Source organism: Camellia sinensis, chromosome 9, assembly GCF_055761805.1.
Source record: "Camellia sinensis isolate YWXY chromosome 9, ASM5576180v1, whole genome shotgun sequence".
Taxonomy (NCBI): Eukaryota; Viridiplantae; Streptophyta; class Magnoliopsida; order Ericales; family Theaceae; genus Camellia; species Camellia sinensis.
In genome coordinates this window covers 832,131-904,219 of record NC_138969.1, presented here as the reverse complement: position 1 = coordinate 904,219, position 72,089 = coordinate 832,131, and the positions used below count along the sequence as shown (strand labels likewise).

General features: G+C 40.0%; 3 protein-coding genes across 3 annotated transcripts; 1 reads left to right on the top strand and 2 right to left on the bottom strand.

Annotated features, from left to right (window-relative positions):
- Positions 1 to 19,271: 19,271 nt before the first annotated feature.
- On the bottom strand, positions 19,272 to 21,319 carry LOC145798443 (uncharacterized). The gene is made up of 3 exons (XM_082885972.1): positions 20,952 to 21,319; positions 20,187 to 20,875; positions 19,272 to 20,106 (listed from the first exon to the last, which is right to left on the bottom strand). The coding sequence occupies exons 2-3, from the start codon at positions 20,355 to 20,357 to the stop codon at positions 19,516 to 19,518; spliced, it is 762 nt and encodes a 253-aa protein (XP_082742098.1). The 5' UTR covers positions 20,358 to 20,875; positions 20,952 to 21,319; the 3' UTR covers positions 19,272 to 19,515.
- A 9,781-nt stretch (positions 21,320 to 31,100) lies between these two features.
- On the bottom strand, positions 31,101 to 35,967 carry LOC114272157 (alpha-glucosidase). The gene is made up of 5 exons (XM_028213828.2): positions 35,638 to 35,967; positions 34,612 to 35,339; positions 33,271 to 33,501; positions 32,527 to 33,173; positions 31,101 to 32,092 (listed from the first exon to the last, which is right to left on the bottom strand). The coding sequence occupies exons 1-5, from the start codon at positions 35,913 to 35,915 to the stop codon at positions 31,214 to 31,216; spliced, it is 2,763 nt and encodes a 920-aa protein (XP_028069629.2). The 5' UTR covers positions 35,916 to 35,967; the 3' UTR covers positions 31,101 to 31,213.
- Positions 35,968 to 63,081: 27,114 nt separating this feature from the next.
- LOC114271962 (uncharacterized) lies at positions 63,082 to 64,277 on the top strand. Its single transcript, XM_028213644.1, has 3 exons — positions 63,082 to 63,452; positions 63,564 to 63,627; positions 63,885 to 64,277. Exons 1-3 carry the CDS (start codon positions 63,082 to 63,084, stop codon positions 64,275 to 64,277), a joined length of 828 nt encoding a protein of 275 aa, XP_028069445.1.
- Positions 64,278 to 72,089: the final 7,812 nt, after the last annotated feature.

Genomic DNA, 72,089 nt, shown 5'->3' with positions numbered 1-72,089 from the left:
TTTTATTTGTTGGTGAGTCTTGGCTTGGTGTAGCTGGTTTGCTTTTTCCTTGCTGCCTTTACTCTGGTCTGCCATGGGGTCTGACTGGGTATCCTGTACCAGGGGTTGCGCTATTCCGGCGTCAACTTCTATCCCTAGTTCGGTTGTGTCAGTCAGGTCGACTGGGCAAATATGATGACTTCCTGGGATAAATTCTGCAACAAAGTCTGCCAAAGCTTGGGCCTTTATCGCAGTTCTGGGTTGGAACTTGATGTCGAATTGTCCCAACTCTACTGCCCACTTTAAGATTCGCCCAGAAAAGTTCGCTCTTTCAAACAGAGCTTTTAATGGGAAAGCTGTGAGGACAACTATGGTGTGGGCGTGAAAGTAGTGTGACAACTTCCTCGATGCCATCATTAAGGCTAAGGCCAGTTTTTCTAGTGGCAAATACCTTGTTTCGGCACCCAGCAATGTCTTGCTGACATAATAGATGGGCAGATGTTGGATTCCTTCCGCACGGACCAACACTGCGCTAATTGCGTGCTGAGAGACTGCCAGGTACAGGAAGAGTTCTTCTTCAGGTATTGGGGTGACAAGCAGTGGTGGAGAAAACATGTATTCTTTCAAGTTTTTCAGAGCGCGGTCGCATTCTTCGTCCCACTCGAACTTAGCTTTTAATGCTGAAAAAATGGTCGTAGTCTGTCTGACGATCGGTTAATGAATCGGTTGAGTGCAGCTTCCATACTGGTGAGATGCTGCACTTCCTTTACTGAGTTAGGCCTCTCCAGATCCTGAATAGCTTTGATCTGGGAGGGCTCTACCTCTATACCCCGGTTGGTCACCAACAAGTCCAGGAATTTTCCAGATCCTACTCCGAACGTGCACTTAGATGCATTAAGGCGCAACTTGTGCCTCTTCAAAATCTGGAACATCTCACCTAGGTCCCTTAGATGGTCGTTCTCATCCTTGCTCTTGACCACCTTGTCATCGATGTAAGCTTCCATTGTTCTACCTAACAACGGCTCAAACATCTTGGTGATCATTCTCTGGAATGTTGCCCCTGCGTTTTTTAGGCCAAAGGGCATGACCTTGTAGCAATACAGTCCTCTTGGAGTTATAAAGGACGTGACCTCCTGGTCTGGTTCGTACATGGCGATCTGATGGTAACCTCTGTACGCATCAAGAAAGCTAAGTCGGTTGTGCCCTGCCGTTAGGTCTACCAGTTGATCTATCCGTGGTAGGGGGAAGCTGTCCTTTGGGCATGCTTTGTTGACTGTCTTATAGTCGACGCAGACACGCCATTTGCCATTCTTTTTTGGCACCACGACTGTGTTGGAAATCCATCTGGGGTAATGCACCTCTCTGATAGCTCCTGCCTCTAGCAGATTTCCCACTTCTTCCGCCACTATATTAGCGTGGTGGAGTGCCGATCTACGAGTGCGCTGAATGATTCGTTTGGCAGATGGGTGGACATTGAGTTGGTGACAGATGAAGTTTGGATCAATGCCTGGCATGTCGTAGGGTATCCAGGTGAACACTTCGATGTTAGAGGTCAAGAATTCCAAGACCTTTAATCTCTCAGTGCTGGACAACGACAAACCGAGCAAAAAGAACTTATCCGGGTTCTTTTCATCTATTCTTACCTCTACCAAGTCTTCCACCACTTTTTAATCAGCTGCTTTGCCGACATCTGCGAACAGTTCATTGCTCTCAGGTTCTTCCACCGAATGAACATATCCCTTAGCAGCGCGGCTGCCATTAACCGTGACAAAACATTGCTTGGACATAATTTGGTCTCCAAAGACCTCTTTAATTACCCCGGCGTCGTTGGGGAACCGCATTACTTGATGGCAGGATGATGCTACTGATTTCATGGCATGGAGCCATGTTCTTCCCAAGATTATGTTGTAAGTGGAAGGGACCTTCAACACCCAAAATTCCACTTGTTTTGTCACGCTTCCTGCCCTGACTGGCAGGATAATTTTGCCGACTGGTCATTCTGGCATTGAGTTGAATCCGATCAGGGGGGATATAGCTGGTGCCAAGTCTTTGTCCTTCAATTTCAGTTGTTTGAAGGTATCATAGTACATTATCTCACACGAGCTACCTTGGTCTATCAGAATTCGCTTGACGTCATAATCCTTGATGCGGAGGGTGACGACCAGTGCATCGTTGTGAGGGCAATATATTCTTTCCAGGTCCTTGTCTGAAAAAGACATGACGTTCGTGGCCTCTGTTCTCCCCTTTTTGATAGTAGGTTGGGCACTTAGTACCTCTCTTAAGTGCTCAGCCTTCTTGATCGACCCTCTGAGCTCGCATACACGCTCAGGTTCGAATACTCCATGTATCACATTGATCACACCTTGAGGTGGGGCGTCAATTGGCATTCCATTGGGGTTATTATGGTCCTGGGGGGCTGGTTGCGTCCCTCCTTCAATGTATTTATCCAGGTGACCGGCTGCCACCAACTCCTCCAGATGTTGTCTCAATGGCATGCAATTTTTAGTGTGGTGCCCCTTTTTTTGGTGGAAGGGGCATCGCGATCTTTCGTCGTAGTCTTTCTGTGTTTCTCCTAGCTTAGTTGGCCATCTGACGAAAGGCTTATCGCGTATTTCGCTCAGAATCCGGTAGATCGGTTTCTTGAACACCGTGGTTATGGCAGTGCGGATTCTCAACCATCTTTTACCCTGGTCTCTCCGTTGTCCCGCCTGCCTTGTCTGTTTTTGTTCGGACGTTCTACAGCATTGACCTTTGTCGCGGTCTTTTTATCTGGTACTGCGGTCGTGCTAGATTTTGCCTTAGCACGGGCTTCATCTTCTTCTACCCGAATGTGTTGGTGTACTCTCTCCATTAAGGCCTCCATCGTGAGAGGCGGTGTCATAGTGATTGAGTCCCTTAGTCTGTTCCCGACTGGAAGACCCCTTTTGTATTATGCAATAGCGAGATTGGTGGGGCAATCCCCAATCTGGTTGAAGGTCTCCCAGTAGCGGCTATTGTAGGATCTTAATGACTCTTTTTCGCCCATGTCGATGGAGAGCAGTTGATCAATTTCCACCGAGGTTTTGGTGTTCGTTCTGAACCATGTTACGAACGCCTCCGCCAATTGCGCCCAGGAGGCTATGCTGCCTTCTGGAAGTTTTTCAAACCAAGTCAAGCCTAGGTCGCCAAGGCTTGATGGAAAGAGGATGCACATCAAAGCCTCATTCCGTCGATATACCGCCATAACTTGGCGGAAGTGGCTTAGGCGCATGTAAGGGTCTGTCTTCCCTTCGTACATGGTAAATTTAGGTTGGATGAAGCCAGAGGGTAATGATGTGTTCTCAATCGCCGGAACGAATGGCGAGCTATGTAGTCTTGGCAACGCTTTATCTGTTGGTTCGTAGGCAAGGTGTGGTTCTGGCATTCCAACCTCGACGCTTCCATGCGTCCGAGGAGCCAGCCGCCGAAGGGCTGAAACTTTGTGCGGGTCGCATGCCCTAGCATCCTCCTTCTGTCGCGCCCTTTCTTCAAGCACAGTCCGTAAGTCGGACGATCTAGGTAACTCCGTTTGCCTGGATGACGTATGGTGCGTGTGTGAAGGCCGATAGGTACTTCCCTCTATGTATGACCTTAATGATCTCATTCTCTCAGACCTGGAGTAACGAGTTCGGGAAGTCCTTGATTGAGTGTCGCTCGTCCTGAGGCTTCTACTTTCTGCTTGCGATGTCATGGTATGCCTACTACGATTTTCTGAGTGGCGAGGGGGCGCATTGCCTTTGCGCCCTTCTCTTGTCGCCACCCCTTTTTCCTTGATCTGGCGCTTCATGGCCTCCATGTCTACAGCCATCTTCCTTATTAATTCATCTTGCTCTTTCACGCGGTCCTCCAAAACTTGAGGATCAATCCTCCGCCTTTGTCTGTCAGGACTTCGTGAACGAGAGTGACGGGGCCTGTTAGTTCGCCTCCTCCCCCTTGCATCCCTCCTGGGATTTTGTCGTTGTGGCTCCAAGGCCGCCATGGGAGGGATAGAAGGTAGGCCTTCGCGCCTTGCTCCCCCCTCTGGTGTTTGTCCGTCGATGGCAGACTGCGGCAAATCTTCGTTGTGCGCCATTGCTTTTAAAGAGGAAAAGCTTGATCAAGAGGTTTTGTTCTAGTCTGCAATTCCCACAGACGGCGCCAATTGTACGGGAAAGAAATAAACCTTCTCATATAATCCTGTTGATTAAGTCTGCGCTCCTCCGTACGTCGTCGCTTTACTCCCTGAAAACACAAACGTGAGCTAGCCGGCGGGTGTGTGCCGGATACCTCTCCGATGCCTAAGTCAGCAAAATAGACAAAGACAAAAAGCTCTGTGTATTCGAGAATCAAAGTTGTGTGTTACCTCTCCATAAGTGATGTTGTGAGCTTTTATAGGTTTCGCGTGGCATAATCCTAGTAGGACTCTTATTCCTCCATGTAGAGTCCTCCTTGGATTCACACTCCTGAAAGATAATGCTTATCCTTCAACACCCCCCTCATTGCTTAAACCAAGTGAGATGGTTTTACCATGGCCAGAGTCCAACTTGACCGAGGTAAGCATGGCTATGCTAAGCCGCAGACTAGACCGAGCTAACCTTAGCTCGGCTCTTCCATTCACTGCTCTTACCCCGGTTTCCCCTGTACAAACCACAGTATGATTGGACCGAGTTAACTATTATCATGGTTCCGACCAATCTAATACCACTGCGCCATGGCCGGTATAACTTTTAGTATGGTGATCGAGCTAACCGTTGCTTTTTTAGGACCAGACTAATTACCAAGCCTTTTTACTTAGTCTGGCGGCAAGAGCCTTACTTTGGACCGAGATAACAATAGGCTTTCAGGGACCAGACTAACTTTAAGGCTGTCTGGGATCGGACTAATTTTTAAGGTCTTTTTACTCTGTCCTTCGTATTGTGGCCTATAACGGCCCATTGCCCAGCTCGGCCCAATTTATAAATATAAATTATCCTCTCAGCATTATATCAGATAGGCCACATGACATACTTTATACTTGTTATATATAAAAAATTTGGCTCTCTTAAGTTGATATGATAATTTGCGAGAGTGTTCAAGTGTAGTAAACTTATTTTGAGACTAATTTTAGTAATTCAAAATGTTCACTTCTTAAGATTTATTGAGTATAATATTAATATAAAAAATCAAAATGATTGGATATTGGTAGTTATATGTCTGAATTATATTCATTCTGTTTGGTTTGAAATTTTTAAAAACAGTTTTTTGAATTTTGAATTTGTATTTTTACATTTTTAGTGATTTTTTAAAATATTGTAATCAATATATATTTTACTTTTTAGATCTACTTAATTTTGATATACTTAAAAAGTATAAAATTTGTACAAAAATCTTTAAAAAATTCATTGGATATAATGAAATACAAAAATGTATTGAATTTTCATTTTTTTTTTGTGTGTGTATATTTTGTATGGATTTTTTAGTGATAAATCCTATTTAGAAGTGTTTTAACCCAATAAGTCCACCAAGGAAAATTATAACCTAATTAATCCCATGTATTTATATTTTTATTTATAAGGTCTTTTTTTCCTAATTTATATTGTTTGTTGGACTATTATACCTTTATGTCTATTGTTGATATGTATTATGTAGAAAAAGGATATGCACATTTCCTTTTTGTTGCTACCTCTATTTTGGTAATTACCATTATTCATATTTTTCTTTTTGATCAGTTTCATTCATATTTGTGGTACTGTTTCATTATGTTAGGGTTTTGAAACTTTCTATTTGGTAGAGCTTAGAAACTCTAGTTTACACATGGTGGTGAAATAATATTTTGTTCCTCCATTATTGCGGTGAAGTTTTGTGTTTTTCCATTGTCACTTTGTGTTCGAAGTTTTGTGTTCGTCCATTGTTGCTCTGTGTTCAAAACTCTTATGTTTCTCTATTTTTGTAAGTCAAAGCTCTATTTATGTCTAGTCAATTTTGTTACAAACATATTCTTCAAAGGTGGGTTTGGTTTGATTTGGATTGGTAGAATGATGAAATTGCATAGATTGTTAATAATAGTAATAATGATAAAGATGAGGATGAAGATGAGGATGCATGTGATATATATATATATATATATATATATTTTTTTTTAGAGTGATTGAGTTTTTTTTTGGATTTCTAATTTTATTACTGTCATTGTTTCTTATTTTTTGTCAATCAGTGTGGATGTTCACATTTCACATTGTTTGAAAGTCTATCAGTTATTTGTTACTATACTTGTTATTTGAACAATCATTTTTTGTTACTATTAAACAATTGAAATAGTCTCTCTCTCTTTTTTTTTTTTTTTTTTTTTTCAATTTTGTTTCATGTTGTAGTGTGAATGTTCACATTAGTATGATTTAGTTTTTCTAAGGTTAGTTGTATATTAATTGTAAGTTGTGAACATTCACATTGTATTTTAATATTTTATTTTTTTTTAAAATTTTTTTCGAAAGTTAGTTGTATTTTGTTTTTTTTACTACGTTTGTTGGTTGAACAATCATTTTTGTTACCATTGAACAATCGAAATAGTTGATTTTTTACTTTTTTTAATTTTATTTTATATTTCCACATTGTAGTGTGAATGTTCGCGTTGGTATGAATTTTTTTTTAATTGTTACTATGTGTAGATACCCCATTTTTGACCGCCCTTAAGACTTGGGCGCTACTGATGGTTTGCTCGATGATGAAAGGTGTGCAGGGCAAATGTTCAATTTCTTCGGCAATGAGAGGGTCAAATCCCAACTTCACACCCCATTTTGGACCAAAGCTATTTTGAATGGTTTTTAGACCTTAAAACCCTCTCTTTCAAAACATTTTTGAAATAAAGTTTCTACGATGTTCCGAGGCTCACATTTTGTCAAAAAATGCGCTTTTCGATAAACCGAGCAAGGACAAAGTGGAAATGAATGAAAGAGAGATGAAATCTTTGAAAAATCTTTCAGAACACCTTGCTTAGGGGTTTGAAGTTGAAGAAAAGAGGAGAAGAGGGGAGAAGCCAAGTTGGAGAAGAAGATAGGCAAGAATTGCTAAGAGAGGGACGAGCAGTCTTCTCTAAATCAAGCTTATTTGTTTATACATTTTGAGTTAAGCTATGAGGCCACCACCGTTGGAAAGAAGACTTCCGGAGCTTCATTTTTCATTCAAGAATCTCTTAAATCCGAGACCGGAGGGCGGAGATGTGATTGGTTGAAGTTGGGCATCATCCTGGTTGGACCGAAACTGAATAGCCTTCACTAAAACAAGCATAACTTTTTGCACAGTTGGAATTTTGATGCAAGGCTTGTGCCATTGGAAAGCTTACTTCCGGGGCTTCAATTTTGACACAAGATTGACCTGAAAAGGAGTTCATATGAAGAAGTTATTCCCGTTTGAAGTTGGACCTGCAGAGCAGATTTTTCCTGCCGGCCGGCCAAACATTTTGCCGACCGACCAAATAGATGGCCGACCGGCCAAATAGATTGCCGACCGGCTAGTTAAAGTAGCCGACCGACCAATTTTGCTAGCCGACAACCTTCCGGAGTATTCTACAGATTGAATGGATGCCAGCTGTGCCAGCTGGAATGCATTGACTCTGCTCCCCATGCACGTGTGTGGCTGTTTTGCACCCTTTGCACCCCTTTTGACCCTCTTTTTTGCACCCTTTGCTCAAAGCTTCTTGAGGAAGCTTTGACCCCTTGTCTTGGCTTCCTCAAGAAGCTTGCATCTTTGCATTAGCTTCTCTTAGAAGCTTGGTCCCTTTGCCCCTTTTGTATAGCTTCTTTGAGAAGCTTTATGCCATTTCCTTGCTCTATAAAGGAAACCCATCCTCCTCCATTGTTTTGGTTCAGCAAAATCAGACCTGATACATACATATAACATATATATCACCCTCTCTCTCTATATCTCACTCTCTCTTTACATTTGGGTGTGTTAGAGTGTTCAAAGTCCATTATCCTTGGCCATTTACACTACAACCCATACCCCCACCCTTCCATCCTCCATTCCAGCAGCTAGAGGCTGTTCTCCAGAGCTTAGGAGTGCTGCATTTTGGTCCAAGAAGCTACCAAAGTTTGGTCTTCAAGGGTGAGTACCATTCTCACTCTTTTGAGTTTATTCTTGTATCATTTTTCTAGCTATTTTGCTTGCTGTTTTGAGCTCCGACCAAACCTGAAAGTACCCTTTATTTGAGCTCTATTTCATGATTCATTAAGGGAATTTTGTCATTTGAGGTCCCCATCTTGCACTTCCTTCTTTATCTCTCCTTTAGGCCCTAATCTTGCATGTTATTTTTGGCCTATGTGTAATCTGTTTTGGGGCATGTCATAAACTGTAAGTGAGCTTGTTTTGAGCCCTTTTTCAACATTGAAGAAGGGCTCATCACTGTTTAGATACCCCATGTGCTACTTGCTTTGAAATCCATGTTTTTGCCTCATTTTGCATGTTTTTTAGACTATTTTTATTCTGTTTTTGGACCTTGGTCCGAACTGAAAGTGGCCATATTTTGACCCCCTTGTCATGTTTCATTAAGGGTCTTTGGCTGTTTGATGAATTTTTTGTATACTTTGTGTTTTGACCTCTTTTGGGCCCTACCTTGCATGGCATTTTGAGCATACTTGTATATTGTTTTGGGGGTTTCCATAAACTGTAAGTAGTCATATTTTTGGTCCCTCCTTATTGTTGTAGAAGAGTCTTTTTCTGTTTGGGCTTTGCATCTACCACTTGCTTCATTGCCTCCCTTGCAGAGCCATTTTTGTATGATAATTTAGTCCCACTTGTGCTTACTGTTTGGCCATGCTTTGAACTGTAAAAATGCTTATTTTGGGGCTGCCTTGCTTCTGTCTTTTCATTCCATGTACCAATTATGCATGCTTTGTATAGCTGTAAGCCATTTCATGTACCTAGTTTTGCATTTCGGGAGAAATTCCATGCATCGGGTGTCATTTCGCCTTGTTTCGGGGCTGTTTTGCCCCTCATTTTGCTACTGATTTTCACATGTTTGCATATCATATTCCATGTCTTTGCCATGTCTCATTAGAGTGGCATTTCGGTGCCTGAGGGTCAGTCCTCGGTTTGCGTGCACGCGTGCACGCATTTCGAGTTGTCTTGTTTTCATCTAATGGCCACTGATGTGGGTGTGGCTGAGTTCCACTCACATTGGTGTAAGTCCATCTTGCATTGTGTATGCCATGTTTCAATGCGTTGTGCATGTTATGTTGTTAGCATTGTGTGTGCCATGTAGTTGTATTGCATGTTTGTATGTTTGCTTGCATGCTTAGGTCGCATGTGCATTGTTGTGCATTGCCTCGCCTCTTGACCAACCATGATTGAGGATGGGTCCCTTGTATGTTTTTGTGTGCATTGCATTTGACATTGAAATGCATACTTGACTCTTTGGCCATCATGCATCGAAAATGCGTGATTGGTGGCCCGAGGGTCGAGGGCCATGCTCCCTTGAGTCCATTACATGATAGTGAGTGTGTCCATGCATACACTTGCTTGAAATTCCATGCCATACACTGTCTGTTCTTGTTGCTGTCAAAAACCAGATTCTGCAGGAACTTTCTGCCAACCGGCAGTATTCAGTGCTGACCGGCAATCCTTCCTGGGCCGGTAGCTTCATCAGCAGCCGATGGATATTTTCAATAGCTGGTGGACATTTCCTTCAGCCGATGGTGTTCCACAGTGTTCAGGGGACCTATCCCAGAACTTTGGCAATTTTCAGAGAAGCAGGGCAGTGTAAACCGAGTCGACAGTGGTATGGTACGGACTTTCCGGGAGATATGGGTCAAGCATGCATCATTCGCGCATCCCAAGGCGGGGGCCGTGGCCACCTTCCCTTTGCCTTTAATTTGTTAATTAAATAGAAATTCTGTAATAATTAATTAAGTAGTTAGTTATTTATTCGGACTGTAATATTTATTCGGTCCCGCCGAGTGAGGGCGTATTTGTAATAAGTGTGGGTGCGTGTGTGCATGTCTTCCAATCCCCACTTCTTTTTCCCTTTTACTTACCTGCTTTGATGGTTAGTATTAGGGCATGTTTAATTTAGCATACCTTTATGCTATGCATGCGTGCATCCATACATTTGTCTTACATGCACCGGGCTCGGCACATCATGCTAACTGCACTTGTATTTCAATTCCAAAGTTGAGTACTTGTTAATTGCAGCATTTCACATGCTACGTTTAGGATAGCCGAGCCTATCATAGTTGCATCTTGCATGTGTTGCATTAGCCATCTTAACATGAACTAGGATCATGCATATGATTACTAACTAGTTTCTGTTTTGGCTTGGAGTACTAGGTGAGCTTTTTATGCTTTAGCATGCCGCATGCGTGTGAGTGTTGCCATAATTGCATGATTACCATGAGGCTAGCTGCTTATGTGATATAACTGCTTGAATGCCTGTGGATGGAGGTCGAATTACCTAAATTGGAATAATGCATTAAAACTGTGAGTTTTAAGCACACTAGATAGTGACAAAACCATCTTTTCTAAAAGTCCACTTGAGGGTGGCAAAACCTGCATTTTAGCCTACTTGCGAGTAGCAAACCATTTTCAAAACAAACATGCAATGTTTTGTTCCAATTTAGGCGATTTGGTCTATACTTGTTTGCTGTGCGCATAACATAGTAATTCTAGGCTAATAACCGGAATAAGAACACATAACGTTTTCAAAATTGGATATCATGGTTAGTAGAGGCCGATCTTCGGATCGGGCGAGAGGGGGTGCTCATAGCTGACCTTCCCCAATCGTACCCAAGTTCCCGAGCCGAGGCAACTTTGGTGATGACGGACACGTGGCCTTTGGCACCGAGTCAAGGTTTCCTAAATTCTCCCAAAATAAAATATTTAGGTGGCGACTCCGTATCTGGCAAAGTAGTCCATGTTTGGCACTTCTTTCAAAAATCTGTTTTCTCAAAATGATTTGCCAGATTTGGACTCTTTGGTTCAGATTAAGAACCGTGACAATTTGAGAGTCCTGAGCTGTAGTGACCCCAAATGAACAGAACGGGATTTCCCTCCCGGGGCGTTCGGGGATGTCTACACTATGTTTTTAGTTGAACAATCATTTTTGTTACCATTGACAATTCAAATAGTCAATTTTCATTTTTTTTAGTTTTGTTTTATGTTTTTACGTTGCAGTGTAAATGTTTACATTGCTATGAATTATTTTTTTTAAGGCTAATTGTATATTAATTATAAATTATGAACATTCACATTGTATTTTGGTAAGAGTTTTATTTTTTCGAAGGTTAGTTGTATGTTTGAGAGGGTAATTTGTGAACAAATTGGGTGGAGAAGTTGGGCAACGTAGTGGGCCAAGGTAAGAGCTGGTGTAGCTCGATCTTGGGCTAAGAATCTACTAGGCCGGTTGCTAGGGCCTGGACCTAGCTATCTGATGGTAGTCCTTTATCGGACTGAGATGTTGTCAGTGAAGAGGGTCGAGCTATATGTAGCTCGGTAGGGTGCCATTCAGTAGATTGGCTTTCGGTCACACGAACCGAGCGGTACTGGATCGAGATAAGGCAGCTCAATCGCAAATGTATATCCGAGCATGAGGGTGTGGCCATCTCACTTAGTTGGTAATGATGGGGGTGTTATCAGGATAGACATTATCCTTGGAAGTATGATTCCTAAGAGGACTCTGCTAAGGAAAGTTAGAGTAATTCTAGGATTGTGCCACGTGGAATCTATAAAAGCTCATGATAGGGCCTATGCATAGGTATTACTATTTTTATTCTCAAATACATAGTGTTCATTACCTATTGACTAGTTGTTGACTTAGGCATCGGAGAGGTTTCCGGTACATACCCGCTAGCTAGCTCACGTTTAAAGCGACGACGCTTGGAGGAATGCAAATTTGATCAACATGATTATACGAGAAGATTATTTTGTGCTCGTACAATTGGCTCCGTCTCTGGGAATTGCGACAGAGAACGAACTTTTTGATCTGATTTTCCTTCAACTAATTTCAATGGCGTACAATGACGACTTGCCACATTCTGCTATTGATGGACAAACCCCAGAGGGGGGCACGAGGCATGAAGGTTTGCCCTTTGTCCCACCCATGGCAAAGTTGGACCCCCAGCGACAGAACTCACGGAGGGACATACAAGAGATGCGAGGTATTAGTCTTCGTCGCTCTTAAAGCCCTGACAGGTAAAGGCAAAGGATTGATCCTCAAGTTCTGGAAGATTGCGTAAGGGAGCAAGACAAATTGATAAATAGAATGGCGGCTGGCATGGAAAATATGAAGCTCCAGATAAAGGGTAAAGGGATAGTAGGAGAAGAGATACGTGAAGGTAGAATGCATTCTCACAACTCAGGGGATCGTGACAGGCAAGTCACACCATTCCAGACTAAAAACAAGAGCCTTAGGACAGGCGAGACACAATCAAGGACTTCTAGGACTCGTTTCTCTAGGTCTAAGAGAACGAGGATTGAGAAGTCTTGTATAGAGGGAAGCAGCTATCGACCCTCGCATACACACTAAACGATATTTAGGCACACTGAGTTACCTAGGTCAGCGGACTTGCGAACAGTATTGGAAGAGAGAGCTCAAAGGAGAGAAGAAGCCAAGGCACGCGACCCCCAAAAGGTCTCTACTTTGCAGCGGTTGGCTCCTTGGGCACATGGAAGTGTTGAGGTTGGAATGCTAGTACCGCGTCTTGCTTACGAGCCAGCAGACAAAGCGTTAGCAAGATTACAAAGCTCGCCGTTCGTTCCAACAATTGAGAACGCACCGTTACCCTTGGGCTTCCATCAGCCCAAGTTCACTACTTCTGAGGGGAATACGGACCCCTACATGCACTTGAGCCACTTCCGTCAGGTCATGGCTGTTTACCAATGGAACGAGGCTCTAATGTGTATTTTGTTTCCCTCAAGCTTAGGCAACCTGCGCTTGACATGGTTCGAAAGGTTGTCAGAAGGTAGCATAGCTTCATGGGCGTAACTTGCAAAGGCGTTTGTTACCAGGTTTAAGACAAACACCAAGACATCGGTGGAAATAGACCAGCTACTCTCCATTGACATGGGCGAGAAAGAGACATTAAAGTCTTACAACAACCGATATTAGGAGACTTTTAATCAGATTAGAGATTGTCCCGCAAACCTAGCTATCACACAATACAAGTGGGGTTTACCGGCAGGCAATAAATTGAGGGATTCAATGACAATGACGCCACCCCTCATAATGGAGGCCTTAATAGAGAGAGTGCATCAACATATCAGGGTGGATGAAGCCAAGGAAAAGTTCGGCATAACAACGATGTCAGACAAAAAACCCGCGGCAAAAGTTAACATGGTCGGCCGGAAAGAACGACCGAACAAAAATGGTTGGGGTAAACGACCAAACGGTGAGGACTCCCAAGCAAGAAGGCTGAGAGTCCGCACCGCCATCACTACGGTGTTCAATAAGCCTATCTACCGAATTCTTGGCGAGATAACCGACGAACCCTTCGTTCGGCGGCCAGCCAAGTTGGGAAAAGTGTAGAGGGGCTACGATGATAGGCATCGTTGCATCTCCATGATGAGAAGGGACAGCGAACTAAAAACTGTACACCATTAAGACAACATCTGGAAAAGTTGGTGGCCGCAGGCCACCTGGACTAGTATATTGAAGGGAGAGCACAACCAGCCCCCCCAGGACTGCAACGGACCAGATAAGATGCTAGCCGACGGTCCGCCCCAAGGCATAATCAATGTGATACATGGGATTATCGAGCCTGAACTAGTATGTGAACTCAGAGGGATGATCAAGAAGGCTGAGCACATGAAAGAGGTACTGAGTGCACTGCTTACCATGAAAAAAAGAAAAACGGAGACAATAAACGTCATCACCTTCTCTGACAAGGACTTAGCAAGGATGCAAAGCCCTCATAATGACGCGCTAGTGGTTACACTGCACATCAAGAATTTCAGCATCAAACGGATCTTGATAGACCAAGGGAGCTCGTGCAAGATAATGTATTATGAGACCTTCAAGTAACTCAAGTTGGAAGACAAAAATCTAGCAGCCGCGATATCCCCCCTGGTCGGCTTCAACTCAATGCTAGAATGGCCGGTTGGCAAGATAATTCTGCCAGTCAAAGTTGGAACAATGACAATGCAAGTGGAATTTTGGGTATTAAAAGTCCCTTCCACTTACAACATAATCTTGGGAAGAGCATGGTTGCATGCCATGTGAGCGGTAGCATCAACTTACCACTAGGTAATACGATTTCCAAATGAAGCCGGAATGATTGAGGAGGTCTTAGGAGATCAAATCATGTCCAAGTAATGCTTCATGACAATGAATGGTAGTCGAGCTGCCAAAGGGTTTATACAAATGGGAGAGGAGCCAAAAAACAACGAGCTATTCGCAGACGTCGGCAAGACAGCTGAGCAAAAGGCAATAGAAGATCTTGTAGAAGTCAGAATAGACGCGAAGGTTCCAGAAAAATTCTTTTTACTTGGCTCATCTTTGTCTAGCACTGAAAAAATAGAGATCATGGAATTCTTGATCTCTAATATCGAGGTGTTTGCCTGGACACCATACGACATGCTAGGCATTGACCTTAACTTCATCTGCCATCGACTCAATGTCCACCCAACCGCTAGGCCAATTATACAACGAACTCATCGATCGACACTCCACCATGCCGAGGTAGTGGTTGAGGAAGTGGGAAACCTACTTAAAGCGGGGGCAATTAGAGAGGTTCACTATCCCAGGTAGATCTCCAACACGGTGGTAGTACCAAAGAAAAATGGTAAGTGGCGCGTTTGCGTAGACTACAAGACAGTCAACAAAGTATGCCCTAAAGATATCTTTCCTCTACCACGGATAGACCAACTGGTGGACCTAATTGCAGGTCACAACTGACTTAGTTTTCTTGATGCGTATCGTAGATATCATCAGATCGCTATATATGAACCGGACCAGGAGGTTACATCCTTTACCACCCCTAGGGGGTTATATTGCTACAAGTAGGGCTGTGCAAAATACCGCTCAATCCGCTAAAACCGCACTGATCCGCATCAATCCGCACTGCTCTAACCGCTAATCGCGGTTTAAACTTTAAAATTTATAATCTGCCAACCGAACCGTTTTGCTCCGCTAAAGTTAATACATATATATATTTTTTAACTTTCAATGAAATATCAATGTAAAAATGAGTGTGAAAAAGATTTAAAATATGAAATTTATTACAAATTAGTGGTTATATATATGAAACATATTATGTAAAATTACTGTGTTATATATCTGAAAAATATTATACAAATTAGTGTTATATATTATTCAAATGTATGATAATTAGTTAGAATATTCTTCAATCCGCCAAAAACAGCCAAAACCGTAATTTGTCAATCCACCAATCCGTTAACCCGCCATTCGGTTTGTAATTTTACTCTCAAACCGCCCGTACCACACTGCGCACACCCCTAGCTACAAGGTCATACCCTTTGGCCTAAAGAATGTGAGGGCAACATTCCAACGAATAATTGTCAAAATGTTTGAACCATTATTAGGCAGAACAATGGAAGCATACATAGATGACACGGTGGTCAAGAGCAAGAACAAGGGAGACCATCTCAAAGACCTAGCTGAGATGTTTCATATTTTGAAGATCCATAATCTGCGATTGAATGCAACCAAATGTGCATTTGGCGTAAGGTCAGGTAAATTTCTTGGCTTTCTAGTAACTAACCGAGGTATTGAAGCCGATCCTTCTCAGATCAAAGCCATTCAAGATCTCGAGAGGCCCAACACGATCAAGGAAGTACAGCATCTCACGGGCCTAGTGGCAGCGCTAAACCGATTCATAAGTCGGTCGTCAGACAGATGTTGACTATTTTTCAAAGCATTGAAGGCTAGTTTGAGTGGGATGACCAGTGCGGCCATGGTCTAGAAAGCTTGAAAGAATACATGACCTCTCCCTCGTTGTTGGTAACCCCAGTACTAGGGGAATAACTTTTTCTATACTTAGTAGTTTTCTAGCATGCAATTAACGTAGTGTTAGTATGAGCCGAGGGAATACAACACCTGCCTATCTTTTACATTAGCAAGACACTACTGGGCGCCGAAACGAGGTACCTGCCATTAGAGAAGTTGGCCTTAGCTTTGATGATGGCGTCAAGAAAATTATCGCACTACTTCCATGCTCACACTATGATCGTGCTAACGGCCTTCCCCTTAAAAGCTTTGTTTAAAAGAGCGGACTTTTTTGGACGAATTTTGAAGTGGGCCGTGGAATTAGGACAATTCGACATTAAGTTTTAACCACGAACTGTTATAAAGGCCCAAGCTTTGGCAGACTTCGTGGCCGAGTTTGCTCTAGGCAGTCATCATGTTTACTCGATCAACTTAACCGAGGTAACCGAGCAAAGGGAGAAAAGTGCAGCAGGGATAGCGTAGCCCCCGTTGCAAGTCCCTCAACTGTGCGGCAAACCACTTTGCCTTGTGGACAAAGAAGAGAGAGCAAGCCATACTATTACAAGCAAGGACCCACCAGAAAGTGAAGTCCTATGACAGTCAGGTGGTAAGGATCATCTCCTAATGGAAAACAATAATGTAGAAGAAGACAGTGTCAGCGCCCCTGATTCTAAGGTGTCATTAGATCCCTCCCCTTGCTGGAAGTTATTCGTTGGGGAGATGTGGAAGCTCTTCGTAGATGGAGCGTCCAACAGGCACGGGCAGGACTTGGCATAGTTCTTATCTCGCCAAATAGTTTGACCATTGAACATGCAATCAACCTTGGATTTCCAGCATCCAATAACGAGGCTGAGTACGAACCATTGTTAGCAGGTTTGAAGTCAACATTTCATATGAAAGCCACCGAGCTGATGGTGTACAGTGACTCCCAACTGGTAGTCAACCAAATATTGGGCGATTATGAAGCAAAAGATGATATAATGACCAAGTATCAAGAGTTGGTCAGAAAGGAGATCATGAAATTTGAAGTCGTACGAATAGAGCAAATTGGGCCGAGAAGAAAATAGCAAGGCAGATGAACTAGCTGGTGTCGCGTTGATGGCGGATACATCCGTCCCACACCCATTCTTGGTGGACTTCCTGTCGAGACCAAGCATTGAGGAGCCTGAAGCAACCGAGGTATTCTGCAAGAACTGGGCCCTTCATAGATAGACCCCATCGTGGATTTCTTGAAAAATGGTACTTTACTACAGGAGAAGAAGGAAGCCAACAAAATTAAGGCAAAGTCGTAGTGATTTTGGCTCTCCCTATCGCTCGCATTATACAAAAAATCCTTTACAGGACCGTATTTAAAGTGTGTCCACCTTAGCAAGGTCGAGGCATTCCTGCTTGAAATCCACGAAGGCATTTGTGGAAGTCACTAAGGAGGAAGATCTCTGGTCTACTGAGCTATTTCACAGGGGTATTGGTGGCTATAGATGCAAGTAGACCTAGAGAAATATGTCAAGAAATGCGAGAAATGTCAGAAGTTCGCATATCAAATACATCAACCAGCTAGAGAGCTCTTACCTTTGACCAGCCATTGGCTCTTTGCAATATGGGGCTTGGATATAGTAGGACCACTCCTAATCGCGCCGGGCAACATGAAGTTCTTTCTTGCGGCAACGGACTACTTTAGAAAGTGGGTGGATGCACAAGCACTCGCATCCATAAAAAAAAAAAGATGTCAAGAAGTTTGTATAGCAGAACATTATAACCCGGTTTGGAATTCCGAAGGCTTTGATATTTGACAACGACACTCAGTTTGATCAAAAAATATTTTGAAGTTTTTGTGAAGAAAACAAGATAAAATTTTATAACTCTACGCCGGCGTACCCCCAAGCTAATGGTTAGGCTGAAGCTTCCAACAAGGTAGTCTTAGATGGTTTGAAAAAGAGGCTGGAAAAAGCAAAAGACAAATGGGCTGAGGAGCTTCTCCACGTCTTATGGGCTTACTGAACTACACCTCGGCGGTCGACTGGCGAAACACCTTTTTCCTTGGCTTATGGCATGAGGGTAGTGATCCCTTTGGAAGTTAGCCTCCCCACCATTAGAACCGAAAAATTTGATCTAGACTTAAATGGAGAGGCCATAGTCTTAGAATTAGACCTTGCAGAGGAGAGAAGAGAAAGGGCATTGGTACACATTGCCTCATATCAATAGGAGTTGTCTAGGAAATACAATAAAGCACTGCACCCAAGGCAATTCAAGATTGGAGATTGGGTGCTGCGCAAAGTAATGGAAAACACTTTGGTGCCTGGAGATGGCAAATTATGACCTAATTGGGAATGGCTATATAGAGTGATTAGTTTGGCAGGAAAATGTGCATATCACCTAGAAGATGCGGACGACCGAGCTATTCCAAGGCCATGGAACACGGCCAATCTCAAAATATTTTATTTTTAGCTCTTTCATAACACTTGTAATTTTTCTTTTTGATATTTTAATAAAACAAGTAGGCATTTTTTCTATAAAAATTTCTTTCCTCTATTTGCAAACATTGTTCGTATTCATTAGCCAATTGGGGGGCAAAGAAGGTTGGCAGGTTTGACCAATAATTTTTTGCATTCTTCAGCTGAGATAAGGATCTAGGCTAAAAAATGTTGGCAGGTTTGACCAGCAAAACTTTTTGCACTCTTCAGCTGAGATAAGGATATAGGCTGAAGAAGGTTGGTAGGTTTGGCCAACGATTTTTTATTCTTTAGCTGAGATAAGGATCTAGGCTAAAGAAGGTTGGTAGGTTTGACCAACACAAACTTTTTGCACTCTTCCACCGAGATAAAGATCTAGGCAGAAGGCAGTTGGCAAGTTTGACCAACAGTTTTTGCACTTTTCTGCCGAAATATGGATCTAGGCAGAAGACGGTTGCTAGGCTTGACCAACAGTTTTTGCACTCTTTAGCCGAGATAATGATCTAGACTAAAGAAAGTTGGCAAGTTTGACCAACATAAGTTTTTGCATTCATTACCCGAGATAAAGATCTAAGCTAAAGAAGGTTGACAGGTTTGACCAACATACGTTTTTGCATTCTTTAGTTGAGATAAGGATCTAGGCTAAAGAAGATTGACAAGTTTGACCAACACAAGTTTTTGCACTCTTTAGCCGAGATAAGGATCTTCGCTGAGTTAAGCATCTCGGCCAAGGCAGGTTGGTAGGATTTATGGACTCTTTAGCTGAATTGACTTATCTCGGTCGTAGATGACCGGTAAGTTTTAGCCTAGTTTTTTGGATTTTTGGCCGAGATAGGTATTTTGCCCAAAAAAGGTTCGTAGGATAGTATAAGACCGTGCCAATTAGTTCAGCTAAGCATGCAAACAATATCATGCAAAATAGTGCAGAACAAACACAATAACCGAGCAAACATACGAGATTTTTCATTGATTGGAAGATGATTACAAAAGGTAAGGCCTACAGCCTGGTTACATAGCAAAGAGAAACACCAATAAAAATGTAAAAAATGAGGAAAAAAAAGGCAAATCACGGTCAAGTGAGCAGAGCTTCCAGCTCGACGTCAGCACCATCACCAGCTCCATCTCCAGCCTGGTTGGTTTCAGCACCTCCTTCTAGAGTTAGGTCGGTGATGCCTTCTTCGATCACCAAACTTGGGTCATCTGGTTAGGCCTCTCCGACCGAACAAGAAGATCAGTCAGAGTGTCATTAGGCGCAGGGCTATCCTCATCCTCCTCCACTAAGAGTTTTTGTTGAACAACATTGGCGTAGTCCACCATGTAGCTTGGTATGAAGTGCGAAGGGGGATTCAAAAAAATGTCCAAGTTCGAAGCATGGCCGAGCTTCTCTACCGTGGCTTTCCAACCACTCTTGAAGAAAATGTCCTTCGTGGCCTGGCACTTTTTGACATACACTTCCTCGCCTTCTTTGAAGCCGCCCTTCTCAGAATCCTTCATTTGCTTCCGCAATGCCTTTATCTTGGCATTTTTCTTTTTCTCCAGCTTGGCTAGCCCTCGAATGTAACGGTCATTTCTTTTGGCCAAAGCTTTTTGTTTGTCTTCTTCAGCAACACTAAGCAGCTTGGCCGAGTGATTGCGGTCGGTGCTCAGATCGGCAAGCTTTGTTTGGAGCTCTTTAAGTTTAGCTTTTTTGGTCTTATTGTCTGCAATGGCTGCCTTGGTCGTCCTCCTTAATTCGAGCACACACTGATGGGTGATCTGGTTCTTTTGCATGGCCTGCAGAGCATACGTGATATGTTAGATAAATCGAGCGACAAGCTCATGGCAACACCAGAAGGTGTGGAATTTAGGATTACCAGAATTCGCGACTTATTGGCAGATCGTATCACTTTCAGCTCGGTCAGATGTACATGGTGCTCCATATCAGCTGGCAGGTAGACACTCTTGGCCAAATTAAATGCCAGAAGATGGCCCTTTTCTGTGCCAATAGAGTCTGCCGTAGACACAACGCGGCCCCTGAAAGACATAACTAGTGTCCACGCCGGAGTGGGAGACGATGTAGCTTAGCGTCCACCTGAAGATCGTTCGCGGAGCGTGGCCTCAGGCTGCTTGGTTTCTTCCTCATCCGTTAAACGCTATGTCTGAGTCACTGAAGTACGGGGCCTCTTGCTTAGTCGAGATGACGAAGCTCTGGCGAATGGGAAGGCGACCACGGACTCGCGTACTTGACCAGTTGGCGGCAGCTCGGTCTGCTCCTCGGCGTTGGAGGCAGAAGTCTGTTTGGTTATAAGGGCTTGTACAGCTTGCCTTTTTGCAATTGCTTGCTCTTCAGTTAGAGGAATGAGATTGATTTGGCGGAGATTTGGATCCAGCTCAGGTAATGATTCGAGAAGGAAGTCTGTGACCTTCGTCTTCCTCTTACCATTATACCGGTAGGTCCGCTCAAAATTTAAGAGCTCGGTCCAATCTCGGTGGTGGTATTGAAGCGCGGCGTGAAGGGCGTCTTGATTCGCATAGGCGTAAGTAGTTTTTAGGTGGTTCAAATCTGCAAAAGAGGAAACAAGGGTTAGCATGGCATGAATACGTGAAATAGCAAAAGAGACGGATCGAACTATCCTTACCAGCTACCTCCTTATTCCAGTTGATATTTCGGCCTGGTCTTGGGGCTTCGTTGTCCTCAAAATTTCTACTAACCCAGATAAAGTCATCATCATTTAAATCCTTGTCTGGCGTGCGTTTGTGTAACAAGCCCGCGGGGGACCTTGCTACAGCTCGGACTCGACTTTCGCAGTCACGGTTCTAAATCTGAACCAAAGAGTCCAAATCCGGCAAATCGTTTTAGGAAAACTGATTTTTGAAAGAAGTGCCAAACATGGACTGCTTTGCCAGATACAGAGTCGCCACCTAAATATTTTATTTTGGGAAATTTAGGAAACCCTGACTCGGTGCCAAAAGGCCACGTGTCCGTCATCACCAAAGTTGCCTCGGCTCGGGAACTTGGGTACGATTGGGGAAGGTCACTTCGTGAGCACCCCCGCTCGCCCGGTCATAGACCGGCCTCTACTAACCATGATATCAATTTTTGAAAACATTGTGAGTTCTTATTCCGGTTATTAGCCTAGGTTACTATGTGATGCTCACAGCATATAAGTATAGACCGGGTCGTCCGAATTGGAACAAAACATTTCATGTTTGTTTTTGAAAATGGTTTGCTACCCGCAGGTAGGCTTGAAACATTTTGATGATTCATTCCAATTCAGATAACCCAACCTTCACCCACAGGCATTCAGGCAGATATATCAGATAAGCACATAGCCTCATAGTAAGCATGCTATCATGGCATTCACTCACACACATGCAAGGATGCTAAAGCATAAAACTCACCGAGTACTCCAAGCCAAAATAGAAACTATATTAGAAATCATGCATGATCCTAAGTGTACAGAAATGCCTAATGCAACACATGCAAAATGCAACTATAGTAGGCTCGGCTATTCTAAGATGGCATATGAAATGCTACAACTAACATGTATTCAACTTGGAATTGAAAGTACAATGCAGTTAGTATGATGCGCCGAGCCCGATGCATGCAATACAGATGAATGATGCAAACATGCTGTCATACTGTATGCTAATTAAAATATGCCCTAATCTAACCATCAAAAGCGGATAAATAAAAGGGAGAAAGACGTGGGGTTGGAAGACATACATCACACTCACCCACACTTATTACAGTTGCGCCCTCACTCGGAGGGTCCAAATAAATAATACAGTCCAAATATTACAGTCCCCAAATAAAAGAATATTACAGTCCAAAATATTACAGAATTCTAATTAATTAATGAATTAACTAGAAAGCAAATAAACTGGCGTGCAAGCCAGGGACTGCCTTGCTTCTGGTGGATGATGCATGTCCGGATTGTCTTGCGCGGAAATCCACCGGAATGCCCCAATTAGCCTCTGTTTACACCTGTTATTCTTGAAAAGCGTGCCAAGTCCCGGAAAGTTGCTGATTCCTGGTTTTGCTGCAACAGAGAGCAGGAAAGGGGCATAGCAATGTATTTGCACAAATATATGCATGTCTCGATCCTCGTGCCACCAATCACGCATACCGAGGCATGATGGCCGAGGAGTCGAAATGCACAACTCAATATAGGATGAATGCACATGAAACTACAGCTAAAACCTAACTCCATCATGGATAATCCGGAGTGTCGGTGACTGGGGAATTGAGACACATTCCGTCACTCGGAGTACGAAATGTACCTCGTTTCCCGTGCCCGGGCTAACTCCTATTCCGGACACGATGCAATATGCATGATATGCATGAAATTCAACTAAGATACAATCCTAACGTACACAATGCTATGAAATGAGATGCCTCGAAATGCGTGCACGCAGGCACGCAAACTGAGAAAATACAGAATGCTATGAAAATGAAATGCCTCGGAGTGCGTGAACACGGGCACGCAAACTGAGGCGATGATATGTATCTCGAAGTACGTGCACGCGGGAACGCAAACCGAGGCAATGATATGTGTCTCGAAGTACGTGCACGCGGGCACGCAAACCGAGGCAATGATATGTGTCTCGAAGTATGTGCACGCGGGCACGCAAACCGAGGCGATGATATGTATCTCGAAGTACGTGCACGCGGGCACGCAAACCGAGGCGATGATATGTGTCTCGAAGTACGTGCACGCGGGCACGCAAACCGGGGCAATGATATGTGTCTCGAAGTACGTACACGCGGGCACGCAAACCGAGGCAATGATGTGTATCTCAAAGTACGTGCACGCGAGCACGCAAACCGAGGCAATGATATGTATCTCGAAGTACGTGCACGCGGGCACGCAAACCGAGGTAATGATATGTGTCTCGAAGTACGTGCATGCGGGCACGCAAACCGAGGCAATGATATGTGTCTCGAAGTACGTGCACGCGGGCACGCAAACCGAGGCAATGATATGTGTCTCGAAGTACGTACACGGGGCACGCAAATCGAGGCGATGATATGTATCTCGAAGTACGTGCACGCAGGCACGCAAACCGAGGCGATGATAGAATGATATGAAAATGTCATGAAAATGACAAATGGGCCTATACCAACATGAGAGAGCCTCAGCCACACTCACATCGGATGCCGATGGCAGAAAATGAAGTGCCTCGAAATGCGTGCACACGGGCACGCAAACCGAGGCGATGCCAGAATGATATGAAAAATGCAACATGGACTTATACTAACATGAGAGAGCCTCAGCCACACTCACATAAGATGCCGATGGCAGAAAATGAAGTGCCTCGAAATGCGTGCACACGGGCACGCAAACCGAGGCGATGCTAGAATGATTTGAAAAATGCAACATGGACTTATACTAACATGAGAGAGCCTCAGCCACACTCACATAAGATGCCGATGACAGAAAATGAAGTGCCTCGAAATGCGTGCACACGGGCACGCAAACCGAGCCGATGCCAGAATGATATGAAAAATGCAACATGGACTTATACTAACATGAGAGAGCCTCAGCCACACTCACATAAGATGCCGATGGCAGAAAATGAAGTGCCTCGAAATGCGTGCACACGGGCACGCAAACCGAGGCGATGCCAGAATGATATGAAAAATGGCAAAAGTGATATGCAAGCATACTAATGGAATTTCAGCACTAAAATATGGGGGAAAATAGGGGTGCAACTCGGACGGGCTCAACCCGAGCAACCCGAGCCCAGCCCGAGTTTTTTTAGGGCTTGGGCAACTATATCTTGTAATCTGGACGGGCTTGGGCAGATTTTTGATGCCCGAATTGCAATTCGGGCCGGGCTTGGGCAGAACCAATGGCCAACCCGAGCAACCCGAACCCGAATTCAATTTAATATATTATATAAATTATATAATATATAATATATAATATATATATATATATATATAATTTAATAAATTATGTAATATATATAAATTAAGTAAAAGAGTTAGTCTTAATTTTTATTTTTATTTTTATTTTTGGTTAGTCTTCTATTAAGTAAAAGAGTTAGTATTAATTTTTATTTTTTATTTTTTTTTGGTTAGTTTTCTACCATTAGATTAGCATTTTTTATGTCTACCCTTAGATCTACCTACAGGTTTCTGAACTCGGGCAATTCGGGCAATTCGGGCAACCCGAGTTCAAAATACAAAGCTTGGGCCGGGCTTGGGCAACAATGTTCGGGTTCATGGTCGGGCTTGGGCGGGCTTGGGCAGTGCCAAATACAATTCGGGTCGAGCTTGGGCAGACCCCCAACCCGACCGAACCCGCCCGAGTTGCACCCCTAGGGGAAAATAGTCCCGAAATGAAGCGAAATGACATGAAATGCAAGGAAATGTCCCGAAATGCGACATTAGGCACCCGAAATGGCCTATAGCTATGCCAAACATGTACAATATGGACATGCAATGCAAAGACAGAAGCTAGACAGTCCCAAAAGATGTACTTTCACAGTTATAAACATGGCCAAACAGCAAGTATAAGTAAGGGAAAAATAGCATGCAAGAATAGGGGCCAAAAGAGGGGTAATGAGGCAAGTGGTATAAGCAAAACTCAAACTGAAAAATTTCCTTCTACAACACTGAAGATGGACCAAAAATATGAACATTTACAGTATATGGCAGACCTCAAATCAGTATACAAACATGCTAAAAATGTGATGCAAAACAAGGCTCAAAAGGTGCTATAACATGAAGTGTATAAAATAATCACCAAACAGAAAACAAATGTGAATGAAACATGAAGTATAGGCCAAAATAAGGCCACTTTTAGTTCGGACCAAAAGCCAAAAACAGAAGCAAAGAGGGCTATCAATTTATGCAAAAATGGGGCCAAATAAGGGATTGAACTACAAGTGACACATGGAAACACCAAACAATGTTGAGCCCTTCTCCAATGTTGAAGAGGGGCTCAAAATAAGCCCAATATCAGTTTATAACATGCTCAAAAACAGATTGCTCATGGGCCAAAGATAGCATGCAAAATCATGACATACAAGATGATCAATGAAGCAAGTATATTATGGAGGGCTCAAACAAGGTTGAGCCCTTAATGAGAAGTGAAGATGAGCTCAAAATATGGCCCTTTTCAGTTAGGGCCGGAGCTTGAAACCAAAAAGAAATGGGGCTTAGAAATAGATCAAGGAAAAGGGTCAAAAGGTTAAAAGAGTAACTTACCCTTGAAGATTCAAGCTTTTGTTGCTTCTTGGGTGGATTTGCAGCTTCTTTTGCCTTCTAGAAACCTTCCTTGCTGCTGGAGGTGAGGTAGTGGTGGTAGAGCTTGGTGGTGTAGAAGGAATGAAGGTTAGGGACTTAGGGTTTTTTGAAGAATTGAGAGGGAAGAAGATGGAGTTGGCTATGGAGCTTTGAAGGAGAGTTTTTCTAACCCTTATGAAGAAGGCCACCAGCTAGTTATAAAGATAAAAAATGGGGTGTAAAGGTGGGGGAGAAGGAGGGCAAAACTCCCCCACAAAATATCCCCCGGATACAGAAAATATCTGGGGGATATTGCCCCACAGCTGGAAAGGGCACAGTGCAAGGAAGCAGGCCGGCCTCACACTTTTGCTGGAGGTGGCCGGCCGGCCACACCCCCTAGCCGGCCGGCTAGGGGTCAAAAGGGTCAATGTGATTTTCTGGCCGGCCAGCTACTGGGGAGGTACCTCTATGTGTGTACAACACAACCATGTAGTTGAAATTCCAAGAAAGTGGGCCCAAGGGGTTCAAAAATGGCTCGGAAAGAGGGGGTCAAAAGGGTCAAGTTGACTTACTGGCCGGCCATGAACTTTTAGGGGCCTCTTATGTGTGTACATCACAGATATGTGGTTCAAAGTTCAAGAAAAAAGGTCCAAGGGGTTCAACATTAGCCCGGAAGAAAGGGGTCAAAAGGGTCAGGTGACCTTAATGGCCGGCCATGAACTTTTAGGGGCCTCTCAGATGTGTAGATCACAGATATGTGGTTGAAAGTTGGCAACACTAGCTCCAAGGTATTCAACATTAGCCCGGAAGTGCGAAAAACGGGCGCCGGGAGGCTCCGGAAGAGAGATAACTGGTTGCTGCAACAATTGCTGGCCTCCCACCCTTCAGTGACCTTCCCTGTGATAAAACAGAGGTACCTGCCAAAAATGAACGAAAACCGTTGCAAAACGAACGTTCCGGGGCCAAAACACGCAGTTCGGGATCCCAAAAATGGGCTGTTAAGCACCGAAAATGGTATTCGACCTCGAAGTGGGTTTCTTAGCCCCCAGTGTCCCTCAAAAGGGATGAAATAAGATGTATGCCAAAAATCAGAACAATAGGAGATGGTTAAGCGGTCCCGAACCGAGGCACACGACCTGACGGCTCCGAAAACCGGGAACCGGACTCCGAAATGGGCAAAATGGCCTACGGCCACCAAATGCAGCCTACGGACATTGAGAGATGGTCCACGGGACCTCTCCCTTCCCTCAGGAAAAGAAAACAGAGAAAACCGAGTCTGGCTCGCAAATCGAGACAAGGCACAGAAAAGGGTTCGGAAGTCCGGAGGCAGGGCTCACGGCCGCGACTCTGAAACTTCTGAACGAGCATATTATGCAACATCACCAAGCGCTCAATTGGTGACGTCTGAGTCTTAAGGTCGGTCAAAAATGGGGTGTCTACAGTTTGATGATTTTCTCTTGGTCTTTTCTAATTCTCAGGTAGTAGACCCAATTGTCGTCATTTTGGCTGAGCGAATATTGGTGGAATAGCTCGGCCAATCTGAGGTTGAGGCCAAGACGGCGATTTAGCTCGGCTATGCCATTGATTATTCTATAAGTGTTGGTGGACAATTAAGTGGGGCATAATCGGGTTTGTCTAATGAACTCACAAATAAAGGGTTGCACGGGGAACTGAAGCCCACCCTCAACAATAGATAGAAGGGTGAAAGGAACAAAACTGGGCTTGCCCTATGGTGTGATGTCTAGCTTGGCTAACGTGAATTGAACATTGTCTAGGATGTTGTATTCCCTTCTGAACTCGGCTATGGCACTAGGCGAACTCACGAGGAACTGGTATTTGCCCATGGGTGTGTCCTTAGTTTGTTTATAAATATCTGCTTGGCTCCTTAGCCCGGTGTTGTGGTGAATGGTGTGCATGGGTAAAACCTAGTAAAAGTCTGCACAGTAAAGAACATAAAATGTGTTATGGCTAGCTACTGACCGGGCTAAGGCATCAATGTAAATTAGTTTGCTCGGCTAAAAACTGAGACAAGGCCTTAGCCTGATCTTGAGAAAAAGTGAGATTTTAGCACAATCTATGTATAGAGCTAGGCAGGAGCGCGGTCGTGTTTAGATGGTGCTTTCCTAGTTTGGTGAGACACATCTAAGTGAGCATAAACAAGTTTGTAGCTTAGTTTCAAAACGATTTTGGATCAAAACCAAAATTCTTGTGTGCTTTCAGTTCCAATTGGGGGGGAGTTCTTCCTAAGGTGTGGAGTTTTTGGAAGCTAATGCAATTTTAAGTTCGTTTTTACACACGTAACAAATACTAAAAGTACCATTGCAGTATCATTGATGGGTTCATAGTCCAAGAACATGAAGAGTCATATGGAGTGCGCGAAAGAATATGAAACTTACAAGTTTTTTAGTGGAGAATGTGGCACAGATCAGCAAATGGCGTTACAACAACAGTGTTAAGTTTGATTTGATGACGAAAACAATGGTACCGGGGCTTGAATACAGACAAGTGTAGGATTGGAGTTTTGATTGCAGAGATTGGAGAGGTTAGAGGATGAACAGTAAACGATGACGGTTAGAGGATGAACAGTAAACGATGACTGTTCGAAATTAAGGGGCTGTGTTTATAATGGAGGCAAAACGGCGGGCCTTTTCAATTTTTTGATAAGTGTGAGACAGCTGTTACAGTACGGATGGGCAATCGGCGCATGCCACGTGTCCTAGTAAGGACACGATGTCAGATACATGGGACGACGAGCTGTACGACCGGCACGATTTCTGGAAACCAAGCTGTTTTCTAGCGAACGCGTTTTAGCTCGGTTGGGCTGAACATTTAGGTTCAGTTGGTTTGAATATCTTAGCACGCCTCGAGAAGACTAAATCCCAATCATGCTACGCAGATGGAATTAAGGGACAATTGAGGGGGTAATTTGTGAACAAATTGGACCGAGCTAAGAAGAGTTTTCTTTAGAAGTTGGGCCGTGTAGTGTGCCGAGGTAAGAGCTGGTGTAGCTCAGTCTTGGGCTAAGAAGCTACTAGGCCGGTTGCCAGGGCCTGGACCTAATTATCTGAAAATAGTCATTTATTAGACCGAGATGTTGTCAGTGAAAAGGGCCGAGCTATATGTAGCTCGGCAGGGTGCCATTCGGTAGATTGGCTTCCAATCACACGAAGCGAATGGTACTAGACCGAGATAAGGCAGCTCGGTCGTGAATGTATATCCGAGCATGAGGGTGTGGCCATCTCACTTGATTGGTAGTGATGAGAGTATTGTCAGGATATGCATTATCCTTGGGAGTATAATTCCTAGGAGGACTTTGCTAAGGAGAGTTAGAGTCTTGCTAGGACTATGCCACGTGGAATTTATAAAAGCTCATGACAGGACTTATGCATAGGTATCACTATTCTTATTCTCAAATATACAGAGCTTATTGCCTATTGACTACTTGCTGACTTAGGCATCAGAGAGGTTTCTGGCACACATCCGCTGACTAGCTCACGTTTGTGTTTTCAGGTAGTAAAGCGACGACGTTTGGAGGAGTGCAAACTTGATCAACAGGATTATACGAGAAGATTATTCTGTACTCGTATAGTTGTTTATTGTGAACATTCACATTGTACTTTAGTGTGCATTTTGTTTTTTCAAAAGTTAATTGTATGTTTGTTGTTTACTGTGAATATCACATTGTATTTTGATTTTCGTTATGATTTTTTGTTAGGTTATTTTTAAAATTTTAAAATTATAAAAAGATTCAAAATTCAAAATTTGAGATTTTCTCCATGGAATGCGGGAGAGATTTTTTCTTAGAATAAGGGAAAGATTTTCTCTTTAGAATGAGGGAGAATTTTTTTTTCATAAAATGAGGGACTATTCTTATGTATTAGTTTTAAAATAGAAACACGTGCAAAAAATTAGAAATAATGATTTGGTCATATTATATCAAACACGACTTAATGAAATATTCAAAAAGAATATGAGTTAGATGGAATAAAACACTCAGAAAGATAATTTATCAAAAATGACCCATTTTGTATTTGGTAAATTCTTTGAAAGTTTTGTTTTTACAAATGGGTGAATTACACTAACGGTTCCTATAGTTTAGGTATTGTATCATTTTGGTCTATGACTTTTCAATTGTGACACATTTAACCCTGAATTTTAAATTTTATTCCAAATAAGGATAATTGAAGATAACATTGCTCAATTTCAAGGGCAAAGCCGTCCATTTGATAAATATAAATTAATTTGACAAAAATAAATGCCAATAAAATATTTTTGAATTTTTAAAATTTATTTCTACCCACTAAAGATAAACTTATGTAAAATTGATAATTTTTTTAGACATTTATTTATTTATTTTTTACCAAATTAATTTTTATTATGTGTTTGGATTATGATCTTATAATGGGTGGTTGTTTTTATTTTCATTAAATTTGTTTTTATTTTTTTAAAAATCAAATATGACGATAATTTTGATATCATTATTAAACCAATCTATTAAATTAAAATTTCAAAACTAAAAATATTTTATATATTAAATATGTCGATTGCACATTAAAAGCTTAACAACTACTTATTACATAATCATCATCCAAACACATAATAAAAATTGATTTGGTAAAATAAATAAATAAGTAAATAAATGTCTAAAATATTTATTAATTTTACATAATTTTATCTTTGGTGGGTAGAAATTATTTTTTAAAATTCAAAAGTATTTTTTTGACATTTATTTTTGTAAAATTAGTTTATATTTTATCAGATTGACAACTTTGCTTTTGAAATTGAGCAATGTTATTTACAATTGTCCTTATCTGGAACAAGATTCAAAATTCAAAGTCAAATGTGTCACGATGGAAAAGTTGGCGACCAAAGTGACACGAGCCCTAAATTATAGGGACTATTAGTGTAATTCACCATTCACAAATATTTATACATTTTAAGTGTATGCAAATTAGATGTATCTAAAAGATAAAAAAAATTACATAAAATATTAAAATATTTTACAAAAAACAAAAAATACAAAAAATAAAAAAAACTCAATTTTTAAAAAAATGGTGTAAACCAAACAATGTGATTTGTTTTAGAAAAATAAATGAAAAATATAATTTTAAGAATATCTATCCATTTTTTGTAATATAAATTTGATTCAAACATAAAATTACCGATATTCGATCATCTTATTTTTTGTATGAATATTTTATTCAACGAGTCTTAAAAATTGAACGGTTTAGATTATCAAAATTAATCTCAAAATAAATCTATTAAGCCCAAATATTCTCTCAAATTAAGATGACCAACTCGAAAAAATTCAAATCCTTATATAAAATATACTTTCTCAGTGCAGGGTTGGCAGTGGTGGAGTAATAGAGTAGATGGATGGGATGTGGAGGTGGTTGCCACCAGTACTGAAAGAAGAGTGGGTGAATAAGTAACTTTGCTGAATTAGAGAAAAATTAGAAAGGAACTTACTAGGATTTTAAAGTGCCTACTTTGATGAGTTAAGAGATTGTGGTACTTGCTGATACTTCTCCCAAAGATGATGAAGATGGCATTTGCACGACTCTTCTTATCATTTCATTAACCACAATAAACATACACAAGCAAACATCACATGTTAAGAATGCCATTTGCAACTTCTTTTCATGGCTTTCAATTCCTTGATTACTAGCCTAAATTCAGCTCTAACTTAAACTCTTCTCCTATAAGCAGTGACAACCCGGACATCTCAACTGTAACAAACCGGCCGTTGTCCTTAAAACTTGTGCTGAAGTTTCCAAACAGTTTCGCTCCTAAGTTAGTGATTAACTCATAACCCTTCAACATTTTAAAATTTTTTAGCCCGACAAATGTCATCTTTTCTATGATCCACTTCTGACTTGTTGCAAATTCTCTGTTCACAACCACCGTTCCAACAACTACCTTATTCCCGACGACTCTACCATACAAACTCACTAAAGTCCACCTTCCTCCCTCTTTACCCATCTCTACTTCCTCTCCATCATCCAAGAAAACTTCTCCGGTGCTGTTTTCACTAGTGCTGACAACCACCAATAGCTCGAATGGTGTCCTCCGAGCTGCTTCTGTTGTCATTGCTTCTCCTTGCATGGCCAATATATTCCCTTCTCGGACATGTACGTTTACATAATCAGACGGTGTATCAAGAGTGACATGCTTTCCCTGTTTTATGCTCACTGAATGTGAATAGTTGAAGAGGTCAAACCAGTTTCCTGCTGGGAAGTATGCATCGACTGATACAGTGCCTGGCTTCAATGCAGGTGACACCATTACACCTTTACCAATTAGGAACTGTGAATTGATTTCATAAGTTGCTATATCTTGAGGGAATGAGAAGAAAAGGGGACGTGCAATGGGGGTTCCTTTTGTATGTGCCTCGTACATCAACATGTAAAAGTAAGGGAGTAGCCGATAGCGGAGCCCAAGAACCTTCTTGGCTGTTGCAGCAACTGAATCCCAGAGATAAAGCTCTTGACGGTTAGTATCCTTGGCTGAGTGATCTCTAGCAAAGGGATAAAAGGCCCCTAGCTGCATGATATCAAAGCAAACAAATAAAGAGCACATTTTCAATCCACTATGGTAACAAAATTCCCACATATTGTTTGGAAATAATTGAAGGAAGAACCTTCTAAAATGGTGTCAGAAGCAAAAATAAACAAATAAACCTAACAAGTGCAGAGACATCACCAGAATTAAAATTAAAATATGTGAACAGTGTCAATTCCTAAAATCCAAATTATGCTGTGCACCTCATCCCCCCAACCCTGGGTCAAATGGTGAAATTTGAAAATGGAAACTTGTCCCAGAGAAAAGAAATCTTAATATAATCTTTATAAACAGACAAAATGACTCCTTTAATGTATTTTAGTAGAGTAAAATACTCGGTTCTCTGTGCACTATAAATAAATATAGTGGAATATTTTAAATCCTCAGGTGTCATTTGAAACCGGCATGAATTATACCTGAATCCAACGTTGGCAGAGCTCTTCAGTTGTATCTCCAGAAAAACCACATATATCTGCTCCAACCATTGGAATTCCAAACAGTCCGAAATTCAAGATGCTCGGGATTGAGTATGCCAAGTCTTCCCATGTGGCAGCATTGTCTCCAGTCCAATGTGCTGTGTACTTGCCAGAGCCCACGAAAGTTGACCTAGCTAGTATAAATGGCCTTTTTTGAGTCACTTTGACTAAGGCCTGATTAGTGGCAATGGATTCCAAGAACCCGTAAAGGTTGTGGGCATCGTATGCTGTGATGTTAGCGAAGTGTAGAGAAGTTGCCGGAACAGTTCTTTCATTTATGGGCCGTTGCCCTCCAGAATTGTTAATCTTATAGGGAGGGTTATCAAGTGTTGAAAATGGAATGGGAGAGGAAGAATTGAAATTGGATATCTCATTCATGTCAAGCCAGATGCCATCAAAAGGGAGAATATTTCGGAACCTATTGATCTCATCACCCCAAAAGATTGCACCGGTTGGATTTAGAAAATCAGGGTAGTAGACAGGCCCTGGCCAAACCACCCCCAGGTAAGGTACACCATCACGTTTTATGAAGATGTCAGCTTGCATCCCTCTTATGTAGGTTCCATATGTATAGTTGACACTGATTCCTGAGGTGAAGGCAACATACCTTTTTTAAGAGTGATTTGAGAAGTAAACCAACAATATAAACTTGACTGAACCGTTTGATCAAGAATAATAAATTACCAGGATCCAAGATGAGCACATATTTCTGACCATTGTAGTGAAGAGTATCAACAAATTTCTTCATCTGGTGAACGGGAAAGTAAACAGGATCAAGTGTGAAATCCTTATAACCATCCATATAATCAATATCTGTCCACATGACCTCTAGTGGAATTCCAGCTTTGGCATAGCCATTAACCACTCCCTCAACATCAGAAACATTTTGGTAGCCCCATCTGCACTGGTGAAATCCTGTACAAAAACAGTGCGAATGGGGAAGGATTTAAGGCGCTACACTACACAACTATTAAGCTGGAAGCTAATCTGATTAAGAGGGAAGAAGAAAAGGTTGGGGGCAAGGCGTTGGAAAATAAACAAAAAATATATATAAAGAAAAAAAATGAAGAATGTGGGATGTAGTGCAAGGTGAATATAAAGAAGGAACAATGTGGACATAAAGTGAGTATCTCATTGACATCTTACGCAAATTCAAGTAAAAACGACCAACACACAATCAACCATTCAAATTTTTTAGCTGTCTTCTTTAAGCTTTTGATCAAGGATCATACATCATAATAATTTCCTTTCAATATATCCAAAGTGGTCTTTTGAACATTTTCCCTTATCTTGAATGTTCTAATTCATTTCCAAAGCATACATCACCAAATTCATATAAAAATGTTGCGTGTCTTTACCAAATATTTAAGTGCTGGACTTTCTTTCTTATTCATTTATTTCCATGTCTCATGTATTTCTGTACTTTTATTAATGGTCTCTGTTATCACGTGTTTCTCAAAAATGCATTCGTCATCTTTCAAATTCATATGCATATCAATTTCTAAGATATCCAAAACACAAATTGAAAGGGAAGATCAAGAGAGTAAGCACAGAACCGAAAATAATCAAGAAAGAAGAGCTATGGAAAGAGGCCAAAACCAAGGATTAAAGAATAGCACAGCAATAGGAGCAGGATACTAACACTAGCAACTCTGAGTCAACATATACTGATATGAGAGTATTAATGTGCTAAAATCATAATCTGGTTCGGTTGATGAAGTTACGTTTACAATTGAAATTTGTATCCACAAAACAAGACCAAGAAAGAAGAAAAATATATCTGCCCCCTTTTAATTTAATTTCTTGGATGGAGCTGCTATAATTATTTGGCAATAGCAACAATTATAATTACAGCAGCCCAAGGGAGTTGTTCACATCCTCATCCCAATTAATTGCTATGTGCTAAATCCTAAGAAAAGCAGAACAAGTAGATGCTAAGATATACTTGGAAATTGGAAGATGGGAGTTAAGGTAGTAGCAATTAGTACATATATGTATGTATGTATGTATAGCATATATACATACCAAAAGACCAGTATGGCATTGGGGCTGGGCGGCCAATGAGCTGTGTGTATTGCTCCACCACCATCGTGGGCGTGGGTCCGGCAAAGAAATAAAGATCAAGAATACCCCCAATGACTTTATAAGTAATCCTATCACCAGTGTACACAATGTCCATGCCATTGCTGTTGAGCAACAGCACACCGTGGGTGGTTCCTGCCTCATCATCATCATCATCGGGTGACCTGACGTCCATGTAGAAGGGGTGAGAGCCATATAGATTGAGGTCGAGATTGGCACTTCCGATGTCGGCGTTCCAGAGGGTGAGTGTCTGGTTGTGGGTGAGCTTGAAGGAATTCTTGGTGTGCTCTCCGAGGCCGTAGAGGGAGGAGCGGTGGGGAGGGAGAGAAGATGAGAGCTGCAGGTACTGATCCTTGAAGATGAGAAATGTGCCGGAATCGGAGGCATCCGGCGAGGTGTCGAAGAGGATGTCGCCGGAGGAGAGGCGGGAGACGGTGAATCCGAAGGGAGTGGTGTTGTGGAGAGTGAAAGTAAGGTCTGAGGTGGGGTCGGAGAGGAGGAAGTGCCTTTCTGTTGTTTCTATCGTCCGAGGAGGTTGGAGGGTCGCCCCCTGCTGTAACTGTTGTAGGAGTGGGAGGCTCTGGCGGCGGGGTAGGAATTGCTGTGGGACTTCCCATCTCTGGTGGTCCGCGTCTGTTATCCGGATTCTCAATCGATCGCTGCTCTCATAGCTGCAACAGAGAGCCCCAACCCAAAAGACAAAAGTAAAAGTCTAAAAATTATTTTTATTTTTATTTTGTGTGTGCGCGCGCGCGCGCGCGAGAGAGAGAGAGAGATAACAAAAACAAATCTGTAGGTTTAAATTTAAAATCAAAAAATTATATTAGGAGACCTGACCTTTCAGATAGAGTGATTAAAAAAAACCACAATTACAACGCTACTAACTCTCTGATGAGAGACTTGAACCAAATTAGGCAATCCTAATTTGAAACATGTAAAATTATAAAAAGAATTCATATTGTTATATACCTGGCGATGAGGTTGAGATTCTGAACATCGGGCCCGAAAACCGATGAATTATGGATGAGTTGAAGATGAGCAGTCAACGAGTTTCCTGATGAGGATTCGGTGCCAACTGATCGGATTGTGTAACCATACCCCTCCACTTCTACTTGTGATCTCTCTTGTTCTTCTTCATGGGATAGTACTGCAACAAACAAGGAAACAACAAAGACACTGAAGAAAATAATATGAGACACAACCTGATAATAATGTAAGAGAGATGGTATTGGTAATGATCTCTTCATTGTTTGGATGACTTTCTGAGGAGTCTTGCCTTCTGCTTTTTATAACTAACTTTATTTATTTTTATTTTTAATTTTTTATTTTTATATAGAATAATGCTTGGGACCTCCTTTTGGGGTTACCCCTCACCCCCTTTGCTATGTGGCAGGGGTGATTGGAGGAACAGAAAAAAAAGAAAAAGAAAAAGAAAAGGTAACCAATGAGAGAGAGAGGGAGTCAAAGAGGGTGGAGGAAAAAGGGGATGAATCATTACTCTTTTTTATAAAGACGTAATATATTTATGGTCTTCAAAATTTGCCTATCATTTGAAATTTGGCTCAAACATATTATTTTTTTCACATAATATTTTAGTAAAAAATTTAATTTTTTTTTAAAAAGACATGTTCCTAAACGAGGCCTATACTTTCTATCTATATCACCACGTGACCCAATGTGAATTTGTTTTTGGTTGCGTTTGGTAGAGTTTTTTAAATATGATTTGAGAATAAGAGTTGTATTTTGAATTTGTGTGTTTTGGAATTATGATTTGAGTGTGGAAAATTTATTTGGTGAATGAGTTTTGAAAAAAGTTTTGAATTGAATGAGAAATTTTTGATGTAATATATGATATTTGATACAAAAATTTACAATTCAAAACCAAACACACAACTCAAAATTCTATTAAAACTTATAAATTTTTTTAAAAAATTTTAAAAATATTTTTTATTAAATATATAAAAATTAACATATGTCAATTATAAAATATATATATATATATATATATATATATTATATTGTTTCGACCAACTGGTCACACGATCGGTAAAGTAACCGATTAATCTAAAATTTTCACCTACGACCACATTTTCAAAAGTGAACCTAAAATTGTAAATAAACACTATGATCAAATCAAACTTTGATACCAAATAGAGACTTTGTTTTCCACCTCCACGACTAAACTAGTGGCTGTGCTAGTGCGTCTTGTCATTTCACTGGAATCCTAGGACTGTTTGTTGATCATTTAATTAATCAAGATCATCATCTTGCTTCTAAATGAAAGAGGTCATGGAAAAATTATACAGTGGTTATTATGGGCAAAAACATGTATATGCACTGTTTTAATTTGATTTTATTAATTTCAATAGTGTTATTTATTATTTTTATATTTCTTTTAAAGAATTAAACAAATATTGCAACATAATTAAATGCTATAAAGATTATTTAAAAACTACTTAATAACTTTACAGCAGTGATAAGTGTCTAGAGTTTGAATAAAGTAACATGTTTTATTAGGATGGTTAGAGGGGGAATACAATTATTGATCCAAAGAATTGTCCTTTTATGAATAAATGATTATGGTTGCATAAATTTGTTGAACTCTCATGTCCCCAAATTATAGTTTTTTATGGACTCGCGGGACGGCCATGATTGGGAAATCTACGAGATTGTTCGAAGTTTGTGGTGAGTTTCTTTGTTATAGTCAATCAATCTGTCATAATTTTAAATTAGGACATCTTTAATAGTTTATCAAAAAATTTATTAAATTCGAGTAAAAATATGATCAATTCCTCTAACTGATATCAATCACTCTAACGGTAAACCGTAACTTTCATCAAAACATAGGATTTTCGGGAGGACGATCGGCTGGTTGACCGGCAATAGCAAAATGAATTTTTTTCCCCTCAATTTATGTTTCTCTCAATTCATTTGTCATTTCTTTTTTCCTCCATTAAATCTTTTTCATTTCTTTTTGCCTCCATTAATTATTTTCCTCAGAAAACAAATACAAACAGATTAAACCATGTACTATATAAACCAAACAAACAACGTTGTATCTGGAACCAACCATAAGTGAAAAACAGAGCATAATTGTTGGCTGTATAAATTGTATAAGTCAATCACAATTCAACACGTGGCATGAGAAGGGCAATTTGGAAAGGTAATATAAATTGCCAACCATAATTAGACACGTGTTAACCCATATTGGTAATAATGGGTCTACGTAGCACTGGAATGATCGAGGGATATAAGATGATGTGGCCTAACAGTTACTCACAAGGTTCAAAATCAAAATCAGGAGGGAAGCCTAACTGCAAACATGGCGCAGTGGAGCTGACTGTGAGAGAGCATGATTAGCGATCATGGAGGGATATTTCGACGGTTATCATTGAGAAGTATAAATAGCAGAGAAGGCTCTAGAAAGGAGGACTCAGACTCAGATCCATAAACTAGTTTTTATCTACTTTATTTTCCTTTCAGTTTTTACAGTTCTTTACATTTCTGTACTTCAAATTCCTATATTGTACTTCATTCATAAGAGTAGTTTCAAATAGCTTATTGCTGTAAACCTCTACACGGCTGGGTCAGATCATTGTAAGTTTTTCATTTTTACTTAATGAAATACTGCAATTATTCTTCATTTAATTATTGTTTACTAAATTCTCCTAAACAAGCCACTAGTAAAAGTCCTCTTCATTGAGGCTGAAAGAACTAAAATACAATCGTCTGATAATTGGTTAGCAATTAATCTTCTGTAAGAACTGATTGATCCTTGCTGGCACGCTTAAAATTACAATACTAATCTTCGAAAGCCAAAAAGTCAACATATATTTTTGGCACGCACAGTAGGACCCGTTGAAATGGCTAGACGTAGGAGATAATGAGAAAATGAACGCCTAGAAGAAGGTGTGGAAGGTGAGGTAGAGGTACTTAATCCAAAGGATAATGTGATAACACATCCTATGGAAGCACCTATCTCATCAAAACCTATGGTCGAACAGACCAGTAATGCAGAACATGCATTACGTGTCCAGAATAGTGCACGAGACCATGGAATTGGACCGTCCACTGTTCCATCTGCTCAGCCAATGAATCTGTGGGGAGGCCTAGTAGATGACATGGGACAACAGTTAATGAATATAATGGAAAGATGGGTAATATTCTTTATGGATCGGATGAATACCCATCAACTAACTAACACAAGACATATGGAGAAAATTTCAAATGTCCCTCAGCAAAGATTGGCTAGAGATAAATAACCTATGCAAAGTAATGGACATACTAATGGTCAAACTAGTAATCAGAATTATGAAAGACCATCACCTCAGTCTTGGTATGAGCCTTTTTCGAGGCCTATGGTAAATCAAAATGCCTCATTACTTAACAGTGAAGCCATGCAAATTGGTGGATCTGGGCTAACACAAGAAAATGGCATGAGGATGTTTCCAAATCCCATGTTCGAAGCCATACCTGGCATAAGGGGGTTCATTAATCCTTTGTTCGAATTCGTACCCGGGGGGATGGAAGGGTTTCCTGTGGCTGGAAGAGAAACAACACTTGTTTCTCCTATTACAGCACTTTTCCTAGGTCCTTTCGCAGGACAGGCTCAGAGAGATCAACCATACTCTCAACAACAGTTAGCACCACATGGACAGCCAGTCCCAAATATATCTCCTTATGGACTAAAAGGACCTCAGGCACAAGGTTTTCCACTAAATCCTGTGTTTGTTCCTCCAGTGGTGGTCCAACAAGCACAAAATAAAAGAGGAATAAAAAAAAAATAGTAGAGAAAGGTTATATAAAACTATATACGAGTCATCACTCCCCCACCTTTTGTATTTCCTTAATTAAATTTTGTTTGATTAGGGAGAAATTCTTTAAAAACCTCCGCCTTCTTTAAAATATCCTGAACAATGTCTGTAGGTTGAGCACCCTTTTCAAGGAAATAAAGAATAGCAGGAACATTTAAATAAGTTTGATTCTTTATCGGATCATAAAAACCCACTTTCCGATGGACCAAATTGCTGATATTATTAGACAAATGTGTGGACCTATGGCTCGGGGGGTTCAAACTCCTGTGTATAGGAAACCATACCCAAAATGAATGGATAGGGTACATGAATACCCAAGAGGGTTTAGAATACCAGACTTTGCTCTTTTTTATGGGAATGGAAACCAGTCAACAGTAGAACATATTGCTAGGTTCGCTGCCTAATGTGGTGAATTTACCAACAATGATTACATGAAGTTAAGACTTTTTCCAAATTCTCTAACTGGAGCAGCTTTTGTATAGTATATTAACCTTACACTTGGCTCTATCCAAACTTGGCAACACATGGAGGAGGCATTTCATTCCCAATTCTTCCAAACGGAACCAGAAGTTTCTATGACAAATTTGGCAAGGTTAAGTCAAAGGCCTGATGAGAAGATTGTTCAATTTATTGCCAAATTCAAAAGACCACGAAACAAGTGTAGGATTATTCTACCAAAACATGAATTTGTGAGATTGGCTCAAAATGGTTTAGAGTTCATGCTTTGAAAGAAGTTTGACTCAACTGAGTTTCAAGGCTTAGTGGAATTAACCTATAAGGTGTCTAGATATGAATCATTACTTGAGGAAGAACAAGATCGAAATAATGCATCATACAAGACTTATTATAGAGATCCTAATTATGAGATTGATGCAGCAGAGATCGTAGGGAAAGAGCCTGTGATCTGTGAGGCGTTAATTCATAAAGACACTACAATAGATCAGCAGTTTAAAAAGAAAGACCTTCATAGGAAATATTCATTCGATTTAACAAAGGAAGATGACATTTTTTATCATTTGCTTGCAGCGAATTTCCTAAAGTTACCAAAATGAGTCAAATTCCTTCTTCAGAAGAACTTAAAGGAAAAAATGTATTGTAAATGGCACAATTCTTGGTCTCACTCAACTAAAAATTGTATTATTTTTCGGAACAGGATCCAAGAACAGATTCGAAAGAAAGCTATGGGGATTGACACTAATCCATTCCCAGAAATTGGAGAAGTTACAGCCAATGTTATTGTGCCAGACTTCCAGAACTTACCCTTGAAGGAATTGGAAGAGGTTAATGTGCAGATGCATGTTGCCAGTCAGACTACTGTCAAGAAAGATGCCAGAAGTTCACCAGCGAATGGGCAGGGATTTGCAGACCAAAGGGAAGACTCTAGTGAGGAGGCACTAGATGATGACTTTTTAGAGGCAGCTGTCATGCAAAGGATGTGTCCCAGATGCAGGTTAAGTTACAAATGGTTGAAAGTGCTCCCGATTGATGGGAAACAGTATTACAAAAGGCTATACCCAACTGGTCCCAAGCAGCAGCCATTCTTGGCTGGACCAACAACCACTAAAGTGCATTCCAAGGGCAAGAGACCTTTACATGAGTTCAGACCACCCAACTACTACAGGATGGAGGGCAATCATCCTGAGAGAAGGTCCGAAGTGGGCTCAAGTTATGGAATCAGAGCCAGAGATTGGCCTCCTAGACTAGCCTCACACAAAATGAAAAGTAGCCACCCTCATGGAAGGCCTGAATTAGGCCCAAGACAAGGGGTCAGGGCCAAGCAGTGGCCTCCATAGGCAACTTTGAAATTGGCTTCAAAGTTAGAAAGAGACAGGTTAGCAACTGAGCTAGCGGGTTCATGGGTACCTGGGGTTCCAGATTGGTTAGTGCGATGCCCCAAAATTTGAGGACATCATGATAGGGTTTAAAGCTTAAAATCAATTTTCTTAATTAAGAATCCTCATCAATGTTGCCACCAAATTTACCATCATTCATTAATTAACAATACGAAAACTAAAAGTTCTTAAATTACAACTCTAATCAAACTTAAAACTTTGTCTTAGTACACAAATATTAAAAGACTAGAGAAAAACTAGAAAACTCAAAAAAATGGTTCATGGAATTTTTCCACGCTTCAAGCTAACTAGGATTGAATGTTGTCTTCCAACACCTCGGTGTTTCCTTCGGTTTCTTCGGTACCTGGCATAAAATGCCAGGGCAACAGGAATGCCAATGAGCGACGAGTTTAATAAGATAGTACAACCCGAAAATACCCACCCCAATAATAATACTCATAATTAATGAATACTGTGTAGTTAACAGAATAACAAGCAACATTTAATAAGCATAACAAGAATGCTATCAGTTGAAGTAATAACAATAGATAATAAGAACAATGACAAGCGGAAGCAGTATTTCATCATAAGGAAAAATGTCAACTTTTCTTTTAAATTCACATAGATTTGGTTTATCAGATAAGTTTAAGTAACTCTCTGCGGAGCACTATTTCCACTCAACCGCTAAACAATGGCCACGGACAATTCTGACTCTCCCTTGGTCAAATATTCAAATGTTGCTTACTGTAACTACCAATGATGCCCACGCACCAGGGTTACGTGCCTGAGTCGTGACATCACGGTCTGCCCCAAGGGAATGGTTTATGTTGTGACACCCGCACCACCAACCTTATATCGCCTACACCGATAAGAGTCGAAATACCTTCCCGTGCCATGTTAGGGTTCGTAACTCACTTGCACAAGATTCTAAACCGGACTCACCCCATCACTTGTAAACTTTAATGCATATATTCAATTTCGTGTTTCTTTACTTCGTCGAATTCACATTTTGATGCATGTGCGAGTTTTAGTTTAAAAATCACAGTGTCATAATGTTTATCTAGCGCAACACAATCATATATAGAAACAAAAATAAATATGATAGAGTGTCTTAGGACTCATCACAGAGTTTCTTAGAAATCCACACACTTCTTTTTTCAGCACTGTATAGTAAGACAAAAAAATATGAAACCCATAGCAAACGAAGTTCAACCATTACAATATTTTAATTGGTTCTAGTTCATCAAGTTAGGAAAATATTTCAAGAGAACACTAGGGCAAAAAAATATTTTAAAATGGAGAAATAAAATTTGGAAGAAAACTGGTTTTTTTTTTTTTTTTTTTTTTTTTTTGGGACAGTGAGTTACATAACTTCCAGCACAGGTGATCTGTGTTTGAAAAATAAAAAGGAGCCTCAAACGGTGTCAAAAAGAGGTATGGTCAGAAAGGATTGCTAGATATTTGAGTTTAGAACATTTTTCCATAAGAGTTTGAAGACTGAAAACCAATGTAAGATGGTCAAATAATTTTTCTAAGAAAACTGGATAGATTCTGTCGCATTTTAGTAAAACTACAATTTCTCCTTTTAGACTTATCCATTTTTTGTGAAATCAGCGGAAAATGAAATATAACTCTTATATCTAACTATCCCAAGTGGTCGTGCAAAAAAACACCATTTTCAAAGAAAATGGGACCGGTTTGAAGTCACTGTTTCTGCTGTGTTATGAATAACACTTAGGACAAATATTTATTTCGGTAAGAAAATGGTGTCCAATGATTTTACAAAAATTTACACATATATAGAACACCTATATATACTCCCAGTACCAACATATTTTTGACACAAGTTATTTTCAATTTATTAAAGCATTTTTCCTCAGATAAAATTTGAAACAGTGAAGAAAATATAAGTTTTGAGTAAAAATGAACCAACCCTATTTCATTTTACCCCATGCAAAATTATTTCAAACAATGGAGAGTATTTAAGCACATAAGAAGATAAAATCAATAGCTAAACCATCTAATCTATGTTTGCAAAAAGAATAGGAATCATATAATCATAAGATTGTCATTCTATCAAAATATAAACATGCATTGAGCTATTCTTGCTACGTGTGTATTAACAATGCACACTTTTGCATGCTTTTAATATATAGAATCAGTTAAAAAAAATATCTAAGGGAGGATAGAGGTTGAGTATTCTTACTTCAAGAGCTTCTTATAAACTATTCTAAAAAATTTGTTTTGAAATGGTGACCACCAAGAACCCTATCCTCTTCTTCTCATTTTCTTTACTTTTCTACTCTCTTTTTTTTTTTCTTTTTTTTTTCCTTGCTCAGCCGAAGAAGTAGAATGGCTGGGCTGAAATGGTGTTCTATTTGTAGGAGTTTGGAGGCTTATTTTTATTTTTATTTTTTATTCCTCTTGCCTTAGGAAATATTACCTACAAGGTAGGCCTAGAGTGTGTAGATGTATGCATGCCTTAGCATGCATTGGCATGCCTCCAGCAGTCCTACAACAGCCTTCTTGGAAAGGAGGGGCCGAATTTCCCTGCCCAAGAAATTCTGATTTCATTTTTTTTTAACATTATGAAAATTAATGTATATAACATAGTCACTAGATGTTTTGCTTCTTACTATCCTCTACCTAACTTAGTTATTATTTGTTTAAATCATTTAGTTTCTACAACTGTATTTAGATACAAAAATTTAATAACAAAAATAAATTTATTTAAAGGAATTTAATATTGGTGTTAATTATGGTACTATTAACATTATAATTTAATAATTTAATAATCACTATTAATTGACTTAATATTATAATATTATTATATGTAACTAAAAGACTTGAGATTGAACCAATTAATCTCCATGAGTTAATTTTTTTATATACAAATTATTAATGCAAAACTTTATACAAAATAATATATATTAAGAATTAGATTTCTGTAGTCATAAAAGTGACAACAACGGCGATGACAATGACAACAATAATAATAATACTATGAAGATAAAAATTGCACTACTTAAATAATTAAAAGTTAATTATAGAATTTTGTCACAAAATGTTGTTATAGAATTGGATTATAGATATTGATTAGCTAAATATAATTACCAAAATAATTTAATATGCAAAAATACGGGTTCTCACAACCTATCCCCCTTAAAATAATTTCGTCATCGAAATTTTAACGCATGCCTTTATCTTCAAACAATTGAGGGTAGTTGGCTTGTGTTGCATCCTTTTTTTCCCAGGTAAACTCCTCCACTGCTCGCACTGCCACAACACTCGCACCAAGTGGATGACTTTGCCACTTAGGTTCTTTTCTCTTTGATCCATAATCTTTATAGGCCTTTCCTCAAAGCTTGCATCGTTATTGAGATCAAGATCTCCCAAGTTGATAACATGGGAAGGGTGTAGCTCATACTTCCATAACATTGAGATGTGAAAAACATTATGCACTACTGCGAGCAATGGGGGTAGTGCTAAACGGTATGTCACCTCTCCTACCTTACTCCGAATTTCAAAGAGTCCCACATAATGAGGTGCAAGTTTTTGTTTCTTTCCGAATCGTGTAGTACCTCGATGAGGTCGAACTTTGAGAAAGACATGATCCCCTACCTTAAACGTTAAGGGTCGTCTCCTTTCATCTGCATAGCTCATTTGTCGACTTTGAGCTGTGATTAGTGGTTGTCTGATCAGTTTTATCTTCTTAGTGGTCTCCTAAACCAAGTTTGGTCCTAACAAGGTTGCTTCCCTTACTTCAGCCCAATAGACTAGTGATCGACAAGGTCGTCCATAAAATGCTTCATACGGTGCCATTCCAATATTGGCTTGGAAACTATTGTTGTAAGCGAACTCAACGAGAGGTAAGTCTTTCTTCCAACTTCCCTTAAAATCCATAATGCAAGCTCAAAGCAAATCCTTTAAGGTTTGTATCGTCCTTTAAGATTTCTCATATGTTTATGGGTGAAATGTCATGCTAAAGCATAGGTTCATTCCCATTGCCTTCTACAAGCTCTGCTGAAATTGAGAAGTGAATCGAGGATCACGATCAGACACGATGCTAACTTGTATTCCGTGTAATCTGATCACTTCTTTGATGAACAATCTACTACTTAGTTAGTCAATTTCGTGCCATGTTAGGGTTCTTGTCGCCTACACCGATAAGAGCCGAAATACCTTCCTGTGCCATGTTAGGGTTCGCAACTCACTTGCACAAGATTCTAAACCAGGCTCACTCCATCACTTGTAAACTTTAATGCATCTATTCAATTTCGTGTTTCTTTACTTCGTCGAATTCACATTTCGATACATGTGCGAGTTTTAGTTTGAAAACCACAGTGTCATAATGTTTATATAGCACAACACAATCATGTATAGAAACAAAAATAAATATGATAGAATGTCTTAGGACTCATCACAAAGTTTCTTAGAAATTCACACACTTCTTCTTTTAGCACTGTATGGTAAGACAAAAAAATATGAAACCCATAGCAAACAAAGTTTAACCATTACAATATTTTAACTAGTGCTAGTTCATCAAGTTAGGAAAATATTTTAAGAAGAATTCTAGGGCAAAAAACGATTTTAAAATGGAGAAATAAATTTGGAAGAAAACTGTTTTTTTTTTTTTTTTGGGACAGTGAGTTACATAACTTCCAGCACAGGTGATTTGTGCTTTAAAAATAAAAAGGGGCCTCAAACGCTGTCAAAAAGAGGTATGGTCAGAACGGATTGCTAGATATTTGAGTTTAGAACATTTTTTCATAAGAGTTTGAAGACTGAAAACCAATGTAAGGTGGTCAAATAATTTTTCTAAGAAAACTGGACAGATTCTGTCGTATTTTAGTAAAACTACAATTTCTCCTTTTAGACTTATCCATTTTTTGTGAAATCAGAGGCAAATGAAAGATAACTCTTATATCTACCTATCCCAAGTGGTCGTGCAGAAAAACACCATTTTCAAAGAAAATGGGACTGGTTTGAAGTCATTGTTTCTGCTGTGTTATGAGTAACACTTAGGACAAATATTTATTTCGGTAAGAAAATGGTGTCCAATGATTTTATAAAAATTTACACGTATGTAGAACACCTATATATACTCCCAGTACCAACATATTTTTGACACAAGTTATTTTCAATTTATTAAAGCATTTTTCCTCCGATAAAATCTGAAACAGTGAAGAAAATATAAGTTTTGAGTAAAAATGAACCAACCCTGTCTCATTTTACCCCCATGCAAAATTATTTCAAACAATGGAGAGTATTTAAGCACATAAGAAGATAAAATCAATAGCTAAACCATATAATCTATGTTTGCAAGAAGAATATAAATCATACAATCATAAGATTGTCATTCTATCAAAATATAAACATGCATTGAGCTATTCTTGCTATGTGTGTATTAACAATGCACACTTTTGCGTGTTTTTGATATATAGATTCAGTTAAAAAAAAATATCTAAGGGAGGATAGAGGTTGAGTATTCTTACTTCAAGAGCTTCTTACAAACTATTCTCAAAAATTTGTTTTAAAATGGTGACCACCAAGCACTCTCTCATCTTTCTCTCATTTTCTTTTCTTTTCTACTCTCTTTCTTTTTTTTTTCCCCTTGCTCAGCCGAAGAAGTAGAATGGCTGGGCTGAAATGGTGTTCTATTTGTAGGAGTTTGAAGGCTTATTTTTATTTTTATTTTTTATTCCTCTTGCCTTAGGAAATATTAACTACAAGGTAGGCCTAAAGTGTGTAGATGTATGCATGCCTTAGCATGCATTGGCATGCCTCCAGCAGTCCTACAGCAACCTTCTTGGAAAGGAGGGGCCGAATTTCCCTGCCCAAGAAATTCTGATTTCAATTTTTTTTTTTTAACATTATGAAAATCAATGTATATGTATAACATAATCACTAGATGTTTTGCTTCTTACTATCCTCTACCTAACTTAGTTATTATTTGTTTAAATCATTTAGTTTCCACAACTATATTTGGATACAAAAATTTAATAACAAAAATAAATTTATTTAAAGGAATTTAATATTAGCGTTAATTATGGTGCTATTAACATTATAATTTAATAATTTAATAATCACTATTAATTGACTTAATATTATAATATTATTATATGTAACTAAAAGACTTGAGATTGAACCAATTAATCTCCATGGGTTAATTTTCTTATATACAAATTATTAATGCAAAACTTTATACAAAATAATATATATTAAGAATTAGATTTGTGTAGTCATAAAAGTAACGATAACGGCGATGACAATGACAACAATAATAATAATACTATGAAGATAAAAATTGCACTACTTAAATAATTAAAAGTTAATTATAAAATTTCATCACAAAATGTTGTTATGGAATTGGATTATAGATATTGATTAGCTAAATATAATTACCAAAATAATTTAATATGCAAAAATATGGGTTCTCACAGTTTGTTATGCAGAACAAGCCCAATGAAATACCTACACAGAGAAGTGTTGTTAGAGACCAGGGTAGGATGGTTAAACCTCCCTTGGTGGCTCCAAATAATTGGGTGTTACTAAAGCATCCAAAAAGAAAGAAACCAAATATAGTCCCAGTAATTTCTAGGTCCCAAAGGAAGAAGATCCAACGAAGGTACACTCAGCACCAAAAAGATTTGAAAGAAAGTGGGGAGAGTTATTCATTGGCCCAGCCAAAAGGCCAGACAGAGGAAAAAAAAAATCCAAACTTGGATCATAGTCCAAAATCGAATCCTCAGGACTGAAGGAGTTTTAGCAAAGAACAGTTGGTTAAAGTTCACTCTGAACTGAAAGCCAAAGAAAGATTCAGTTTAGCGGGTCTTGAAAAGGCTTTGATGGAAAGCGACAGTGAGATAGAGGGAGAAATTGACCTAGGCCAAAGGAAAGAGATGGTTGAAGAGGAGATATTTGAAGCCTTGATGGCTGAATAGACATTTTTGGTCAAAAAACCAGCAGGAACAGACCATTCGAAGGAAGTCACTAGTACTGAAGTGTTAGAATGTAGGATGGAAGATGTTTCTGAAGTAATTGAACAAGTTGGCCTGGAAAAGAAGCAAGTATAGCCAGTGGTTCAATTTGGCTCATTTCCTCTAGTGTCAGTGAATATGGTACATATACTACCACAAGAGTTCCAGGCTGAAGATAGAAACCAAGAAGGTTAGGAGATTGACCATATTCCAGTTTTCAGTGAAGATTCACAGGTTAGTATGGTTCAAGATAAATCCGAAGTGGCCACACCAATGGAAACTGAGGACGAGAGTGAGGAAGAGGTGAATATTAATCTCTCATATCCTTTTGAGTATCCTACAACATCCATGACACAGCATGTCAAGCCCTTGTATATCAAGGCTTTTTTCGATGGGATACAGATGAATAGGGTATTGGTGGATAATGGAGCAACGGTTTCTTTGAAAAAACTAGGGAAAAGAAACCCCAAATTAATCCCAACCAGCATAACCATTGCTAGTTTTGTTGGAGATAAACAGATGGCCCAGGGTATTTTGCCCATCAACCTGAGTGTAGGAACTAAAGATTGCATGATGGCATTCTTTGTTATTGACAACAATGCTAAGTATAATGCTCTACTTTGTAGGGATTAGATTCATACCAATAAATGTGTGCCTTCCTCTCTACATTAGAAGATAATGATGGCCTTGTGCAATGGAGAGACAGAGGAGATCAATGCAGACCCTCAACCCTTTGTCGCTTGTGCTGATTTTGCGGAGGCTAAGTTGTATACTGAAGGAGTAACACCACTCAGTATATTGAGAAAACTTGATGGTTCAGCCGAAGGCTGATGAGGAAGTAGCACACTTGAAGCACTTGGTGCAGGAGAGTGCTGAAGAAGAATCCGTCGTCAAAGATGATAATGATGCCTGGTTGTAAGCAAGAAGATGAAACCTAATAAGCCAGACCTTTGGCTTTAGTCAAGTTCATAGCATTAGACTTAAAAGCAATAGTCCAAAAGGTTCAGGAACAAGAGAAGGAAGCCATGGTAGTTGGCTGTAAGCATAAACAACAACAGGTCAAACCTTTGACCTTTGATAAATACTGTGCATTAGACATCGAAATAAAAGTCCAGGAAATATAGGAGGAAGAAGCCTTATGGATAGACTTTGTCTATGAGGAGGAGGGTAAAGATATTGAATCAAATAAAATGGGAGCAGAAGAAAGCAAAGAAATTGCTTCGAAGACAGAAGAAATAAAAAAAAGAAGCATTAGTGAGTTCTCAGATACAAGACCCCTTGGAAGAGGTTGATTTAGGGGAAGGTTCTACACAGCAACCCACCTATATCAGTGCTTGGTTAAGTGCTCTTGACAGGGACCAGTTGTTGATGGTCTTAAAGAGATAAAGATTTTTTTGCATGGTCTTATAATGAACTGCCAGGATTTGATAGGTCATTAGTGGAACATAGGCTCCTTATGAATCCTAATTTCAAGCCATACAAGCAAAAACCAAGAAGGATGAGTCCTGAAGTGATTTAGAAGGTCAATGAGGAAATTCTTAGGCTCCTTAAGGCAGGCTTTATTAGAACAGCTAGATATGTTGAATGACTATCCAATATTGTGCTTGTAGTTAAGAAGAATGGTAAAATGAGGGTATGTATCGATTTTAGAAACCTGAATTTAGTAACTCCAAAAGATGAGTACTCTATGCTCATAGTAAATTTATTGGTGGATAGCTCAGCAGGGCACAAGATTTTATCAATGATGGATGGGCACTCTGGTTATAACCAAATTTGCATTGTAGAAGAAAATGTTCACAAGACAGCATTCAGATGTCCTGAGAACATTGGCAACTTCGAATGGGTTAAAATGCCATTTGGCCTAAAGAATGCTGGGGCTACATATCAAAGGGCTATGAACACTATCTTTCATGATCTCATTGGAGGATATTTAGAGTGTTACATTGATGACATTGTAGTGAAGTCCCAATCCATGGAGAAACATTTGTTTCACTTGGAAGCAGCTTTCGAAAGAATGAGAAAGCTCAAGTTGAATCTTAATCCTCTCAAATTTGCTTTCAGTGTATCAGCTGGAAACTTCTTGGGTTATGTAGTACACAAGAAGGAAATACAGATTGATCAAAATAAAGCCAAAGCCATTATTGAAGCCAAGCCACCATCAAGTAAGAAAGAAGTACAAAAATTCCTTAGACAGGTTAATATTCTTCTAAGATTTATTTCTAATACTGCAGGGAAAACTAAAGTATTTTCTTCCTTATTAAGGTTGAAAGATGAAAAGGAGTTTATGTGGACAGCAGAACATCAAACTACTTTCAAAGGAATCAAAGCCTACTTAGCCAAGCCTCCAGTACTGATGCCACCAAAGAGTAATAAGCCCTTGATGTTGTACATTGCTGCAGCAAAAGATTCACTAGGAGTTTTCTTAGCCTAGAACAATGAAGAAGGAAAAGAGCAAGCAGTTTATTATCTTAGTAGGTTCTTAAATTCTTGTGAATGTAAATATTCAGCTGTAGAAAAGTTGTGCCTTGCATTGTATTTTGCTGCAATGAAACTAAGATACTATCTTTTGCCTACAACTGTCTTGCTAATTACAATCACAGATTTGGTTAAGTATATGTTATCTAGACCTATGTTGAGAGGAAAAATTGACAAATGGATACTAGCTTTATCAGAATTGCATCTAGAATATATCCCTCAAAAAGCAGTAAAATGACAAGTTTTAGCTAATTCTTGGCAGATCATCCATGCCAGACAGAAAGCCAAGAGATAATGGATCTTGGTATGGTTAATATTGAACCATGGCAAATGTGGTTTGATAGATCAAAAGCCAACAGTCTAACTGGAATTGGTGTGGTGATTAAGTCACCACAGGGGGTAGAAACCACACATGATTTCAGAGTGGATGAAATTACTTGTTCCAATAATCAAGCTGAATATGAAGCTTTAATAATGGGACTGGAAATACTTATTGGATTACAAGCTTATGCAGTTGATATATTTGGGGATTCTCAATTGGTGGTTAACCAAGTGAAAGGGATTTTCAAATGTCAAAGTGCAACCATGTTGCCATATTATGTTGTTGCATTACATTTGTTTTCTCAATTCTAGATAGCAAATGTGACTTATGTCCCAAGGTTCATGAATAACAAAGCCAATGATGTGGCTCAGAAAACTTCAAATTTTAGGAGAATGGATAACACACAAATGAACATAAGCCAAGCAACATATCAAAAAGTAATACCACTCTTAACTAAAAGGAATGTGGTGTTAGAAGTCAATCATAATGACTTACAAGAACATGATTTGAGGTATCCAATAATGCGGTACCTAACTGGCCCATCTTCGAAAGTCAGCAAAAAAAATCAAATTACAATCTATGTAATATATAGTGTATGGTAATGCTCTTTACAAAAGGAGAGCAGATGGGTCATTATTGGAATGTTTAGGGCCAAATGAGGCATTGACAGCCATGGCTGAGGTTCATGAAGGCATCTGTGGTGCTCATCAGCCCTGTGTGAAGATGAGATGGTTGCTTCGAAGACATTCCTACTATTGGCCAACCATCCTTAAAGATTGTATAGAGTATGCTAGAGGTTGCCAGGCATGCCAAAAGCATGGCACGATAAGACATGTATCAATAATTGATTTGCATGCGATTGTAAAGTCTTGGTCGTTTAGAGGATGGGCTATGGATATGATAGGAAATATACATCCACCCTCTTTGAAGCATTATTGTTTCATCTTAGTGGCCACAGATTACTTCACTAAGTGGATCGAAGCTAAACAATATAAGGCTGTAGACCAGACTGAAGTTATTGGATTCATTAAAGATCTGATCCACAGATTTGGCATCCCACAGACCATAACTGTTGATAATGGAACTGTATTTGATGGGAAGATGGTAAAGTCTTTTGTGGCAGAGTTTGGAATTAGCCTTGTTAATTCTACCCCTTATTATGCACAAGCAAATGGTCAGGCAGAATCAACCAATAAATCTTTGAAAAAAGGAATACAGAGAGTTGTGGAAGACAATCCCAGGGATTGACATAATTTACTGTTGGATGTATTATGGACTTATAGGATTTCTCCAAGATCAAATACAAGAGTTACTCCTTATGCCTTAGTATATGGGCATGATGCAGTGTTATCTGTAAAAATTAACATCAAGTCCTTAAGGGTGAGATGCCAGTATCAGTTAGTTCCTGAGCAGTACCATCAAAGTATGTGCTTGGAATTAGAGAATGTGGATGAAGCTAGAATTTTGGCATTAAATAGAATTCTTTTCCAAAAGAAGAAAGCAGCCAAAAACTATAATAAGAAAGTCAAGCACATTAGCTTTGATGAATGTGATTTGGTATGGAAGATAATACTCCCAATAGGGATTAAAAGCCATAAGTTTAGCAAATGGTCACCTAATTGGGAAGGACCATATCAAGTTCATAGAGTCTTGCCTTGGGGAGCATATCATTTGAGAAATTTGAATGGATATGTACACCTTAAGAAAATTAATGGCAGGTATTTGTAACATGCCCGCGGGGGGGGGGGGGGGGACCTTATGCTACAGTTTGGACTCGATTTGTGTCACGGTTCTTAATCTGAACCAAAGAGTCCAAATCTGGCAAATCGTTTTGAGAAACAGATTTTTGAAAAAGTAGTGCCAAACATGGACTGCTTTTCCAGATACAGAGTCGCCACCTAAATATTTTTTATGGGAGAATTTAGGAAACCCTGACTCGGTGCCGAAGGCCACATGTCCGTCATTACCGGAGTTGTCTCGGCTCGGAAGCTTGGGTACGATCGGGGAAGGTCAGCTATGAGCACCCCCTTTCGCCCGGTCCGAAGACCGGCCTCTACTAACCGTGATATCCGTATTTGAAAACTTTATGTGTTCTTATTCCATTTATTAGCCTAGAATTACTATGTTATGCGCACAGCAAACAAGTATAGACTAGATTGCCTAATTTGGAAAGGAAACATTGCATATCCGTTTGTTTTGAAAATGCTTTGGAATTTGCTACTCGCAAGTAGGCTAAAACACGGATTTCAATGAGTTTTTCCAACTCAAACAATCCAACCTCCACCCACAGGCATCCAAGAAGTTTATAACACATAAGCATCTAGCCACATGTTAAGCATGCTGTCATGGCAACATTCACACTCATGCGATATGCTAAAGCGGAAATACTTACATCGTACTCCGTGCCAAAACAAAGAACTTGTTAGCAAACATGCATGATCCAAGTCCATGTTAAGTGCCTAATGCATCGCATACAAAGTGTTGCTAGAATAGGCTCGGCTATCCTAAACATGGCATGTGAAAAATGCACAACTATCACATATTCAGTTTAGAATTTGAAGTACAAATGCAGTTAGCATGATGTACCGAGCCTAATGTATGTAATACAAATGCATGAATGCACGCATGCGTAGCATAAGGTATGCTAATTTAAACGTGCCCTAATACTAACCATCAAAGCAGGTAAGTAAAAGGGAAGAAAGAAGTGGGGATTGGAAGACATACACACCACCCACGCACACTTATTACAGATTTGCCCTCGCTCGGAAGGACCAAATAAATATTACAAATTAATTAACTACGCAAGCTAATTAATATTACAAATTAATTAATTTAATTAACAAATTAAATAAATTAATTAAAACAGGAAAATCGCCTCGGGAAACGTTCCGCCATGCATAGGCTGCCTCTGTTTTCTTTCCTTCACTCCTCTGGAGGCTGTCAAAACCTCAGGACTGCATCTCTGGACACTGGGGAGTGCCACCGGCTGAGTGGAATTACCACCGGCACTGGTGTGTGGCCATCGGCACATAATGGAGTTGTCGGCAGAGAAAAGATTGCCGGCCGGCACCTTACACTGCCGGTCGGCAAAGAAGGCCTGCAGAACCTGCAACTCACAGCAACAGAGGGCAAGGCAAAGCATGGCAGCACAATTCAAGGCATGTATGCAATAATCATGTCCCTTATCATGATAATGACTCAAAGGGGCATGTGCCTCGATTCTCGGACCACCAATCACGCATTTCCATGCAGGATGGCCCAAAGAACCAAGTATGCAACTTTGATTTCAAATGTATGCAAACCAATCAAACAAAACTCCCAATCCCTATCACCTAAGTCAAGGGACAAGGAATGCATGCAAAATGCAATGCAACCTAGGCATACAAGCTAAGGATGCGACATGGCATAGCAATGAACTTATGCAAGCATGCAAGCATACGTATGACAATGCAAACTAATGCTAAGATGGTCTTATACATGAATTAGGCAGCTCTAATAAGGCCTAAAACAGTGGCCATTAATGCCCAAAATGGATGCTAAGCACACATGCACACACACATGTTAAGACCCAACACTTAGGCACAAAGCAAGCAACATTCAAGCACACTTGAAAGAGACATTCATGGACTAAAAGCATGCAACATAAGCTCTGAAAATCATGCTAATACATGGTGCCAAACCAAGCAACAAATCAAGCTAAACATGCAACAAATAGTCTAAGTGTTCAAAGCAAATCCAAGGAGCATTGAAATACACTTACAAGACTAAACATGGTATGAGCTTATTGACCCAAAACAGAGTTTTATGGCATTAATACAAAGCCTAAGGACCACTTAGATGGCATCTAAATGGCTCGAAAACAAAGGCATGCATAATGGTCAAAACATGGAGCATTGCTACACAAGCTTCCAAAGCATTAAAGAGGCATGCAAGGCAATCAAACAAGAATGGAAATGGGACTGAAATGGCATATAGGATGATCCCAAATCACCAATTCGATGCAAAGATGTCATGTTACACATGCACACTCTCAAGGCTAACAAGCCCAAATACAAAGGAGCTATATCAAGCATGCCAAAATCAACCCAAACACTTATGGACAGACCTAAAACATGGCAAAATAAGCACATAATCTTCACAAGACTAAGCCTAAAACATGCTCCCACAAAGGCTAACAACCTAAGGCACATTAAGGCATAAACAAGGCATTACATGGCAACTATGCTAAGCATGCATGGAGCACCAAAACCAACTTGAAATCATGTTATATTATGGATATATAAGCATGAAAAACATCCTAAACATGCTCAACACACACTCAAGCATAGGCTTCCTTAGGAGGCCAAAATATGTCCTTTTCAAGGACAACAAGGAGAGGGGGTGGCCCTCTCCTTCTTGGGACTTCAAGGCATCATCTTCACCACTGAAATCCCTCAAGATTTCAGTGGTGAAGAGACCCCAACACCAAAATCCCGGAGCTAGCACAAAATGGCCTAAAATGAGGCCTTTCAAGGCCTAAGGGTGGTCAACAACCCTCAAACAACAAAACACTCTTAATAAACAACAAAGAGGGTCTAAAAACAGAAATTTTTTATGTTATACAAGAAGCACAAAAACAGCTCTAAGATAGGTATAAAATCAATGCATAAATGGGGGAAAATGGGACTAGATTCTCACCCTTGATGACCCCTTTATAAATGGTGTTCCAAAGGCCTCCTTTAGCTTGAATCCAACACCAAAATTTCAAAACAAACCCTTTAGAACCTCAGCTCCAAGAGGAAGGTGAAACACTAGGTGTTTGTGTGCAATAGTAAGACACAAAGCACCTAGTGAACAAATGAGAGGGAAAGAGAGATATAAAATGTATCTAACTCAAACCCTAGAACAAGAGCTCAACAATGGCTGTTTTTTGCTCCCAAAATATCTCTCTCTCAAACCTAAGTCCTCCTCTTCTTGCCTCAAGAGAGAGCCTCTCTATATCTCTTGTAAAGCTTACAAGACAAGCTTTACAAGAGGGAGATCCCTCCATACACGTGTATGGAGGGGAGCCAAAGCAAGACAGCTGTCTAAAAAATATCTGCAAAAGCAGATGAACAGCAATCGGCCGGCCAAAAATGCCATCTTGGCCGAAAATAGTGCCGACTGGCACAACAAAGTGCTGACCGGCAACAAATAGTGCCGGCCGGCAAACTACGTTGCCGGTGGCAGCAAACACCAGCCAGTGGCCTCTAGCCATTGCCGGTGGTGGGTAGGGATGGTCTACAAGCCCTACCCTGCCTCTCAAAGGCAAGATGCAAGTGTTTGGTGCAAAACCAGACACTAAACGGTCAAGTTCGGAGATCCTGAGGCAAGGCGCGCGAGCCGAGGCCTCCGGGAACTCCAAACGAACACAAACATGGATAATCACCGAGTGTTCAAACGGTGACGTCCAAGTCTTGAGGACGGTCAAAAATGGGGTGTCTACAGTATTTGAAGCCTTATTATCCAACTGTGTGGGAAACACAAGGAGTATAGTAAGTGTTAAACAAAAGAAGCACGAAAACACTCAAATAATAAATAAAGATTTTATTTCATAAGGAGTTGAATACATGCAACCATATATTGGCCCAATAGTCAGTACAATGCTTCAGTTGTTCCTTTACAATTGACTCTCTACTCTTAAGAGATGGGAACAACTGAATGGCCGTAGTCGTCTCCTGCTTCCGATCAGCCAATCCTTGGTTGGTGATTTGTAGCTTGGTGGCAGTTCGATCCAAAGCCAGGTTGACTACTGATAACTCTTCTTCTAGTTAAGCTTTCTTCTCCAAAAGTTGGGCTCGAAATTAGGAGAAAATGGAATGTTGTTCTTTCAATTCAGACACTTTAGCATGTATCACAAATTTCTGGTCTCTCAACAATTTCTTCTCTCCAGCTTTGGCAACATGACAGAGTCAATGGTAGCTGCTGCCTGAGATAAATGACTTGAAATAGCCATGCTAGATTGCTCAATAATCTTGCAGCACTGGAGGAAACCATTCTTGATAATAGGTCTTTGCAAGGCTTTGAAGGGAATCCTCGAGAACAATGTCAGTAACTCCAAACAGCTATCCAAATCCAGTGAAGGCGAGGAACTCCTACCGATGGTGGAAGAGCTCTCAAAAATTTCCAAGAGAGAATCAGCCAGAACTAATGGCTCAGTTTCATTGCTAGCTGTTAGAATGGTAGAAGGTATGTCAAAAAGGCTAGTTAGTCTAGTTTCGAAAAATGTCCACCTCTTCTGTTGACATGGTTGGTACAGAAAGGGCGCTTATAGAAGGAAGAGATGGCTGCATAGGGACAAGAGAGGAAGATGAAGTATCCCTAGTAGTTTCCATAGTCCTGGCTACCAATAGGTCAAGAGAAGAGGGACTAGAGCCAGATAGGGATAGTGGACAAGGAACTGGTGAGCTACCAATGTCTTCTCTGAGAGAATCAGCTATCACTGGAGATGAAGTAATAATTGGGATTTCCTCAGGAGGGGAAGGAACATCAAGGTTTGAAGGGAAAATAAATTGGGTTGAGTTAAAGGATAGAAGAGGAAGGTATGGAGTTAAGCCAAATGATAAGGATATAGGAATGCTTTGCCTCAAAAAGGGTATGAAAAGTGTGGAACCAGGGAGTGGGAGTATTGCCTAAATGGGCCCTACAATTCAAGGCATTGCTTCTGATAGTCTTTCAATTTCAGATGAAACTGAAGAAGTCCTTATTGAAGGAGAATGCAGAGTGGTTGTTGCTGCAAAAGAAGAAATATGAAGTAATGTTAAGTTTCCGTATCAAGAACTTGAGAAAGGAAATTGGTATCAGTATCAAGAACTTGAGAAAGGAAATTAGAGACAGAAAAGAAAATTACTAGTTTCAAAAGTGGTAGCAATGGTTGGAGAGCTACGAAGGGTATAATGTTCAGCAGTTTGTTGTTTCCCTACAGTTTCTCTTTGGAGTTCATTAGTAGCAGTAGCTTCATCCCTAAGCATTTGTTGTTATCTCATCTTCTCAGCCCTCTGGAACACAATGATTTCTTTAGAGTGTTCTGCTTCCACTACTTTAATAGATGTTTCATGAATGGGGTCCCCAGTGAAATTAGAGAGAGAGACTGTCATTTTCTTCGTTCTTTTTAATGGTGTCTCTTGCTCTTTTTCTGCTTCCCCTTTCTCTACGTAAGCCTCAGGTACCTTTTCTTCAGGATCAAGCAAGAGCTTTCTTTTCCTTTGTTGCTTCTACTTGCTGTTAAGGAGATTTAAAGCTTAAGCTCTTTGAGGAGAGTCTCCCTGTAAGGCGCCTATGCCACCTACACCAAAGAAGAAACTATAAGTTAAAGGCAAAAGTATCATAAAAAGGAGAAAAGAAAGAAGCAGCAGTGCATACTTTTCTTCGAAATAGCTCGAGTAACTCTAGGAAGAGGTGAGATAACAAAAGCAGACTTTGTAGTAGTAGGGGTAGGAATTGGGATAGCATGAGCAGTGGAGGAAGTAACAACTCCAGTCCCTTTAGACTTGGTTTGAGGCACGTCTAGTACCATTAATAGATCTTGGGGAGAAATGGCCAAGTGCACCTCTATATTGGCCATCCACCAGTTTTGATGCCTTTTTAATGTATTGCTTTGAGGTATGAAGGGTAGGTACTCAAAATTAATTAGATCTTGGATAAATTTGGAAGTTGCTTTTCTAATCTGGATCTTGGAACCTTCAAATCTTTGCTGGCAAGGTTTAAATTGGACTGACTATAGAGAGGGATAGGGATCCCCTGTGAGAGTTCAAATTGCCAGCAAATTGGGCCGAGCAATAGGGCTCAGAGATACACTTATAAGCTTTAGGGTTCATAGTACCAATGAATAGTTCCCTTGGGATCAAAATAGAAGCCCACAAGGTTTTGTGCTGAGGCCTAGAGCAGGACCTATCACTCAAAAAGGTCCTTAACCAGGCTAGGCCAATATTGGTAACTTCAAAGGGGCAGAAGGTGTGAGAAGAAGGGGAAGCTGGGAGTTGGTGAAAGAAAGAAAAGTATAAGGCAAAGTTAGAAGGATAGGGTAAAATATTGGCTAACTTCATACCATGAGTGGTAGGATTTGACGTTAAAAACTTTAAACGTTTAGACTGCAAATCAATGAAGTATATAAAAAGCCAGAGTTGGAGTATCCAAAATGGGCCTCTTTGATTGGCATCTATAGGTCAGGGTAGTCTGGACCAATGGGAGTGCCAATAGGGGATAATACTAACATGTGGCAGATGTTAAGGACAGTATGAGCCATCATCCCACATCTAAATTAGAAGAAATTGAAAGCAAAATTCCAAAAACAAAGAGCAACATGTATTAAAAATGGGTCCTCTAAAATAGTAAACCTTAACAATTGAAGGGCGTCGAAGAGGCAAAGCTCTTGAAGATCCAGTGTCCTAGCAGGGACGACTTGATCATACCATTTCTCCCATTCTGGCCTTATTGTGGGCCAGCAGCGATGGGGTCGGTTCATCCTCCAGCTTCCCCAATCAAGATCACCTTCATAAAGGAGGCAATGATCCTCCAGATGCGGATACAGTGCTGGAAGCTCGGTAGGGACCTCTTTAAAAATAGGCCTAAGCACATATTCTTGTTGTTCATGGCGACAGGGAATGAAGATGCGCCCATCGATAGCACTTTTTCCACCAGCCTTGTATTTCTCACACTCTTCAGTAATGATCCTTTTTAAGGCTACAGATGGACTCACACGGTCCACGACTGGTATCTTCCAGGAGGAAGAAGCCATTGACATGAATTTTCAGAAAACAAAGTTGAAAAAGAGGGTAAGGGAAATGAGAGGTCAATAGAGATGAAGGGTTTGTGTGTTGGGTGAGCAAGTGAATTAAAAACACGAAATAAAAGGGTTTTTAAACCTTTCTATCTGAAAAATACCCAATCGCTTTAAATAGGTAGAATTCATAAAGCAGTACTGAAGGTACGGATGTGAAAAGTCTCTCCTAATGTTGATAATTTGGGAGGAAAACGTATCTCAAATACTTATATTGGTTTCAAAATCAAGTATTTGGCTTCGAAGCCAAGCTTTGGCTCCAAAATCAGGTGAGAAAAGCTTCGAAAGTAGGAAGTTGACTTCGAAGCACATTTCACACCTAAGAGTACAAGAGTGCTCAGATATTTGTTTACTTCAAGAGGATTAAAGACCTACTGTTAGGTTTCTTGTTGAAAGTAAAATCCTTTGAAGTAAAATTTGAAATACTCTGCAACCAGAATTTATTTGTTCTAGACTTTGAAGTAACATAAAACTAATATTTGGTGAAGTAGTGAATGACACAAAGGGAATCATTTTTTTTGTAAATAAAATAGTGCAATCCTTAAGGGAAGTTTCCATATTTCGGAAAAGGTAGACTATTTATTCGAAGCAAAAATAGTTGATTCGAAACTATTGATTGTGTTGACATATGATTGGAAAGAGAAGACCTAAGGCAAAGGTTGTCAATTACACTCCATATGTTGGGAAAGTTCAAATTAGGTCTCCAGTATACCATTGGATATGATCAAATCAGGTTTCGAAGGACAAAATTGGTGAATTCGAAGCTCTGATTTTGTTTGTTTTGGACAAATAGAATAAAATCAGACTATGCCGAATAAAGAAAGGAAAACTTAGCTTTATTAAGATGAAAGTAATTACATCAAAAAGCCTTTTTGGCTATATATTCAATTTCATAAAAATAAGGAATAGAGAAAATGACAAGGTCATGGAATTTATTCCAACTCTGGTCAATGAATTTCTGCTCATTTTTTATTCTGTCTTCAATCTTCTCCAATCTAGGTTGCTGAAGTTGATATGCTCTTATTTGATAAAACAATTGTTCGGCTTTTATTTCGAACTCTGTTTCCTTCAATCCTTGTTCCATCTCATCCATATCCAAGTCATCCCAGTATGCAGAGTCTTTATTCTTGAAATCATTATATTCATCGATAAGGTTATCTGCTTCATACTGGGTGTGAATTTGACAGGCTGAGATTTTGTCCAAAGATTGAGCAGTAGCCAAAGAAGTTTAGTGCGAATGAAGAAGCAGTGAGAGTTGATCCAAAAACATCTGAAGCTCTGCTTGGGCAATGGAGTTGAGTACATGACCCCGGGTCATAACGTCACAAGCCCATCGAAAGTTCTTGAGAGGAACATCACCCTCAAGAACATTTAAGGGCAAGTGAGAAAAGGCTGCAAGCAGAAGCTGAGCTTGATATCGCTAAAATATAGTGGGGGGAACTGGAGGTTTATAGGAAGGAAGAAACTGATTCTCAAAGAGAGTAAATCTTAGTTTTTCCATCCAGTGAGGATTTTGCAGAATAGGAGGTGCCGGAGGATCCATCTCAAAAGAAGAAAGGAACTAGGGGTTGTTTACGCAATCAAGCCAGTTAGAAGAGCAAAATTTTGCCCTCTAGGCTAAGAATGACGGGCGGTACCCTTGTGCTTTCTCTGGACGACGAGTGGCTTGCACTATCTTCGTAGATATAGAGGATGTGTACCATGCTATAAGTAAGTTATCTTCCAAACTGCGTTAGCGATCGATGGATACATATGGGTAAACCACCGAACTCCGAGTGAAATGAGGGAAAGATAGGGGATCAACGAATTCAACGAAGTGATGATTAATTCAGTCTCTCAGCTTGGATTCCTTAGGTTCTGGCTAGCTTCCCCAGCCAGAAGTCTTAGAAGAAGAAGAAGAAGCTGCAGCCTCATCCCACGCAGAAGGTTTTGGGTTAGAAGAAGCGCTTCGAATATCCATGTTTGAAAAATTTTGGGCTAAAGAATTATGAACAATAGGTTCGTAATCTAAAGGTCGATAGCTTGCAAAAGCTTCCATGACTTGAATCTATGGAGATGGATAGGTGTGGCTAAGAAATGCATGAAAATTCTTTCGAGGGCGAACATCATTATCTAACAACTCCTTGTGTGCTCGATCTATGTCAAAGAAAGCTTGTTTGGCCATACGAGCTGTATCAGTCTTTTCAAATGCTCAGATAGTGGGAAATGTTCAAGAATTTAATGCAGTCGGTTGCAGTTCTAAGAAGATGAGAAACCCATGCACGTCCTAGGATGTGGGTGGAATGTTTTGATCCACTAATATCACCAAGTATTGGGTATATTAGTGCGGGGGGTAATGTTGGCTGTATAAATTGTATAAGCCAATCACAATTCAACACGTGACATGAGAAGGGCAATTTGGAAAGGTAATATAAATTGCCAACCATAGTCAAACACGTATCAACCCATACTGGTAATAATGGGTTTGTGTAGCACTAGAATGATCGAGGGATATAAGATGATGTGGCCTAACGGTTACTTACAAGATTCAAATTCAAAATCATGTGGGAAACCTAACAGCGAACATGGCGTAGTGGAGCTGATTGGGAGAGAGCATGATCAGCGATAATGGAGGTATATTTCGACGGTCAGCAGCCCATTTCGACGGTTATCATTGAGAAGTATAAATAGCAGAGAAGGCCCCAAAAAGGAGGACCCAGACTCAGATTTAGAAACCAGTTTTTATCTACTTTATTTTCCTTCCAGTTTTTACAGTTCTTTACATTTCTGTACTTTGAATTCCTGTATTGCACTTCATTCATAGGAGTAGTTTCGAATAGCTTGTTGTTGTAAACCTTTACGAGGCTGGGTCAAATCATTGAAAGTTTTCATTTTTATTTAATGAAATGCTGCAATTATTCTTCATTTAATAGTTGTTTTCTAAATTCTCCTAAACAAGCCACTAGCAAAAAGTCTTCTTCATTGAGGCTGAAAGAACTAAAACACAATCATCTGATAATTGGTTGGCAATTAATCTTATGTAAGGACTAATTGATCCTTATTGGTACGCTTAAAATTACAATACTAACCTTTGAAAGCCAAAAAGCCAACAATAACGACTAGCTTAACTTTTTATTTGTTCACTTCATTTTCATCCTCTTCTTCTTCCTTATCTTCTGATGATGAATGTGATGATGAAAAAATTGTGAAACTTATGGGTGCTTATGAGATAAACAATGCTAGTATGATACAAATTCTGAGAGCAAGTGATCAATCAAAGAAAAGAGGTGGTTCTGTTATAGGACATAAATGCATAGGTCGCGATAGAAGGAAGGGTCATGATCGATTGTTTGCGGATTATTTTGCGGCAAATTCGATTTATTCACCTGCAATATTTCAGAGACGTTCTAGAATGCGTCGTCTTCTGTATTTACGAATTTTGAATGCCATTGAAGCACACGATCCATATTTTGTTAAAAAAAAAGATGTAGTTCATATCCTCAGATTGTCTCCACTTCAAAAGATGACTTCAGCAATTAGAATACTCTCATATGGAGTGGCAGCAGATACAATTGATGATTATGTGTGAATTGGGGAATGCACGACAATTGAAAGTTTGAAATACTTTTGCAATTCAATAATCAAAATCTTTGGACCTGAATATCTTAGATCTCTAATAACAACTGATATTGCTAGATTACTTGCTATCGGAGAGGTTCGTGGGTTTAGGAGTGGAAAAATTGTCCAACAGCATGGCAAGGTCAATACGTAGGCCATCAGAAAAAGCCAACCATCATTCTTGAAGCAGTAGCTTCTTATGACTTGTGGATTTGGCATGCATTTTTTGGAATGCTTGGATCACACAATGACTTGAATGTCTTTGATCGGTCGCCCTTATTTTCTGATCTTGCCCAAGGTAAAGCTCCGCCTGTCCATTACACTATTAGTGGACACACTTATAATATGGGTTTTTAACTTACTGATGGTATATACCCTTAATGGGCAACACTGGTTCAGATAATCTCCTCCTCCCAAGGAGCAAAGAAGCAACATTTTGCAAGAATGCAAGAGTCAACAAGGAAGGATATAAAGCGGGCATTCAGAGTGCTCCAATCCCGATTTGCAATTGTAGGTGGTCCAGTACATTTTTGGGATCCCAAAATGCTTGATAACATAATGAAGAGTTACGTTATATTGCACAATATGATTGTCGAAGATGAGAGAGATGAGCATATTGATTTCAATTATGAAATTTCATCAACCAACTCACCAGTACTAGTTTCGTGTAGCAGTAACAATGAATTTCAATCATTTATGTCCTGTCATTTAGGTATTAGAGATAAGAATACATATTATGCCCTTCGCAACGATTTGATAGAACATATGTGGCATCTTCATGGTGAAAACTAACTTCACCACGTGGATGAGAACATGAACTTTTAATTGGCTTTTTGGATTGGGAGCTGATTACGTAAGGAAGGTTGTCAGTGTTTGTTGTTGCTCTTAAATCTCATTTACATACATCATTTTTTTTGTTAGTCAAATGTTGTCAGTGTTTGTTGTTGGTGCTCTTCAACCTATACACATTTGTTTTTGCTAGTATTATTGGTCCGTTAACTTTGTTAATATAAAAAATAGTGTTAATTTTGAATGTACTGATGTGATAACTTTGTTAATATAAAAAATAGTGTTAATTTTGAACGTACTGATGTGATAATTTACTGATGTTCTAAAGTGTGCATGTGAAATGTACTGTTAATAAAGTGGTTTTTATGAACATATTTACTACATAAACACAAAAAAATAAAACTAAAAATATAGCCATTAAGGAATTGAAGTAATTGAAGTAATTCCAGTAACAAAATATTTCAATAGATTGTTCATATTATTTTGGAATTATAAAACTGATGTTGGGTATTTATACCCTTAAAAACATTCATTTACACATTCTTTTTAATTGATTATTTTGACATATTGTGAATATGATGATTGTATTATTTCAATGCACAAGTATTAATTGTGTTAATGAGTCCTTAAGATTGAATTTTAAATGATCATAGTGTATGGCATATGATGGCTAATGATATGGATTTGGACTACTGATATGGATAACTATAACATATAGCTTACTTTAGTGAATAACTAATTTACTTGTTCTGTATCTAAATTTAATAAATTACAAATGACTCATGATTCTTATATATATATATCCACCATTCACGAAGTCAATATCTTGATCAGTGTAAGAAATTATGAGAATATGTATCTTCCATGCCAGATTGATTTTGGATGGTATGCCTCAACCACACAAATTTGAGTATTTGGTGAATTTTTTATGTTACTAATTCTTTGTATATTTTTATGGATGATTATGAACAACTTGTTTGCTATATTTATTTTGCATACAATGAAAAAGCCTGCAAACTTCACCATCTTCATGAATGCTTCATTTACACACACAACCACCCAATTACTTCATTAAACAAATTGAACCACCTCATTACTTCCCTCCACCACCTACCTCAGTTAAAGCTATTGAAAATGGACTCTATATAGACATAATGCTACGCGCTTAACTTCATCAACCTAAAAGATGAAAATTATAAACATTTCGATAAAAAGTAGACTAAGAACTCAAAAAATTGATATTTAATAACAAAAATGAAAATTACCATGTTTGCCTCAGTTGTTCCACTTTGTTGCCTCACTTGGATTTGTTCAAGAAAATCATAGAATTTATTAATTGCCTTTTGCATGACAGACCAACGGTGAGACAAAGAAATACGGTTTCGATTTGATTCACCATTCAATTGTGAATTAAAATAAACAAGTACTCATTCCCAAAACAGTGCCATGGTCAGACTATTACTAGCAATGGGATCTTGAGAGACAACCAACCAAGATCAACATAAAGTTTTATCTTCTATAATGGTGAATGCTTTACCACGAGAAACACGAGAACTTTTCGAAATAAAAGTAATATCAGTGTTCTGCTTTGAAGTTTGTGATTCCTCAAACATTTCAAAATCTTCTATAGATTTAAGATAAAATTTGTATAAATAAACAAGTTAAAAAAATTCAATAGGATACAACATCCAACACACAGTGAAATATATTGTAAAAGAAACAAGAAAAAAATTAAAGAAAAAAGTGAAAAATTGAAGAAATAACATAGACTGAAGGTCACACAATGAGAAGTCAAATGAAAGAAAAAGTGAAGATTGAAGTTAACAATGACAAAGAAAAGAGAAATTGTAATGATATTGTGAAATTAAAAGACTGGTAGAGTCTTATTTTATAGACCACAACAATGGCAACTTTGTCAAATCCTATGCAAAACCAACGGTAACCTTATTGGAGTTGCACCCTGGTAAATGAACGACTAATTTTGGTACAAATTTAAATCTACATGCAATGTATTTGCCTCTGCTATCCATGCATCAATATTGGTAAGAGGTGTCGTATTGGTGCCACAAAAACCAAACAATTCTACAAGCCAATTCGTAGTCCAAACCATGGCTGTGTTTTGGGAATTGTTCAGTTAGGCCGATTATCTGGTGGGTCCCACCCCCAACGTTCACGCACAGTAAACTAGTGAAAGCTTGTAATAACCCCGACCCATGATTAGCGCTAATTCATGCTTAAGTATGCCTAATAAGTAATTAAGAAGAAATCCTGAGTTAATTTCATGTGCATTGCATTATTTTGTGTTTATATCTATTTAATGTAAAAATATCTGTTCATGTTTTTATTCGGTTTGCCAATTGAAGGCCTTATTGACATCCGATTTAGAAATTGGCTTGATTTATGTGTTATTTGGAATTTTTAGAATATTATGGTAATTTTAATTAAAATTTGATTCCGAATGAAATAATTAAAATGATTAACGCTCAGTTAAGCCCAAGTTAATGAATTTATTAGTCAAGCCTATATAAGGCCATTTCATTGACTACTACACATTGTTTTTACACTTCCATTTCCTCTTAATTGAACATCAAAACGTGAGAGAGGAAGAAAGAAGAGAAGTTGAGCTAAATTATAAGGATTGCTTGAGAACTTGTGAATTTACACGAAGGAACTCAAGGATCAAACTCCTAGCTCTCATCTTGACAAGTATAGGTAAGAATTCAACCCTTTGTTTGAGCAACTATGAAGTGCAATACATGAACTCTAGAGAATTGAGATGATTAATGTAAGAATTGAGTTAGAAATGAAGAGTATTGAGCCATACCATGCATGCATGCATATTCTCATATTTTGAGTTTAATTTCTAAGAATTCCCTTATGCATGTCTTGAATTCACCTTAATTTTGGGAAATCATCAAGTTTCATGTTGTTTTGTAGCAATGATCATGTTTTGAGAAGATTAAGTTCAAAGAAGTTCATGCATGTCATGTTCATGAAACATTCATAAATTTTAAGTTGAATGTTTGTGAAATTGGCAAGTTATTGGGCCATGATTTCTTGAAATGATCATTAATTCATGATGTTTTATGAGTTTCTCAATGTTTCCTCAAGTTTTGGCCTAGAAAAATCAAGCTTGATGTTTTAAGATTGAGTTTTGAAGCTTGGAAGCAATTCTGGAAATTCCAGAATTCTGTTTCTACGCTCGAGCAACGGATTCCACGCTCGAGCGACCACTCTGTGTCTCACACTTTCGCTTGAGCAAGTTTTAATGCTTTAGCATCCTTGCATGTGTGTGAGTGAGTGCCATGATAGCATGTTTACCATGAGGCTATGTGCTTATGTGATATACCTGCCTGAATGCCTGTGGATGAAGGTTGGGTTGCTTGAGTTGGAATAATTTGTCGAAACCCGCATTTTAGCCTACTTACGAGTAGCAAACCATTTTCAAAATAAACAAACATAAAATGTTTTGTTCCAATTCAGGCGACCTAGTCTATACTTGTATGCTATGCGCATCACATAGTAAATCTAGGCTAATAACTGGAATAAGAGCACATAATGTTTTCAAAACTCGATATCATGGTTACGTGGCGACTCTGTATCTGGCAAAGCAGTCCATGTTTGGCACTTCTTTCAAAAAAATCTGTTTTCAAAAACGATTTGCCGGATTTGGACTCTTTGATGATTCATCGGTCTTGCATTGCACTCTGCGAGATTAGATACAGGACCGTGACTTTTGAGTCCTGAACTGTAGTGAGCCCCAAATGAACAGAACAGGATTTCCCTCCTGGGACGTTCAGGGATGTCTACAGTTTCTAGCGACTCTGCTGGGGATTTAGAGAACTTGACTCGAACTCATGATATCTTGTTTTGACTACACTTATGTGTTTCTTTGCATTGCATGTGCATTGGTGCGCCTAGGACACCGTGTTTACCGTATGCTATTCCTGAACAGTTTACCGGAGGCTCGCTTCGAGAAGCATGCCATAAGGCTGACCGGTTGTGGGCTCTGCCACGACGGGAACACAAATCCCGATTTTCACCGAGGCACCCTTTTGACCATTCGACCTAGTGCATATTCGGAATCCATAGTGACCATTCCAAACTAGGACAGGTTACCTACTCGATTATAGGTTGTTTGAAACCGCTGCGTGTGTAGTGAAACCCTAGCTCCTGACAAAATAGGACAGAGAAACCCTACCCCCAACATAGGGGTGTTTTGGCTCTCACTTGCTTGTTATGTGCTTTTAGAGTGCGTCTCTATAGGAATGCATGTATTAGTTTGCAAGTTTGGGCATCAGGACTGCGGGCACCAGTTCAGTATTTTGGGAATCAGTTATCTGCGGGTTTCAAATTCAGTTTTGGGGGCAGTGATTTGAGAATAATGATAAGTGTTTGAGAACAGTATTTTCAGCTTATCGACTGTGTGTTATGATGCCCAACTGTGTGTTGCGTATTTATTTAAAGCCGTTATGTTGTCCGTTTGTCTGGTTGTTTATTTCCTTATTATTGCTTTATTTATCTTTTTGCTAGGGGTAGTTTAGCACAATTGCTTTAGACCAAGCAGATATTTCCCAAGCACTCTAGACAAGAGGTCGCCGACTCAATCGATTTGAGGATCTGGTCGACGGACAACCAGTGTTCTACTCTCTACCCCCGGTTATTAGACGGAGGCCGAGAAAACGCAATGTATTTGAACAGAGGTTGCCAGAGTAGTGGTCTACCCTATCAGTGGACAGTCGGGCTGAGGTCTCAATTGTTGCCATAGAGATAAATATACCAGTCGGTCAAATGGATCAGCAGAACACGTCAGGGATGGAGGCAATGATGCGTCAACTCCAAGAAAGTATGAAACTTATGCAGTAGGACACCGTCTGCCAAGCGGAATTTTCCAAGCAACAGGCTGCAATCATGGCCCAGCAGGCTGAGCTAATCACCAAGTTACAACAGCAAAACGGAGCATCTACTTCGTATCAAGCTCCTCCACCACCAGGGGTTCAAACACCCGGGGAAACACCAAATGTCCAGGAGGGTACAGACATTCCGATAGGGCCAGCTCCGCTCCCAATCTTACCCTAGCTGTCCAAAACACCTACCAACCTACCGGACTCTCCCTTCGAATTCGAGGTCGACCCTACAGCATTGAAATTGAGCAAGCTTGAGAAGTTGTTCAAGAAATCCCAAGGGATAAAGTCCATCCCAGACATTGAGGACGGGTACACTGACGTGGTTGTGACACTGCCAGATAGGTTCAAAATGCCACAAATTGACCGCTTTGACGGATCTAGGGATCCCATGGTGCATCTCCGGTTGTTCTTAGATATATTACGACCGATGGGCCTCACCAGACCACAGAAGCTTTCATTATTCGGCCGGACCCTGTCGGGTGTGGCCACTATCTGGTACGCAAAATTAGAAGACAATGTTAAGCGGAACTGGGATGAGATGGTCTAGGCCTTCATTGCACAGTATTTCTATAACACGCAAATCGAGATTACAACCCGTGATCTTGAGACAACAAGGCATGAGCCTAAGGAGAGCTTTTCAGAGTTCATAGCCAGATGAAGGGCGAAGGCCTCAATGATGACCCTAAGGCCTACTGATAAAGATCAAATCTGGATGATTGTGCGCAATCTCCAGTCTAAACTGATGTAAGAAATGATCATGTTCCCTTTCCCTACCTTTTCAGATTTGCATGAGATGGGAGTACAGATTGAGGATGCCTTGAAGCAGGGCTTGATTGATAATGACAGAGAGCAACCTAGAAGAACCTTCAACCGTAACAACAATACAGGCACCAGCAATGCCGCAAATGCTAGAGCTTCAGAAGTAAGCATGGTCACCACCATTCCCCTTCCAAGACCCATGGCAGCTACACCTTTCTCCGGCGCGTCCGGAAGCAACACACAAACCACCAAATACCAACCTCGAGGCCAGAGAACCTTCACCCCATTATATATGCCCCTGTCTAAGGCTCTAGGGGTATTAATCAAGAAAGGGCACTTAAAGCCCCTAGAGTCGAGGCCATTGCCAAATCCACTCCCTTCCTCTCATAACCCAGTAAAATACTGCGCATATCACCAACAACATGGTCACGACACTGAACAATGTTTTAGATTGCGTCACGAGATTTAGGATCTCGTTGACAAGCAGGTGATTGTGCTTCCAGAAAAACCCAATGTCATAACAAACCCTCTCCCACCGTATAACCAAGCTCCACCCCCCAAACGTATCAACTTTATCCAGACTGCGGTCATGTCTTACGATCCTAGCATATATATTACCCTGTCCCACTTACCCAAGCCGGAGGTGCTCCTTCCTGACTGCACTGACTTGTGCATGTTGGACATCTCCAGAACCCAACCCGAACCAATGGTGGTGATTGTCGAAGACAGAACATGGGAGATTTTAGGGGAGAATGGGATTGTTGAGTCAGAATCTGAGAAATCTGGGAGTTTTGCCGAGGAGGTATACAGTTCGAGTGACTATATTCTATCAGTAGGCCAGGTTGGGCCAAATGTGGAATTGCCGGCAGAAGCAGAGCTTTGTGTGATACAAGGGGATGAATCTGGTCAGAGGATAGATGACTTGGCAGCTGTGGAAGGGGACTTTGCTAACCTCCAATTTTTTAATGAACAAGATCTAGAGGGCATGGTAGTCAACTGGTTAGGTTTTGAGGAGTCAGCAGAGGTCACCGGGTGGCTTGATGACCTACCAGATGTTGTTGACAAAACTCAGTTGAAACAGGGCCCAGTAGGGGCGAGGATATCAATTGTGGCCGGAAGGGCCGGAGATCAGAATGCATCATCGGAGAGCCCCGGTGCTAAGAATTTCGCTCAGGATCTGGGCATTTTGAATATAGGAATTATAGAGCAGCCAGCTGTACTGACGCGGTTGGAGCAAAAAGAAATCGAGGAGTTTAAGAGAATCAGAAAATCCAAGGCCCTTGTGGGGACTAAAAGTACTGTGTGCACGAGGATGGAGAATGCTGCGAGCATGTAGACAGAAAGTACTGCAAGTACAATTGTACCGGAGCTGGATAGGTGTCTGTTGGCTGCCGACAGAATGTGGTGGGAAGACGATGATCTATGTCTTGTCCACACGGATGAGGATTGGGGGAGCAACCAGCCAGACGATACCTGGTACATCAGCAAAGTCGATCATATGACTAGAAGCGGGCAGTATTTCAAGCCCCCACATCTAGATCAGCTAGAGGCATCTTGGAAAGATAAGGAGGCGGAGAAACAGAAAGAGAAGCAACTCGAAGAAGAGGTTGTACTGAAGTAGTTGAAAAAGATACAGGCAGACATCTCCATCTGGGGACTGCTTATGGTATCGCGAGTGCATCGACAAGCTATCTTATCAGCCATGGACAAGGCCAAGCTCTCAATAGACACCACCCCCGAACAGCTGGTGGGCTTAGTTTTTCCGGGAGGGGCTACCCCGATGTTGACTTTCTCTGACAAAGGATTGCCACCTGAGGGTGTGAACCATAACAAGCCACTCTACATCTCTGTGGAGTGCAGAAACAAATGGATACCCGTGGTGCTTGTCGACACAGGTTTGCCATCAATGTGTGCCCGGCAAGGACTGCATATGCAATCGGTTTAAAGATCGCGGACTTTGTGCCGACAGCCCAAGTGATTCGGACATATGATAACATAAGCAGAGAAGTAATGGGGACAGTGAAAATTCAGACCAATATTGGGCCGGGGCAGCATGAGGTAGACTTTCACGTCTTAGAAGTTCTTACGACCTTCAATCTACTTTTGGGGCGGCCATGGTTGCACCAAGTAAAGGCAGTTTCGTCCACCT

What these genes read in the sequence shown, in the direction of transcription:
- LOC145798443 (XM_082885972.1), bottom strand. Translation starts at nt 20,357, where the DNA reads ATGTCTTTCAGGGGCCGCGTTGTGTCTACGGCAGACTCTATTGGCACA. An exon ending in CCAATAAGTCGCGAATTCTG is followed by an intron (nt 20,107 to 20,186) that starts GTAATCCTAAAT and finishes TATGCTCTGCAG; the next exon opens with GCCATGCAAAAGAACCAGAT.
- LOC114272157 (XM_028213828.2), bottom strand. Translation starts at nt 35,915, where the DNA reads ATGAAGAGATCATTACCAATACCATCTCTCTTACATTATTATCAGGTT. An exon ending in TGTGCTCATCTTGGATCCTG is followed by an intron (nt 33,174 to 33,270) that starts GTAATTTATTAT and finishes CCTTCACCTCAG; the next exon opens with GAATCAGTGTCAACTATACA. An exon ending in TCTGCCAACGTTGGATTCAG is followed by an intron (nt 32,093 to 32,526) that starts GTATAATTCATG and finishes GATATCATGCAG; the next exon opens with CTAGGGGCCTTTTATCCCTT.
- LOC114271962 (XM_028213644.1), top strand. Translation starts at nt 63,082, where the DNA reads ATGGGTGCTTATGAGATAAACAATGCTAGTATGATACAAATTCTGAGA. An exon ending in GATACAATTGATGATTATGT is followed by an intron (nt 63,453 to 63,563) that starts GTGAATTGGGGA and finishes TGATATTGCTAG; the next exon opens with ATTACTTGCTATCGGAGAGG. An exon ending in TTGTCCAACAGCATGGCAAG is followed by an intron (nt 63,628 to 63,884) that starts GTCAATACGTAG and finishes ACACTGGTTCAG; the next exon opens with ATAATCTCCTCCTCCCAAGG.